Source organism: Malania oleifera, chromosome 12, assembly GCF_029873635.1.
Source record: "Malania oleifera isolate guangnan ecotype guangnan chromosome 12, ASM2987363v1, whole genome shotgun sequence".
Classification (NCBI taxonomy): Eukaryota; Viridiplantae; Streptophyta; class Magnoliopsida; order Santalales; family Ximeniaceae; genus Malania; species Malania oleifera.
Window position 1 is genome coordinate 55899358 of NC_080428.1, and position 72089 is coordinate 55971446.

Genomic DNA, 72089 nt, shown 5'->3' on the forward strand with positions numbered 1-72089 from the left:
ACTCTATACTGTATGTAGCTACGATACCGTGCTCTGTAAACTGTATGGTCCAACAGGGTCTGATACTATATAATACATCTTTATATACAACTATTTGTTTTACCATGATTCTGTAATAACTGTATAAACCATAACGCTGTGATAAATTGTATCTGTATCAACTGTATTTTCTAAAATAAACTGTAAAACTGTATGTCATGGTATTGTAAACTGTATCTGTATCAACTGTATAATCATGGTATTCTGTAATTACTATAAAATATATTCACTGTCTATATAATCTGTAAAACATAGCTCTAAAAAAAATACTATAAAACATGTCTTCGTACTATATCTATATTCTCAAGCCACACAGTAATTTAAAACATATTATATACAATGGATAAATTGTATTAATCCCTACTGTGAATAGTAATCTGGTATAAACAAATATATATACTATACTGAAAATCATACTAAATTTGCCTAGCATAACATATTTCCCTTACCTGACTATTAAAAAGCCCTTATCGTATATCGGTCCTACCCCCGCAGGGTTTCCTACACGACATCCTGAAAACAACATTCACCAGAACAGAATATCAATATTTCTTTACCTACATCATTTTCTACAACTGCCAGAAAGCCAAAAATTGGCTAAAAGGTCTTACCCTGATTTTGGGAGAAATTCGACTTGATCCCACCGATGATCCGCCCTAAAAGACTTGAAGGGAACTCTTCCAGGAGCGTCGTGGTGGCCTCATATCGTCGATCCGGTAACTAACGGGGCCGAAATCGAAGAGAGAAGGGAGAAGGGCCGTAGGAGAGAGGGAGGGGAATATTTTCGTTGATTTTTCTACGATTAAGCGAAGTTTAAGTTTATTTATATTGTGGCCTTCGTCGACGAGTCACGTCATCTCGTCGATGAGCCACGTCATCTCGTTGACGAGTCTAATAGGAAATTCGTTGACAAGCTTTCCCTTTCATCAACGAAATTCAGAATCACCCAAAACATTCTCTCAGTATCTTCTTGTCGACGAAACATGCCATAGTCAACAAGACCCTCTTGTACCCTCGTCGATGAATCTCCTGTGTTCGTTGGCGAGGCCATTAGAAAATTCCTTGGGTTATTATATCCAAAATACAATGTCGTCGATGAAGTCTGCTGCCTCCTTATGTTTCTGTTTCCATTTCCCTCCATTTTTATTATTTAAATATCATTATTCTTCGAGTCGTTACACATATCTTGGTATGATCAAGCAAATACATCAATATACTCTCGCAAAAGGCTAACCATCTTTCCCTTTTCGCCTTTAGACAATAACACTCCAATTCATATTTGCTTTGGATCTTCCACAATTCCCAAGTTAGCTGTTGAAATGGGATCTTCATTAGAAACTGCATGTTTTCCTTCAGATTCCATCATTCTTAGTATTTCAGGAGGTAAATCTACTTCCTCTTCATCCACTTCTACCTCACTGACTGGATTCCCAAACAAAATTTCTACCTTAGGATATTCTGCACTAGTAAAGCCATTTCTTGTATTCCTTACACACAACACAAGTAGAACAAGACAAGATTTGGCAAAGATAACAGGAAAAAAAATAATGTAATGAGATGAAACTGAAATGCACTTTTATTTCATTAAAATTCAAGATGATTTAAACAAAAATAATTAATGAGGCATTGTCCTTTTATTGAAAAACAAAGAAAAACATAATCATTCCCAAAATTACATTAATTCAACCACCATCGGGTATTCAAACACATGCCAATTGTCTAGTTCTATATCTGTTGAAACGAGATAAATTCAATTTTCCATTGTCTCTTTTATGCCCGACTGATCCACTATGAAAATTATTAATTGTTCAATTCTTTGACTTAGCTGCTTTTCTAAAGGCTCTGTTTCTGCCTTGAAATTTGAATTCATTACCTCACCACTATGAAATGTTTTGAACAACACGTGAAAATTCATTCCTGCCAAGTAAGTCTCCTGTTTGGAAGGACATGCCAATCTTCTTATCCTTCTTTCCTCTATTATTTTCTTGCGCTCTACATGCGTAGGAATACACCCAAACCTGAAAATTTCTTTTGCCCTTGGCATTTGTATGGGAATTGGAATCCCTTGTAACTTTTTGCCCAAATCGTTCCTTTGACTGTATTTTCCTCAAATCATTTCTTTTGCCACCATTTTAGATGCAGTTGAAATATGAGGTTGCTACATATGTCGTATTTACCACTTCAAAATATCAGAAGGAATCCTTTAGCGCCTCTTCAACAATCTCTACATAAGGATTCAAAGATGGTTTTGTCACTATTAAATCCACCTCCTTACATACACATATCAGATTCTCTTCTACCACAAACTTCACTTTTTGATGTAATGAAGACGGTACTGCCCCTGCCATGTGTATCCAAGGCCTACCCAGCAAGAAATTATATGAGAGAGATATTTCTATAACTTGGAATGCAATTTTAAAAACTATAAGATCAATTTGAATCGGTACTTCAATAACCCCAATTGACTCCCTGCGAGTTCCATAAAAGTCTCTAACTACTAAATTACTCTATTTCATATATGAAATTTCCACTAGCAATTTCTATAGAGTAGTCATACGCATCACATTTAGGGATGAGTCATTATCAATCAGCACTCTAGCCATTATATAATCTTTGCACTTAGTAGAGATATGGAGTGCCTTAATATGACCTCGACCCTTTGATGGAATTTCCTCATCATTTAAAGTCAGATAATTAGTAGCTGTGAGACTTCCAATAATATTGTAACGACCTGCTATTTAACTTAGATTATTTTTTTTACTGCAAAATTTATAATGCTCCGATACCTACTAGATCAAACCAATCCATCAACCTAAGCAGCAAGAAGCGGAATTCATATAAACACAACTAAGAAAATATACAATACTAGAGTGCTAAAAGGTTTCTCAAAATATACATATAAGACTGTTACCCAAAATACCCTCAACTACGCTAGGGCTATACATAATTACTCTAAAAAATACTCACTCTACTGATAGGGCAGTACTGAAGCCCCTCTATCTACGAGCCTGATCTGCTCGCCTACCTAGATCACCTGAAAAATGTTAAAGTAATGGGATGATTCAATGCTCAGTAAGATGAAATATGCTATTGCTAGTATGTGGCAAATGAGTTACAATACTGAGAAAATCTATTTCTATATAAACACATATAACTGAATCTGAAAATATTGTACAAATAATATAATAACCATCATCCTATGTTACTTAACATAACTGTATTTTTAGGTTTCTATACATAATACTTCTACTATACATAAGTACGCCCTCTATTATTGTAAAACTGTATATACATATAATAGCTGAAAACTTCCTTGGATGGCTATATGTCATGATTTAACCCCTTATTACAAGGTTGTGCGGCCCGAAGGCGGGATCTACCCTGGCTAGCCAACCAGGAATAAACCACTATACTCTATTAGTGTGATAAGCCCTCCTCAACCCATATATGATAGAAAGCCTCCTGGGCATTTGATCGACCTACATACCACGTATTATCTGAATACGTGGTTGCACTCTATACTGAATATCTGTATATAGTAATGGTAGTGTGCTCTGCTATCTGATCCATTAGGGTCTGATACTAAATAATACATTACTATATACAACCTATCTGTTTTACCATGATTCTGTAGTATCTGTATTAACCATGACCTGTGATAAATTGTATCTATATCAACTGTATTTCTGTAATAAACTGTAAAATTGTATATCATGGTACTGAAAACTGTATAATCATGGTATTCTGAAAATACTATAAAACATATTTCCTATCAGTATAATTTGTAAAACATAATCCTGAAAATACTGTAAAAACATGATTCTGTACTATATCCATATTCTCATACCATACAGTAATTTAAAACATTTTAAACATATTAGATAAACTATATAAATTCCTGCTGTGAAATAATAATCTGATAAAAACATATATTTCATACTGAAATCATACTAGTATTACCTAGCATAGCATATTTCCCTTACTTGATTTCTGCTAAAATCTCCCTGCTATGAAGGGTCCTACACCCGTAGGGTTCTCCACTCAATACCCTGAAAACCATAAATCTCATAACAAAACATCATTGTTTCTACGTCAATTACATTCCTACAACTGCTACTAAACCAACTTTTGCTTAAAAGACCTTACCTTGAATTTGGGATGAAATCCAATTTCGTCCCACCGACGATTCGCTCCAGCAGATTTGGAGAGAACTTCCCTAGAATCGTCGTGGTGGCCTCAGATCGTCAATTTGGCAAATGAAGGGGCCGAAATTGAAGAGAGATGGATGTGGAGCCGTAGGAGAGAGAGAGAGAGTGAATTTCTGTAAATTTTCTACGTAAAAATCCAACTTTCAGCTATTTATGGAGCCGAATTCATTGACAAGACACGTCACCTTGTCGAAGAGTCCTATAGAAAGTTCATCAACGAACCTGCACCCTTGTTGATGAATTTTGGACTTCCAAAAAATCCTCTCTCAGTATCTTCTTGTCGACGAGACGGAACTTCGTCGATGAGATCCTGAAGAACCCTCGTCAACGAAACCCCTATGTTCGTTGATGAGGCCTGGGAAATTTCTTGGAATTATCACCTCCAAAATGCAATGTCGTTGAAGAACACGAAGCGTTCGTCGACGAAGTCGGCTGCCTCCTTCTATTATTGTTTCCATTTTCCTCCCTCTTTATTATTTAAATATCATTATTCTTCGAGTCGTTACAAATATGATCAAAATTTTCTACACTAATTGTTGATTAAGGTGTAATCCCAAGAGGGGGGGGGGTGAATTGGATATTAAAAAAATAATTCACTTAATTTTCTTTTACACACTTCTTATAAGTTTACCAACTATTTCTAGTTGCTCAATTATGTGTGAGTATGGCAATCCTATCTATGCATGTAATATACTCAATTTAAATATAATGTGAAAAATAAAGAGTAAAAGGAAGAGAGAAGACAAACGCGATTTTACGAGGTTCAGCCGACTTGGCCTACGTCCTCGCCTTGAGCAACCACTCAAAGATTCACTAAAAACCCTGCTCCTTAAAGTGGGACGAAGCTTCCCTTACAAACCGCTGCTTACAAGAGGTACAACTCCCTCCTTATCCACTGCTCACAAGAGGTACAACTTCCTCCTCACACCTGGTTCATAACCCGAACCGTGTTTACAATGAAATCTGAAAACTAACACTCAAAACAATGCTTCTAAAAAAATCTTGTGAGTACAATTCAATCTCCTAGTACATTAACATATGATATAACTTGAAGCTCAAGAATGTATGAAAAACGATACAATCGTTTGATGTATGATATGTGTCAACACACAAATTCGTATGTAATCAAAACTCCCAAGTGAAAATATTTGTGGAATGCTTTGGAGTCTACTAGGGTTTTTGATTCACTTTGTAAAGATGCTCAAGTATATTTGAAGTGAGCTATTTAACAAAAATTTGACTTGAATACAACTCAATCAAAAATCACAAAGTTTTCCTTCAAGTTCCAATATTTTAATCAAAGTAGGTTTTTCAATAAGAAACCCAATGAATAATATATATGAATATGTGTTTATGTACTTCTTGAATTTCAAATCAATCAACCAAGCTAACAAGTTTTTCTCAAAACATGATCTTCCCGAAAATCAGTTTTTATATATGAATACACACTCAAGATCAAAACCTCTTTCTAATGATAAACACGTAAAGAGATGAGAGGTTCTTGAAAAGTAATAACTTGACAGATCAAACCTTAATACTGGATCAAAGTTTAGTTGGATGAATGAATGCCCTTTTGATTTAAGTAGAGATTTTCCCAAACAAAGATGGAAGAAGATTGAAGTGCAGAAAACCGGCTCTAGGGTTCAAATCTTGCAATGAGAAGTATATATTTCTTGTTGTGTCGCTTAGCTTATGTTCTAGGGTTTAGATATTCATAATATATATTATATTACCCTTAGAATTAATCTCAGCCATTGGATCAATAAGATACTTCGCGTGTCTTTTTAATAAAGAATTGATTTTTAGGCTTTCCCGCGAGTTCAGGCAACCGAACTCGACTTCAAGCTCCTGAAGTATCAACTTGAGGCGCCTGAGGTTCCAAGGTCAGGCGACCAAAGAGCCTCGGCCAGGTTCTATCTTCTCCATTTAATTCTTTAGGTGACTGAACTTAATCTTCAGGCAACCAAAGAAATTCTTCAGGTTACTGAGATTTGAGTTCAGGCGACCGAACTCCTCATTCTCTCAAATTTTCATTTCTAACTAAAAGATCTGCTTGGCTTCTTTTCTTGGGTCTTTCATAAAATATATTTTTCATGATTTTGAAAACATTACAAGATCCATGAGAGTTTCCTAATGATGTACATGAAATGCATGAATCCTAAAACCATTCTAAGTTATAATGAGCGTCAAATTAAATCATATGAAAATGTTAATACATGAGTTATAAATACCCTTTCCCAAGATATTCTTGAACTTTGCCGCTTGCATCTTGATTCCCGTACACTTTGAGTTCCATGGATCTTGCCGAGATGTGTCAGCTTTACTTTATGGCTTCCATGACTCATTATATTTCCGTGCATGCTTGGTTTCTATTCACAAACTCAATGCACAGATCAAATACCAAGTGATTTGTCATTATCAAAACAAGATTGGACTCGTAGAGTCAACACTAATGTTGTGTAGGACATATTCCCGATTGATAACTCACATAAGAGCTTCCCTGTGTGGATCTAAATTGAGAAAAAAAAAAAAAGCACAAAAATCCATAATGGGAGTTTGTTAAGGTGCTCTACAACATTATACTCACTTTGCTTAATGATCTTCGAAAATTCACAGGCATCCTTGTGAGAGACTGGTTCTTTGATCATTCGGTATGACTCCTTATTCGTTGTCACTGCTGGATTTGCTTCTTTGTGAACCTCTTTTCCTTCCTTATCCTTTCCTTTGCAGAACCTCTATAAAACTACAAGTTATCCCACTGACACCAATGATATTATTTGTGTTCTCATTTTCCACTATCTTCCCATTACCATCTTTAACTTGAAACCCATTCTTCCAGGGCACCACTTTATCATTTGGATACAAGAAAGGACTAGGGATTGATATTCAGATCTTTGAGGGCACTTTGCTTACATCTTCCATAATCGGGGTTTTCTTTTGAATACTTATTGGAGCAAAAGATTTATTGGTGTATTGAGGATGAGTAGCCCTGTAGTTATCCTTCCCTATAGTATTGACCGTAAAATCTTATACTTCTACATATAATTCTTCCAAATGGAAATCCATTAAATTCTAAAGAAATTCTCAAAATGCATTGCATTCTTGCATTGAGAAATCTGGTCCTTCTTGAGAATCATAAGCAACTCCTGCACTACATAGTGCTTCTTCCCTAAACATTTATGTCTGATATAATTCCATAAAAAAATTCATCTAACAGGGTTTGAACTTGCTCCACTTTTTCTCACCAAATTTCATTGTTTCCTCTCCAATGGCATTTGTCGCAGCCCCTCCATGATTGGGCAATGGATTGCTATGCACATTAGGTTTTTTTTTTTCATCATCAAAGGCTAACCACCCTACATCCCTCAAGGTTTGTACTTTGTATTTGAATGACCACCATCTATTAATTGGATGACCTAGTGCTTCAGCATGGTACTCACATTGAGAATTTAGGTAATACCATTTTGGAAAAGGAGGGTGTACTGATACTTTTGGTGTTAGAGTAACTAGCTATCTTTCCACAAGCTGCAGAAACAATTCCGAATAGGTCATCGGAATAGGCTGAATTTCCCTGTTCTTTGTATCCTTTTGAAATCTTCTATCCGAAGTCTAAACATTATGTTGCCTATGAACTGACAATGGACCCAAAGAAATCATATGCAATCGGGCATTTAGTTGTACTACATTATTGACTACAGGATCGATTACTGCACTTTTATTTGTCTATTTGACATTACCTTCTCTGTACGGGTGACCTTGTATCATTTGTGCTTCTCCCTCCTTATTTTTGCCAACCCATTTCTTTGTAGCACCTTACTTAGTACTAGTGCTTCCCTTTTTTCCCATCTTAAATGCCCCTTCAATCCTTTATCCAGTGGTCACTAAATATGCAAATTTTTGGGGAGTGCGTCCAATAAGCTAGCCAAAATATGGGTGTTTAAGGTTGTTCGTAAATAAAGAAATTGATACCTTATCCTCAATTAAAGGATGTACCTATCCTGCCATTTCTCTTCATTGGTAAGCATATTCTTTCAATGATTCACTCGTCTTCTTCTCCATATTCTGAAAACTCAACCTGTTGGGAGTCATCTCAATTACATGTCTATACTAAATAATAAAAACATAAGCTAGATCATTCCAGGTGCGAATATTTCTACAGTCTTGTTGGATATACCATCTCATAGTCGCTTTGGTTAAGCTATCTTGAAAACAATGGATTAACAGTTTATCATTATCAGAATACACAACCATTTTTTGACAATACATCTTCAAATGGGTTATTGGACACTTGGACCCACTATACTTCTCGAAATCTAGAACTTTTAACTTCGGGGTTAAAACAACATTAGGGACTAAACACAAGTAAAACACAAATACCTATATAAACACATTCGTACCCTCCACAGCTCGTAAGGACTCCCCTAATAGTTTATCCCTATGGTTCACCTCCAAGCTATGGGTCTGTTCTTTAATTGTTTCTTTGGCCATTCCCCTTTCTTGGGTATTAGGAATTATGGTTGGTAGGGCTTGAGTATTTCTAGTTGGTTGGAACCCCAAGACTGGTGCTGTTAGAACGAATGGGTGCGAGCTTGGTTCGGAGCTTGTTGTCACATTCATCGGTTGTGAGGAAGGATGTCCACTGACTGGTGTGAATGCTGGTGGAAATAAAGGATCCTCTTCAATTGCAGGTTCTAGAGATTGCACATCTTCCCCTTGCTAATATTAGTAAGCATCTCCATCAACTTATTCATTTGATCTTTAATCTCACAAACATCTTGACTACCCTCCTCGTGGCTTTGCTTAAGTCCCAATATGCACTTTTCCAAATACTCTCCCATGATTCTAACATTTCATCTGGTGGTATAAGGATATAGGGATATTGACTTGTTTTGCTCAATGTCGAATCCCAAAATGTCTAAGCTATATCAATGATCCTCCTGTCACTATAACTTTGATCTATTGACTCTTTCTACAAGCAATTATATATTATGAGCAAGCTCCCACTAGCAATGCTTATGCAATGTAACCTACATAGCCACTTTACCAAAATTCTTATAAAAGCTCCTGTCACTCCACTTTTTTTTTTTTTTTTTTTTTTTTAAATTTAAAAAAAGGTAAAAATATTATACAAAGAAAATTTAAAAAAGAAAACTTATTTTTTTAAAAAAATTTTTCTTCTTTCCTTTTTTTTTTTTCAACCCATTTTTTACAACAAACACATATCCCTAATGAAAATGCCCAAACTAACCCAACTTTTGATGTACATCTTGTATAATCTTTGCAGTTTCAAAATCAAAATGTTTGGGATACACCATAGGATCCACTTGCTTCATTTTTTTTAGCCATAACTCCTGCCCTGTTTGTAGCTCCTTGTGTAAAGACCTGAAAATTTAAAAGGATTAATTTATTTGGAAAAAAATAATAATAAATAAAATAACAGATAAATAAATAAAAGGAATGGCGTGGGAAAAAGAAAAAAAAATTAAAATTAAAGAAATTAAATTAAATTAAGATAAATTAAATAATTAAATAATTAGTTATTAAATTAAACATTTTTGCATTGGATTCAAAAAAAAAACTAATTAAAATAAGATATATATATATATATATATATATATATATATATAAAGTTTTTACTTGAAGAAGAAGAAGAAGAAGAAGTTAACTTTTTTGAACAGAAGCCCCTAAAACTTTCCTGCGTGCAGCGCGCTCCACCTCCGTCTCCGTCTCTCTCCTTCTCTCAATTTCTTGACAAGTTTGCGTCAGATCGAGAAACGGAAGGTGCCATTGGATTCTTAATTTCGCCGCCGACATTTCTACTGGAGCAGATTTGTCGTGGGAACGACTTAGGCACTGCTCTTGGGGAAAGGTAATTTTTTCCTATATTCCTAATTTCTTTGTAAATATGCGGTTAAATCGACGATCAGACACCACTATGAGGTCCTAGTCGTCGTCATTTTGGCGTAGGTAATTTTTCAATTGGGGTTTTCTAGGCCCCACTCCAAAGCGAGAGTGAGATTTGGGAAATTTGGCAAATTAGTTAAATTTGCGGGTATAACTGTTAATTTGAAAATTATAACCCTAGAAAATATTTAAATAGTATTTTATTTAGGGTTAATTTAATGGAACTAGGAATTTAATTTCAGGGTCTGGGTGAGCGCTGCAGGCATCTTTTTGGGGTCCCTGTTGGCGTAGTGCAAGAAATCAGGTAAGGGGGAAATTTATATATTAAATCAGGTTTTTCATGAATTAAAAAAATCATGTGTTATTTATGTATATATGTTTTTATGTGGGTTTAAAATGCCAACCATGAAATTCATGTTTTTTGAGCCTAGGGTTGTTTATATAGTTATGTATGTGTGAAAGTAAACGAATGAAAGTGAAAGGAATTTTCTAAGGAATTATGTAAGAAATGAAGTGTATTTTGAGTATATAAATGTTAAATGTGGGTTGACTTATTTTATGAGAAATATGTATGAATTTTACTGTTAGATTGTGTGGCAGGAGAATCTGTGCAAATTATATGTTAAATGTATAAGATGCAGGCTAAGTAAGTAAAACAATGAGAATAAAATATGATATGGACAATGTTGCCTATGTATGTTAAATGCAACCATGTAAAGGTACGACAGCTGAAAGCCGGGTTAGCAGATTCTAGCGCATTTCTATGTGGACTAACTGTAGCAGATTCTAGCGCATTTCTATGTGGACTAACTAATGACAGTAAAGAGCGACTGTAGTACAAAAAAGAATGAAATGAAAATGTTATGAAATGAAATGACAAGGAATGACAATGCAATGAAATGAAATATGAAATGTGAATAATACAAATGGGAAAGAGTCACTTAAAGTGAAACACAAAGAAATGTTAAATTATGAACATGAAAGAATGTGAATGATTGAATAATGATGGAAAGAATGATGTATTATGATATTAGAATTATTTATGTATGTAGAACATGTTACGTTTGGGCGGGGTGCACTCTTCGCCTGAGGGCTTACTGAGTAAGGTGAGTGCATTAGTAGCTTCAGATGTGGTAGTAGCTGCATAACATACTAGGGCAGAGGGAACCTACTTGTATAGGCGGGTAGAATTCCCTATCCTTAGGGTCTTTGTTGGTAAACTGTTGTTGAATGCGTGAGTACGAGATCAAGTAACACTTGAGGGCTTATTGAGTAAGATGAGTGCTCTGGTATGCTTCAGTAGTGACCTTCGGGTTACCTAAGTATCAGAGCAAAGGGGTGCTACTTGTATGGGAAGGTAATCACCCCTATCATTGGGTAATCTCGTGGGTAAACCTTTGCATGTGATTGTTAGGTTTAGAAAATGACTTTCAGTATTATGTTAATGATTTGCAAATATTATAAAATGATATGTACAATCTCATGATGGCCACACGCTGAGTTTAATATATTGTTTTAGCCCTTACTGAGATGTGTCTCACCCGAATATAAATGTATTTCTTTTTCAGGACATCCTCGAGGTCGAGCTTTGAGAGCTCGAGGTTTTTATAGCATTATTGGGAAATAGAAAAAGAAAAGGGTATATTTCTATATTAATTTTGGGGAATGTAAATATTTATGTTTTATGTCTTTATGTTTTAAGGCTATTGAGTAAGGAATGATTGTGAAAATACTGAATTGTTTTGGGAGTTATGTAGATTTATGGAAATGTAGGTGATGGATAATTTATTATGGATTATAGATAGATTTTAGAAAACTCTGGTATTATAATTGGGAGGTTATATTTATGTTTTCTGTTGCGTATATGTTAATTATGGATTATCAGGGATTTTATCAAGTATAACGCGCCGGACATGGGTTTAAGGGTTTGGGGCGTTACAACTTGTACTTGATGAGTTATCTCAAATGCTTGATGATCAGTGATCAAAACTCAACTCCCCAATATCGTACCTTTGTACATAAGGCACGACCTTCTGATATTTGGCTTGTAACTGTTTATATTCAATGTCTTATCTCTACAACTGGGCTTAAAGCTCTTGCAGGATTTGGGACTTTCCCTTGTTCTTGGATTCAATGACTCTTAATAGTTCTTTGTTCAACTTGGCTTTTGCTTGGAGTACTTTTCCCTTTTTTTTTCTTAAGACTATCGTTTCCTCCTCGGCTTGCAAGCATGTGTCCTTATTCTATTTAACATTCTACTGGCACTTAAAAATTATTCCATGTTCCTTTTCATTTCATTTTTTCGAGCACTCAATTTAGCTCCTATAGCTTTTTTCCTTGACTGAACGAAGTTTCTCTTGTAGTTTTGTCTTCTCTTGCAACCATTCTATTTCCCAAGCTTCCTCTTTCATTCGGGACTAAGCAGTGATTGAAGATTCTATTTGAAAAGTAGGAATCCCCTGAGTCCTTGGTAGTTGGAAACCTATAACCCAGGGATTAACCCTTTTAGTGCACCAACCATTATAATTTCCACAGACCTTGGTGATATGACTTCCTGAATCTATCAGATGAATGACCTTACAAGTTGCCACGCTCCTTCCTAATCATAAGAAAATTCTAAATCTGCTAAAACATGCATCATTGGTATGAACTGAATAGACCCTAGTTATCTTATGAACATAAAGGGCTATTCCTCTTCATAGGCATAGTAATAGGACCCACAAAAATTCTCCACACTTGTATAGTAGATATGTAACGACCCAGAAAATACTGATATTTAAATATTAAAGAGAGAGGAAAATGGAAACAGGAACAAAAGGAGGCAGTTCCGCGTTCGTCGACGACATCGCATTTTGGAGATATTAATAATAATAATAATAATTTCAAGGAATTTCCAAGACTCGTCGATGAATACAGGGGTTCATTGATGAGTGCATAAGGAAATTCGTCGACGAAAATCTTCAGGATCTCGTCGATGAGGTCCCATCTCATCGATGAGAAAATACCGAGCGATGGATATGGGCTACTCTGAATTTCGTCGACGAAGGGTAAGATTCATCGATGAATTTATTGAAGGACTCGTCGATGAGGTGACGGGTTTCGTTGACGAATCTGGCCCTATAAGTAGTGAAAACTCAGATTTTTATGTCATTTCTAGATTCCCCTCTCTCTCTCTCTCTCTCTCTCTCTCTCTCTCTCTCTCTCTCTCTCTCTCTCTCTACGTCCCTCTCTCACTTCTCTCTTCATTTCTGGGCCTGTTTCTCGCCAGATCGAAAATCTGAGGCTACCACGATGCTCTTGGCGAACTTCTTTGCAAGTTTGCTGGAGCTGATCGTTGGAAAAGTTGGGTTGGATTTCGTCCCAATCTCAAGGTAAGGCGTTTTAATCAGTTATTACCCTTCCCTCAGTTATAAGAAATGTTGTAGGTAAGAAAATACTGATATTCTGTTCTGGGGGATTTTATTTTCAGGATGTTGAGCTAGGAACCCTGCGGGTATAGAGTTAGAATTTTATAGGGGCTTTTCAAAGTTAAGGTAAGAGAAATATGCTATGCTAGGATTTTAAGAATATTAACAGAGTTTCCATAGATACATATATATATATATATATATATATATATATATATATATATATATCAGTTATCATGTAGTTTTTACAGAACAAATGTTTTAATGTTGTGTGGCTTGAGTAAATATTTACCTGATGTAAAATTTATACAGTACTTCAGCATGATATATTATATAACATGTATGTATATAGTTATTCACAGATGATTAACATAAAGATTTATATAGGTTTTATTTAGTTCATTATATCATATTTTATACAGAATGCTATGTTTTCCTAAATACCATAACACACAGTTTATAACGACAGATTATACAGTTATGGCATCGAGATGCTACAGTTATTCAGATTTTTCAATATTCACAATAAAGACTTATAGCGTTATGGTTATTTTGGAAACATAATGAAAACAGCAGAGGTATATATATATATATATAGATGTACTTATATAGTATCAGATCCCTATGGAAATATTATAGACAAATACAGTTTATAGGGCACAATACCATTGCTATATACAGATAAAGTGCAACCACATATCTCAGATAGTGTGTGGATACTGTCTAACCGTGCTCGGAGAGGATGCAGCTCCCCAGTACACTGGGTAGAGGGGGCCGGTTAGAGGAGGTAGCAGCTAGTCCCATGCTTAGAAGTTGATGCAGTTTGGCCGGACTGAGGTAGTGTAGAGTATGATGACTTACCTGGAGGGCCGACCAGGATAAGTCCCGCCTACGGGCTGCACAACCCGGTCATGAGGGGTCAAATCATGACATACATAGTCCCCAGGAAAGAACACAGTTGTATATATACGTATACAGATTTATAGTTTTCATTGTATATAGTATGTTATAGCAGTATGAAGGATAGAAAGCTCATATGATACAAACGTTTTAAGCTTTTATACATGTGTTTTATATATTTTCCAAATCATGCAGTTTTAAATATTATTATTATAATTTTATGACTCGATCGCCACACACTAGTAATAGCATATTTCCACTTACTGAGCGTTGACTCATCCCATTACATTACCATTTTTCAGGTGAGACAGCTGGATGAGCAGATCAGGCTCGCAGATAGAGAGTATATCGATTACCTTGGTTTAGAGGGTAAGTTTTGCGTAGGGTTCGTATTTTTGTGTAGTGGGCACTAGGAAGAGAGATGTATTATAAAGCTATGGTAAACTAAATTCTAGTATTGTATATATATGTATGTGTGGTTATGAAATTTATGTTTTTTCGCTGCATAGGGATGCCCATTACATGCAGGTGTTGGAGTAATTTATTAAAATAAAAAAAAATGGTGAAAATTTTGAGGATGTTAGATTTTTGGTATTAGAGCCTAGGTTGCTAGGTTCTGTAGACTCTAGAGTGTAGCAGAAAGCAATACTAGAATGTAGGAAAAAGATTTGAGGTTTTGTTCTGTGGTCCAGATACGAGATTTCGTGATTGTTTCTACATTTTTCCTGGAGTGACGATTCCAAGAAAACCATAGTAAATTGTCAACGAGTCATGTGTTCTGGATACAGGAGTGGATTTTGGGCTTAGAAGCAGGAGGGATTGTTCATAAAGGATTTGGAGTTTTAGTTGAATAAGTTGGGCTTGTAAGAAAATAGAATTTTGAGATGGTGTTCTATGTGTTTGCAAGATGGACCCAGGAGGCAATAGCGCTCACGCCATTGGGGATGATGGAGCTGGTCCTTCTGGCGAAGCAGGCGAGGATTCAGATGCTGTGCTACATAATGTGGCTCAGCAAGTTATGGTTGAGATAGCGCGGAGCTCTAGAGAGCAGGGATGTACCATAGAGAAATTTATGAAGATGAATCCGCTAGCTTTTTCTGGAGCGACCGATCCTGCAATTGCGGAGAAATGGGTGCAGGAGTTAGGGAAGATTCTGATAGTACTTCACTGCACCGACGAGCAGAGAGTTATGTACGCTACGTATAGACTGGCATGGGAGGCTGAGAGATGGTGGACGACCACTAGACTATTGGAGGAGCAGAGAATGACTCCAGTGTCGATGACCTGGGCTCGTTTCAGGGATATATTCTTTGATAGGTATTATCCTGCTTCAGTCAGAGAGGCCTGAATTCAGGAGTTCCTGAGCCTGTCCCAGGGGTCGATGACAATTTAGTAATACGCGGCAAGATTTATCGAGCTCTCTCGTTTCTGCCCATATATCGTCCCCGATGAAGTAAAGAAGGCTAGAATGTTTGAGAGGAATCTGAGGGGAGATATCTACAGGCAGCTGGCGGTACTGAGGATCCAAGATTTTACAGAGTTGGTTGACAAGAACATTATAGCAGAGGAAAGTTTGCTGAAAGAGATTGAGACACAGAGTCAGAAGAAGAGGACCGCACCCTCGAGCTTTCAGGCGGGTCCCAGTCGAGGCCCTTGGAGGGGAGATAGATCTAGTGGAGGTCAGAGACAGATGATAGAGCAGGGTGGATCTCAGGGCAGTCAGCCTCCCGCCATTTGTCTAAGATGTGGACGGAGACACCTAGGTGAATGTTGATTTGGGAGAATGTTTGCTACCGCTGCGGGAGACCCGGTCATATAGCTCGATCCTGTTATATGAGACCATGTTATGTACCGGTTCCTATGCCATTTCAGGGAGGATACCAGGCACCCCGTGGAGGTTAGTAGAGAAACACTGCGCCAACAATGGTCTATGCGTTGACACCGGGACACGCTGAAACTGCTGGAGACGTGGTCACAGGTACCCTTACTGCTTTACCATATACAATTGTTGTTTTATTTGATATAGGTGCCACCCATTCCTTTATATTAGCGGGGTATGTCAGAATAATTGGGGTAGAGACTCAGCTACTAGATGTAGAACTATCTATGGGTACGCCGATGGGATCTGTGGTTAGATGCAGGAGGCTACTTCGGAATTTTCCAGTAAGTATTCAGGAGAGAGTGCTGTTAGCCGATCTTGTGGTCCTAGAAATGTAGAGGTTTGATGTGATACTGGGCATGGATTGGTTAGCAACTTATCACGTAAATATTGATTGTCATATGAAAGAAGTAATTTTTAGACCCCCGGGCGAGTCAGAGTTTTGATTTGCGGCTTCACATGTCCGTGCCTCACCACAGCTAGTGTCTGCTATTCAGGTGAGGAGATTGTTATAGGGTGGTTGCCAGGGACATGTCGTATACATAAAAGAATTGCCAAAAGAAGAATTGAGACAAGCTGACATACCAGTAGTGAGGGAATTCCCAGATGTATTTCCAAAAGAATTGTCTAGTTTGCCACTAGATCATGAGATTGAGTTCACTATAGATTTGTTGCCGGGATCTGCACCAATATCGAAAGCACCATACCGTATGGCCCCGGTAGAGTTAAAAGAATTGAAAGAACAGTTATAGGAATTGTTGGATAAAGGGTTTATCAGGCCCAGTGTGTCGCCTTGGGGTGCGCCAGTTCTATTCGGGCAAAATAAAGATGGAACCATGAGATTGTGCATCGATTATAAGGAGATAAATAAATTGACAGTCAAGAATAAATATCCTCTTCCTAGGATTGATGATTTATTTGATCAGCTCTAGGGGACCCAGGTTTACTCTAAGATCGATCTGCGGTCAGGTTACCACCAGGTGAAAGTTAAAGCAGAGGATATTTCGAAGACTGCATTTCATACCAGGTATGGGCATTACGAGTTTTTAGTGATGCCATTTGGGTTGACTAATGCACCAGCGGTTTTCATGGATTTGATGAATCGGGTGTTCCACTAGTATTTGGACCAGTTCGTGGTTGTGTTTATTGATGATATACTGGTCTACTCGAGGAGTTTTGAGGACCACGAGCATCATTTGAGACTGGTGTTACAGGTATTAAGGGAAAGGAAATTATATGCAAAGTTCAAGAAATGTGAGTTCTGGTTAAGGCAGATACTTTTCTTGGCCACGTGATCTCAGAAGCAGGTATATCAGTCGATCCAAGCAAAATAGAGGCAGTGGTGAGTTGGGGGAGGTTGGGAAATGTTCAGGAAGTCAGGAGTTTTCTGGGGTTAGTAGGTTATTACCAACACTTTATGGATGGTTGCTCCAGGCTATCAGGTCCATTAACATGACTTACAAGGAAAAATGTAAAATTTGAATGGACTGATGACTGTGAGAAGAGTTTTCAAGAGTTAAAGTAACGGTTAGTCTTAGCTCCAGTATTGGCTATACCATCAGGGGAGGACAGTTTTGTAATATACAGTGATGCCTCTTTGAAGGGTATTGGATGCGTGTTGATGCAGCACGGTAGGGTTATTGCATATGCGTATAGGCAGCTTAAAGAATATGAGAAGAATTATCATGTCCATGATTTATAGCTTGCCGCAGTGGTGTATGCTCTCAAAATTTGGAGGCATTATTTATATGGTGGGAAGTGCGAGATTTTCACGGATCATAAGAGTTTGAAATATTTCTTTACTCATAAAGAGTTGAATATAAGGTAAAGAAGGTGGCTAGAACTTATTAAAGATTATGATTGCACGATTAGTTACCACCTAGGAAAAGCAAATGTAGTGGCAAATGCTCTGAGCAGGAAATCAGGAGGATCCATACTAGTAGCTATGGAGATTCAACACTCAATTCTGGTGGATTTGGAGAGGCTCAGTATAGAATTGGTGGAGGAGAGTCCTCAGGCAGTTATTGCCAGTCTAGTGGTTCAGCCTACACTATACGAGAGAATTAAAGCAGCTCAGGGTGATGACTAGAGTACGTGATGGTCAGGGTGAGGAGTTTAGCATATTAGATGACAGAACTCTGCGTTTCTGTGCTAGGTTATGTGTTCCTGCAGATACTGAGATTAGGAGAACTATACTGGAGGAGGCTCACAAATCCCTATACACGGTCCATCCCGGTAGTACTAAAATGTACAGGGACCTGTGAGAGTATTTATGTTGGAGTGGAATGAAGAAAGAGATAGTCGAATTTATTCAACAATGCTTGAGGTGTCAGTAGGTTAAAGCTGAGCACCAGAGATCGGCATGACAGTTGCAGCCATTGTTCATTCCAGAGTGGAAATGGGACCACGTTTCGATGGACTTCGTTACGGGGTTACCACCTGTACGACAGGGATTGAATACGATTTGGGTGGTTGTAGATTGTCTAACGAAGACCGCTCATTTCATCCCTATTAAAATTGGTTATTACATGGACAGATTAGTAGAGATATATGTTCGGGAGATAGTTCGTGTTCATGGAGTACAAGTATACATAGTCTCGGACCGAGATCCTCGGTTTACTTCATGATTCTGGAAAAGTTTTCAGGAGGCCATGGGTACGCAATTAGCTTTTAGCATTTCTTTTCATCCCCAGAGAGACGGTCAGACTGAGAGGATGATTCAGACACTAGAGGATATGCTTTGTGTTTGTGTTCTTGATTTTGGAGGCAGTTGGATTCAGTTTATGCCATTAGTTGAATTTGCTTATAATAATAGCTATCAAGCTAGTATCAGCATGGCTTCATATGAGGCATTACATGGCAGGAGATGTCGTTCTCCTCTTTTCTAGGATGAAGTAGGTGAAAGGCGAGTTTTGGGTCCCGAGATAATACAACAGGCGTCCGACAAAGTCCGATTAATTAGAGAAAGAGATCGAATATTTTTGAAGATAACTCCTCTGAAAGGAGTTATGAGGTTTGGAAAGAAGGGCAAGTCGAGCCCTAGGTTTATTGGCCCTTTTGAGATACTTGAGAGAATAGGGTCAGTTGCCTATAGGCTAGCTTTGCCGCCAGCTTTGGCTCGTATTCATGACGTGTTTCATGTTGCCATGTTATGGAAATACGTCCCAGACCCATTCCACATCATTAGCTATGCAGAGATAGAGCTTAAGGATTCATTGGCATATGAAGAAATATCAGTACAGATTTTGGATAGAAAGATACAGACTTTACATATTAAAGAAATACAGTCAGTTAAAGTTTTGTGGAAGAATCATGCTATGGAGGAAGCTTCTTGGGAGCTTGAGGAGTAGATTAGACAGAGATACCCGAAATTGTTCCAAGAGATATAGAGGTACTCAGGTAAAGTATAATAGTTAGATAAGTTTTCTTGCAGGTACATGTACTGATTTTAGTTAGTAGATAGTTTTTAGTTTTATATGTGTAATCTTCCAGAACATCAATGTAACCACGATATTCCTCCGCCACAGGTGAGGGTAGGTAATAAAATAAGTAGACCATTTTTCTTCTATTGAATGATGGAGTGTATAGATGGGGATACAGATAATAAATTTCGAGGACGAAATTTTATAAGGAGGGGAGAATGTAATGACTCGAAAAATACTGATATTTAAATATTAAAGAGAGAAGAAAATGGAAACAGGAACAGAAGGATGCAGTAGACTTTGTCGATGAATGCGGAGCGTTTGTCGACGACATCGCATTTTGGAGATAATAATAATAATAATAATAATAATAATTTCAAGGAATTGCTAGGACTCGTCAACGAATACAGGGATTCGCCAACGAGTGCATAAGGAAATTCATTGACGAATACAGGGTTTCATTGACGAAGATCTTCAGGATCTCGTCGACGAGAAAATACCGAGTGATGGATATGGGCTACTCTAAATTTTGTCAACGAAGGGTAAGATTCGTCGACAAATTTACTGAAGGACTCATCGACGAGGTGACGTGTCTCGTCGATGAATCTTGCCCTATAAGTAGTGAAAACTCGGATTTTTATGTCATTTTCGAATTCCTCTCTCTCTCTCTCTCTCTCTCTCTCTCTCTCTCTATGTCCCTCTCTCACGTCTCTCTTCATTTTCGGGCCTGTTTCTTGCCAGATCGAAGATCTAAGGCTATCACGACGCTCCTGGCAAAGTTCTTTACAAGTCTACTGAATCTGTTCATTGGAAAAGTAAGGTTGGATTTCGTCCAAATCTCAGGGTAAGACATTTTAATCAGTATTGTCCTTCCCTCAGTTATAAGAAATGTTATAGATAAGAAAATACTGATATTTTGTTCTGGGGGATTTTATTTTCAAAATGTTGAGTTAGGAACCCCGCGGGTATAGAGTCAGAATTTTATAGGGGCTTTTCAGAGTTAAGGTAAGAGAAATATGCTATGCTAGTATTTTAAGAATATTAATAGAGTTTCCATAGATACATATATATATATATATATATATATATATATATATCAGTTATCATGCAGTTTTTACAGAACGAATGTTTTAATGTTGTGTGGCCTGAGTAGATATTTACCTGATGTAAAATTTATACAGTACTTCAGCATGATCGAGATGCTACAATTATTCAGATTTTCAGTTTTCACAGTAAAGACTTATAGCGTTATGGTTATTTTGGAAACATAATGAAAACAACAGAGGTATATGTATATAGATGTACTTATATAGTATCAGATCCCTGTGGAAATATTACAGACAGATACAGTTTACAGGGCACGGTACCATTGCTATATACAGATAGATTGTAACCACATATCTTAGATAGTGTGTGGGTACCGTCTAACCGTGCTCGGAGAGGATGCAGCTCCCCAGTACACTGGGTAGAGGGGGCTGGTTAGACGAGGTAGCAGCCAATCCCACGCTTAGGAGTAGATGCAGTTTGGCCTTGCTGAGGTAGTGTAGAGTATGATGACTTACCTGGAGGGCTGACCAGGTTAAGTCCCGCCTATGGGCCGCACAATCCGGTCATGAGGGGTCAAATCATGACATACAAAGTCCCAGGGAAAGAACACAGTTATATATATACGTATATAGATTTATAGTTTTCATTGTATATAGTATGTTATAGTAGTATGAATGATAGAAAGCTCAAATGATACAAACGTTTTAAGTTTTTATACATGTGTTTTATATATTTGCCAAATCATTCAGTTTTAAATATTATTATTATAATTTTATGACTCGATCGCCACACACTAGTAATAGCATATTTCCACTTATTGAGCGTTGACTCATCCCATTATATTACCATTTTTCAGGTGAGACAGTTGGGCGAGCAGATCAGGCTCGCAGATAGAGAGTATATCGATTACCCTGGTTTAGAGGATAAGTTTTGCGTAGGGTTCGTATTTTTGTGTAGTGGGCACTGGGAAGAGAGATGTATTATAAAGCTATGGTTGAAAAAACTAAATTCTGGTATTGTATATATATATGTATGTGTGGTTATGAAATTTATGTTTTTTTGTTGCACAGGGATGCCCATTACATGCAGGTGTTGGAGTAATTTATTAAAATAAAAAAAAAATGGTGAAAATTTTGAGGATGTTACAAGATAAGCGTATCCCATCCATGGTGCGTGTCATACGAATCCCCTTGTTACCCAATTTTGCATCCTTTCAATCCATTCAAACTTGTTTGGTTGCTCCACTCACTTAGCCCCTCAAAATCAGTTAAAGAAATTCGGAGCCCAGAGAACATGGGATAAAAGTAACCTTCTTTGCACGGTAAGCGGCTTATGAACCAGACATATTGTAGTGGAACACAACATCTCAATCTATCATTCCCTTTTATTTTACGATAATTAAGAGATCAGAATGTTTCTACTAGAATATCGAGTATTGGGTTAGTCCTGTCCTGAACTTGGGCGGCCACAAAAGGGATTGCTTCGTGATAAATATACCCCAATTCTTTAGGAAAAACAACTAGTCCATAAATATCAAGTTCCATAATACCCATGTGATCTTCTTCTTTATCCTCTCATTCCATTAGGGTCTTTAGACTTTCCTAACTAATACTTCTTTCGCCTTTTTTAATCTGCCAATCCACTTGTTGAGTTTGATCCCTATCACCCTACATATCTCTTTTCTAAATGATAGTTTAGGATTGTACCTGTACATCCTATAGGGTGTATAAAGCTTCATTAAATGCAACAACAATGTGTATTCTATTAGCCTTGATGGCTACACCATCATGGTTTGTTGTGTTTTGATGATATTAACCTACTCGTTGTTCCTAGTGTTTCCCTATCTTTGCATATTATATTTATTACAAGTTCAAGGGAGGAATACTTGAAGTATTGGTCAAAAGGCAAAGATCGGACCGAGTGGACGTCAAGAAGGAAAGATCAAATGGACACGTACTCGGAAGGACCCAAGCATAACCAAAGGAAGCTTAGTGTAGTCTTATATGTATTTGGGGAGTGTTTGTGGTAGTGTTTTGTAACTCTTACTGGTTTTGTTTCATTCATGATTTCTAAGCAAGAGTTGAGCAAAATGCATGCATACTAGGACACATGAGTTTATAGGATTGCACTAAAGTCACAAACTCAATATTCGTAATTTTCTGAGTCAAAACAAGAGTTTGTCAAATGAAACCTAAAACTCAAACATGTTTTTCAAAGGGACAAGTTTTCAACATATTGTTTTATAAACCTTTTCATAATTTATCCCAATTGTGTCAAAACATTGCTAATGTCCTAAAGCCGTAAGAAAGTGAAGCATATTTTACAAAGGACATACTTAGCATATAAAATATCGAATCAAACTACAAAAATGTTTTCATAATCAAGATATCTTATATTTATGGGAAAAATCACTTGGACAAGTTATAATCTTAATTGAACTTAATTTATTTCAAGCACTTTTGTCCAAGAATGTTCTAAGTCATAAAAAAGGCTTTTTGACAAGGAAAAACAAAGCAATCGTCAACTAGCGTAATGTACCCTTGAGTCCTGAACACCTTTCTATATTTGGGGTATAACTATTGTAATAAAACTCAAAAAAGGGCGATCTTGGTGTCTATGAATAGTTAAGAAAAAATTCCACAACTTTTATGTTGGTGACTTTCTCTGATTTAGGGCATTGTTTGACCATATCAGGGGAATGGTCGACCAGTAATTCTAGTAGCTAATTTTTCCTCACAGAACAGGTGAATGTCAACCATTGGGTGAATGGTGGACCAATGGCTTCGTACCCAGTGCTATAATTGTTAGAAAACGGCTAGTTTTGCTTAGGAGTTGCTCCCAACGACTAGTTAACGGTTATAAGGGATTTTTGGCTATATATACAAGTCCATAGACTTGTTTAGCATGGTTTTTGATTATTTTTAATCATATTTGTGAAAAATATCTTTGAATCCAAAACCTAGTACTTTGCACTTGCATTTTAGTTATTCATTCACAAAGTGCTCAATCCTCTCTTGCTCATTGATCTTGTGTGAATCATTCCTTGAGAGATAAGAGTGAGGATTTGATTGTATCTCATATAAGCTCATTTGAGGAGCGTTTCTTTGTATATCATCTTCATTGTAATAGGTTCTTTGTGACCCTCTTGGTGAAGGTTCTGTGTGAACCGAAGTGAAGGCTCTTTGTGAGCGTGTAGGGATTTTTTCCTGAGTGTAGGGTTGTGTACTCGAGTTGTAAGGTTTGCTCTACTGGAGAAGGAGTGTTTATAGTGGATTGTGGAATTCTTGGCTTGGTGCTAAGGTGTGGACGTATGCTAGGTGCCAAACCACGTTAAAACCTGGTGTTAATCTTTTCTCTCCCTACTCTTTATTTACTTGTCTTGTGCGCGTTTTATATTTTATCTATTGTGATTTAATTTCTTGTTTCTTCCCAAGACATTTATTTTGTAGAGAAATTTTAAATACGTGAAAAGAGCCATTCACCCCCCTCTGACTCTATATTGTATATTGCTACAGGGCTCACGTATATACTCCATGGGATACGACGTCTAACATATTATTCAATAGTTGGAGCCATATCTATCGCCTTAAAAATGAAGCAATAATAAGAAGGATTTCGAAAATCCACTAGGACACCCATCACGTCTTGGTTCACTGTTATATACAACAAGAATCAAATGTGGCTATTGAGAGAACTTCAATTGTCTTTCAGCTATCCAACCTGCCTAAATTTTCTTCAACTCCTTTAGAGAGTTTGATCGAGAGCCAACCCTAACTTGATCTGATAACATCATATTAGTTCGTTTAATCAAACTATCATTTTGATATCTTTGTAGGTATTCAGAAAAAAAACTATACTTCTATTTCTTCCTCTTTGTAGACCACTACTGAGCTACCCATAGAATAATGTGGGACTAATATGAAATTTTGGCAAAGTAGTGTGTATGCCTAAAATGAATGCAGAATGTGGGAAACAATATAAAGGAACTCAAACAAATACAAAAAAAAAAAAAAAAAAAAAGGACTAAGTCATGTGAAGAAGAATGAAACTCCTGTCCCAATCCAAGGTGGATTTATTGCTTACAGGTTTTCCCCAAGGCTCTATCCTAAGGGAGGAAACTAGAGTTAGATATATGTTTTTCAAGCTATATTTCCTATCAACAATAGATTCCCAGAATGTCCCTTGTCCTTACCCAATGGGCTTGGACAAAGTACAAACCAAGCGGAGTGATTTGCATGCTCCTGAAGACCTTGTCACTACAAAAAAACTGGCTTTTAGTGACGAAAATATTAGTGACAGTTTCAATTTCATCACTAAAAATGGGTATTAGTGATGGTTTTAAAACCTTCACTAATACTTTCATCACTAAAAACCGGTTTTCCTGCTCAAACCATCACGAGAAACCATTTTTCGTGTAGAATCTATCTTGGGAAAATATTAGCGACGTTTCTTGGAGTATTAGTGCAAATTGAATGCGTCACTAAAATTGGCTTATTAGTGACGATTAAGTAACCGTAACTACTAGTATTGTATTAATAAATAAAAATAATTTATTTAACACTATTAGTGACGAATTTTCTAAACCATCACTAATAGTCAGTTATTAGTAACGGTTTAGAAAATTCGTCACTAATAATCAGTTATTAGTGATGGTTCTTTAAACAATCCTTAATAGTTTTTTAATTTAAAAAATATGAAAATAATTTATTTAACACTATTAGTGACAATTCGAGGATTCGTCACTAATAGTCAGTTATTAGTGACAGTTTCCTAAACCGTCATAGTTTTTTATTTAAAAAATATAAAAATAATTTATTTAACACTATTAGTGATGGTTTAGAATATTCGTCACTAATAATCAATTATTAGTGACGGTTTTTTAAATCATCACTAATAGTTTTTTTTATTTAAAAAATATGAAAATAATTTATTTAATACTATTAGTGATGGTTTAGAATATTCGTCACTAATAGTCAGTTATTAGTGACGGTTTTTTAAACAGTCACTAATGGTTTTTTTTTTATTTAAAAAATATAAAAATAATTTATTTAACACTATTAGTAACGGTTCGGAGGATTCATCACTAATAGCAGTTATTAGTGACGGTTTTCTAAACCGTCACTAATAGTTTTTTATTTAAAAAATATGAAAATAATTTATTTAAAGCTATTATTGAAGATTTAGAATATTTGTCACTAATAGTCAGTTATTAGTAATGGTTTTTTAAACCATCACTAATAGTTTTTTTATTTTAAAAATATAAAAATAATTTATTTAACACTATTAGTGACAGTTCGAAGGATTTGTCATTAATAGCTAGTTATTAGTGACGGTTTTCTAAACCATCACTAATAGTTTTTTTATTTAAAAAACCTTTAAATAATTTATTTAACACTATTAATGATGGTTTATAAGATTTGTCACTAATAGTTTTTTTATTTAAAAAATAGAAAAATAATTTATTTAACACTATTAGTGACGGTTTAGAAAATTCGTCACTAATAGTCTTTTATTAGTGACGTTTTTTTAAACCGTTACTAATAGTTTAAAATATACAAATAATTTATTTAACACTATTAGTAACGGTTTGGAGTATTACTATTAGTAACGGTTTGGAGTATTCGTCACTAATAGTCTCACATTGGAAAACGCGCGTGGGTTCCCCCAATCTCCCTCCTTTCCCTCCTTCACTCCTCACGACACCCGATCCTTTCCCCAATCTCCCTCCTTTCCCTCCATTCCTCCTCCTTTCCCTCCTTCACTCCCCAGCCACACCCTCTCACCGACTCGCAACCCCCCGCCGGATTCGGTTGCGACTCACATTTTAGTTTTATGCTCTCCTTCTTGCCCTATGCAGGAAGAAATCCAAAATTTATCAAGTACTAGTGAAAAGGGAGATGATCTGATAAGGGTTTTAAGAGAACTTACCACTGTGCAAAGAAAGATAGCAGATTTACTAGCTGAACGTCAAGGTCGAAAGGTGAGGTACCGCCATTCATTTCTAATATATTTTCATCTTGTATTCTATTTCATGTTTGATTTTTTTTTTGTATGGGGCATGCCTTTTGCTCTGCTTTGATGATGTTCTAATCTACCAACTATCATATGGATTAGCTCCAAGGGTGTACGTATACCACTCAGTGGAGACGTCTACTAAATTACTTGATTATGTTTGTTTGCAATCATAACTTTAATTTACACACTGTATAAGAAAGAAAATAGCGTTGTGGATGGTAAGGTGTTGACCAAAGGTGCTCTTTGGGAGACTGAAAGTTGGTATAATACTTATTCTATTCAAGTTTTGTGTTCTACATTCAAAACCAATTATTGGTAGGGTTTATAACTTCTAATCTGGAAAATTTTCCACATGTTTCTAGCCAATCCCGGCCGTGAAACACAGACATTTGTAAACATTTATCATATGCATGTCATACATGTATTGGATATGTTGAGCATGGCATATTGTCACGGTCCGACTATTTTCACACCCTTGTGAAGGGTCATGCGGCGCTAGCTAAAACACTCTTGTTTAACTAGCCAGCCTATCGTTTACCAACATTCATTCACGAAGCACTTTTATTAACATTCATTTAGATAGCAGCGGAAACAGTAATCAATTCATGAAAGCCGTGGTAAGCAAGCAATAAACATTGAAGCAAACGTAATTCATTTACAAATCCTCCGTTGACATGGTGTACTTAGCGAGGGAGGCAAGTAGGCTAAGCACATTTACAATTGCTAGTGAGTTTTACAATGACTGATGAACACTCACCCTCCCCTAAAGAGCTTTTTGGGCTATTCTCACTTTGGCACTAGGAAACATCAAAGTGACCGAGGAGTCATACTGCCTTATTTGGCTTACAATGAAATAAATACTAGAAAATAACCCTACACTAGTATTTACATAATGGAAACCCATCCCAAACACACGAGGCAAGCGGTCACAGGCAAGCATAATGCCCTGAACAAGCTTAGCTCATGACATTCTCCCCCACTTATGCGGTCGATGTCCTCGTAGACTTTGACGCTAGGTACACTTCGACTTTGTCTACGAATGGTTGCATATCTTCCGCAGAAACCCAGCTAATTTCTTCGTCACCAAGGCCTTTCCACTTCACTAAGAATTCCTGTAGCTTCTTCCTTGAGGATGTGAACTCTCTGTCTGCAAGGATATCTTCAACTTCATGTCTGTCAGGTTGCACTATACTCACTTCTGCTCTGGCTGACTGATTTCTGCTCAGATCATCGGTATCGGCATTGTACGGCTTGAGGCAGCTGATGTGAAATACAGGATGCACTTTTATCCAAGCCGGAGGGTTGATTTTGTAGGAGACCTTCCCAACTTTGGCCAAGATGGGGACTGGTCCTTCATATTTGCGAAGTAGTTTGTTATCTCGTCCTCATAGTGACCTGACCTGTTTAGGATTGAGCTTAACAAGCACCAAGTCACCTACGTTGAAGTGCTGCGGTCTTCTCCCCTGATCTGCCCACTTCTTTATGAGCTTAGTAGCTTTCTCTAGGTAGGCTCAGGCAATCTCAGCATTTTGTCTCCATTCTTTGGTAAAGATGTATGCCCTGAGACTCTTTCCTATGTACGGCTCATTCACTGTGTAAGGTAACAACGACTGCTGGCCTGTAACAAGCTCAAAAGGACTCTTGTTGGTTGTGGAGCACTTTTGGGCATTGAAACAGAACTGAGCCACAACAAGTAGTTGCACCCAATTCTTCTGGTTGACGTTAACAAAATGGCGCAAGTACTCTTCAAGTAGCCCATTGAATCTCTCTGTCTGTCCATCTGTCTGCGGGTGACAACTCGAAGAGATTTCTAGTTGTGAACCGAAGATTCTGAAAAGTTCTATCCAGAAGTTGCCGATGAATCTTGAGTCTCGGTCACTAACAATGTCATGGGGAACACCCCAATATTTCACAATGTTCTTAAAAAACAACTGTGTTGTCTCCTCTGCCGAACAGTACTTCGGTGCGGCTATGAATGTAACGACCTGCTTAATTAAATGGTTTTTTTTTTCATACTATAATATTTTACATGCTCTAATACCATACTGGGGAAAAACCCAATCATAAACCTAAGCAGGGAAAAGCATAAACTGAATAAACATGTCCATATCATACAATATCAATACCAGAGTGCTACCATGTTTTTCCCAAAATATACACATATATCTATTTTCCCAAAAATTCCCTTAACTATACTGGGATGTACAAAAACACTCCCAAAAACATACTTACTCTCTGGCAGGGCACTACTGAAGCCCTTCTATTTGCGAGCCTGGTCTGCTCGCCTACCTGGATCACTTGAAAAATATATCAACACTGGGATGAGCTAAAGCTCAGTAAGGAGAAATATGCTATTGCTAGTGTGTGGAAAATGAGCTACTATATATCATGAAATATGTTTTCATATACACATGAATAACTGAGTACAAAAGTACAATACAAATAATAGAATACACCACCCTTTTTCCCTATTGCTTAACATGACAGTATATGGTTATAATTCAAATACTTCTAGTGTACATAAGCATAGTCCATGTTACTGTAAATCCGTACGTATGTAATAGTAACTAAAACTGTTCCTTGTGGCTATCTGTGTGTCATGACTTGCCCCTCCCATGACAGGGTTGTGCGGCCTATAGGCTGGATTTACCCTGGCTGGCTAACCAGGAATAAATCACTGAACTCCGTCAGTCGACCTGCCCACCTCAACCCATATCTGGATGGGGAGCCTAACCTCTTCAAGGGCCTTGGTGGTCGACCTTTCCACGTATTATTTGAATAGGTGGTTGCACTAAATAAGTAACATAGTATCTGTAGTAACGGTACCGTGCTCTGTAACTGCAAGTCCAACAAGGTCTGATATTATATAATATATTTCTATATATATATATATATATATATCTATATATATCTATCTGATTTGTCATGATTTTGAAGTACTAAAATAATCATGATGCTGTATAAACTGTAACTGTAATTCATACGTAATACTGAGAACTGAGTAATCTATAATACTGAAGCTGCATGATCATAATACTGAAATTCGTGTAATCATGGTACTGAGATGCGTATAATCATGATACTAAAATTCATAAAATCGTGGTACTGAAATTCGCATAATCATAATACTGAAATTCATAAAATCATGAAACTAAATTCGTAAAACATATCCCCGTACCATATACATATTCACAAGCTATACCATACTAAATACATAATTTTCGTAATTAAATAAATTGTATCATATTTTAAGAAATTCCTAGCATAGCATATTTCCTTTACATGACTACTGGAAAGCCTCTAGGGAATACAAGCCTAACACCCGTAGGACCTCCTACAAAATACCCTGAAACCAACATCTACCAGAACAAAATATCAATATTTTTCCATCTATATCATTTCCTATAACTTCCAGAAAGCCAAAAACTAGCTAAAAGGCCTTACCTTGAATTTGTGATGAAATCCAACTCTGTTTTCCCCATGATCCGCTCCGGAAGATGTGCAGAGAACTCCGCTAGGAGTGTTGTGGTAGCTTCGGATCATCGATCTGGCGACTGGTGGGGCCGGAATTGAAGAGAGAAGGGAGAGGGAGACGTAGAGAGAGAGAGAGAGAGAGAGAGAGAGAGAGAGGAGAGAGAGACACATGGTGAAAATGACAAAATATCCCGATTTCCCTCCTTTTATACTTCCAGATTCGTCGATGAGACACGTCACCTCGTCGACGAGTCTTTCATAAAATTCGTCGACGAAGCCCTGTGTTCGTCAACGAAATTCAGAGCAGCCAGAAACCTTTCTCGGTATTTTCTCATAGACGAAGCCTTATGTTCGTCGATGAAATTCTGAAGACCTTCGTCGACGAGACCCTATGTTCATCGACGAAGTTGGGCAATTTCCTGAAATTATTTTTATTCTCCAAAATGCAATGTCGTCGACAAAGTCTACGACCTCCTTCTGTTTCTGTATCTATTTTCTCTCTCTCCTATTATTATTAAAATGCTATTATTCTTCGGGTCACTATAATGAATGTACCATACTTTGAAAACCTGTCTATAATAACAAGTATAGATCCTGCGTCTCCCACTTTGGGTAGGTTGGTAATGAAGTCCAATGAGACACTTTCCCATGGTTTGGACGATACTTGTAGGGGCTCCAACAGCCCAACAATTTTCGCCCGCTCCTCCTTGTCTTGTTGGCAAGTGAGACAAGTTCGGGTATAATCAACCACATCATCATGAATGTGTGGCCAATAGTACCGCCACTTCAGTAAGGCCAAAGTGCGCTGCCATCCTGGATGTCTGACCCACATGGTATCATGACATTCCTTCAGCAATGTCTTCCTCAGATCACCGGTTACCATGGGTCATCAGTAATCCATCTTCCATCCAGAACTATCGTGCCTTCCCTTCTTCCGTAAGTTTCATTAAGTTCTGCGCAACTAGATCTTTGGCTAAGTTCTCCCTGATGCGCTCCTGCATCGTTGTGGTAACAGTACTTGAAGTCAGATGTGTTACCATTTGTAAGGCCTCCAGTTCGACCTTTCTACTCAGTGCATCCGTAACTTGGTTCAATCGCCCCGCCTTGTGCTCAAATGAGAAATCAAATTCTGCCAAGAATTCTTGCCATTGGCCCTACTTGGGTGTCAGCTTTGGCTGTGTGAAGAAATGGCTAACACCCGAATTATCTGTTTTCACCACAAACCTTGACCCAAGTAAGTAATGCCTCCACACACAGAGACAATGTATCACTGCTAGCATCCCCTTCTCTTGAGCTATGTACTTCCACTCTGCTTCACTAAGCTTACGGCTTTCATACGCAACAGGGTGCCCTTTCTATACCAAGACTCCTCCAAGGGCGAAGTCTGATGCATCTGTCTGTACCTCGAAGGGTTTCATGACATCCGGAAGAGCTAGTACCAGATCTCTCATCATGGCATCCTTCAAGTTATCAAAGGCTCCCTGGCACTCCTTTTTCCAGTTCCACCCATGACCCTTCTTTAGTAGTTTTGTCATAGGGGCCGTTCTCCGTGAATACCCCTCTATGAACTTACTGTAGTAGTTGGCAAGGCCAAGAAAGGAACGCAACTCTTTCACTGTCGTTGGGATCTTCCATTCTTGGATTGCCTTTACCTTCTCCATATCCATTCTGATATGACCTTGTTCAATCACATAACCAAGGGATTTGATGCTCTGCTGAGCGAAAGAGCACTTCTCTTTCTTCACATATAGACTGTTCCCCTTCAGCCTATCGAACACCTTCCGCAAATGCTCTCTATGTTCCTTCAGAGTGGAATTGTAGACAACAATATCATCTAGGTACACCACGACAAACTTGTCAAGGTACTCACGAAAAACCTGGTTCATTAAGGTACAGAATGCTGTAGGCGCATTCGTCAACCCAAATGGCATCACCAAGAATTCATATGCCCCATACTATGTCACACAAGTAGTCTTCGGCTCATCCCCATTAGCAATTCTCACCTGATAGTAGCCTGAACTCAAATCAAGTTTAGTGAAGCACTTGGTGTGACTCAACTGATCTAATAAATCAGCAATCAACGGAATAGGATACTTGTTGCGCACTGTCACCTTGTTGAGCACGCGGTAGTCTACACACATCCGCAGGCTCCCATCATGTTTCTTTTGAAATAGCACCGGTGCTCCAAATGGTGCTTTGGAAGGGCGAACATATCGTGCTTCCAATAATTCATCAAGTTGCTTCCTCAATTCTACTAACTCTGGAGGCGCCATCTGATATGGCCCTTTTGCAGGTGGTTTCACTCCTGGAAACAACTCGATCTCATGCTCCACACCCCATAGTGGAGGTAATTCGTGAGGCAACTTATCCTGCATCACCTCCTTGTACTTATCCAACATCGCTTGGATGATTGTAGGCACCAGCTCTTTGCCTACTTCTTTATCTACCACCACCGTTTCTAGATATGTCTGCTCTCCCTTCCTCAAACCTTTCTTGAGTTGCATGGCTGAAAGGAACTTCCCATCGTCTCCTTTCGTTGCAACAACTTGCATCATGCACGGGTGATCTCCCATCAGACATAGGGAACCAGCTGAAGGCATCAGCACTGCCTTTGTTCCCCTTAGGAACTCCATTCCCAAAATAACTGGAAAGTCATCCAATGGAACTACTGTGAAATTCACATGACCTTCCCACTGCCCAAGCTTCAAAGTAACTTGCTTGGCTACCCCCAGAGTTGGTTGGGCTACAGAATTAATTGCTTTCATGCGTCCCGTATCATTTTCTAAAGATAAGTTGAGTCTCCAAGCTTCTGGTTGTGAAACAAAGTTATGGGTAGCCTCTGTATCTACCATAGCGTGGGTGCTCTTCCCATTGATTCTCAAGTCCACAAAAATTAGCCCTCTGGCTTGTGTAACATTTGGGGCTTTCACTTTCTTTTCCAATGCACTCACCTACCGCATTGCACCCATCCTCGGGGTCTCATCTTCTTCCCCATCGTCTTCCAGTGCCTGTTCGGCAATGGAAGCCTGTAAAGCATTAAGTGATGCCTTGTGAGGGCACTCAAAAACTCTATGAGGATCTCGACACAAGAAACACTCAAGTTTACCCTTTCCCTTCGGTGTGTTGAACCCTCGAGATGACGAAGATTCCTTTGAGGTTGATGCTTTATAGTCGGCTCCCCCACTTTTGGGTTTGCCTTTCTTGAAAGACTTTCCATTGTTTTCCTCTCCGCCAGATCCTTTGGACAAAGTGGTATTCTCCCCAGCGTAGTCAGTCAAGTATTCTGCAGTAGCTTGTGCGGTAGACAAGTCTTGAACTCTTTGTCTATGAAGTTCAGTCCTTGCCCATGGTTTCATCCCCTCTAGAAAATATAACAACTTGTCCTTCTCCAACATATCCCGGATATCCAACATTAAAGTAGAAAATTGTTTCACATATTCCCTGATCGACCCAGTATGCTTAAGGTCTCTCAGTTTTTTCCTTGCATTGTACTCAACATTTTCAGGAAAGAATTGGGCCTTAAACTCTCTCTTCAAGTTTGCCCAACTATCAATTACACAGTTTCCATTTTCAATGTCATTGTACTTTTCCATTTTCAATGTCATTGTACTTAGCACGCCATCATAGTTTGGCGTCACCCACCAAGTACATGGTTGCAGTATCCACTTTCACCTGTTTTGAGGCCATCCTTATAGCGCGAAAATATTGTTCCATATCAAACAAGAAGTTCTCTAACTCCTTAGCATCACGGGCACCCTCATACGTCCTGGGTTTAGGTACCTTAGTCTTACTAACTCCTCGAGTGTTGGAGTTCCCCATAGCAAGAACCATCAGATTCACCTTTGCATCCAGATCAGCCATTAGGGCCTGCAAAGTTTCCACAGTGTGGTGAAAGTCCTCTGACATTTCACTTGTCAAACTTGCTTGATGCTGCTGTGATCCCATCACTTCATCAACAAGTCCCCTCAATTGGGCCATCTCGTTGGCCATATTGTTGGTTGTTTCTTCAACCTATGCTTCCAGTGCACTAAGTCTTTCAGCATTGTTTGGTGCCATGGTCAATTACCAAAGCTTCCAAAATACCACAATGAAGGTAACTGAATTCTCGTAGCAACTGAGCCTTGACTCTAATACCAAATGTCACGGTTTGACTATTTTCACACCCTTGTGAAGGGCCGTGCGGCGCTAGCTAAAGCACTCTTATTTAACTAGCTAGCCTATCATTTACCAACATTCATCCACGAAGCACTTTCATTAACATTCATTCAGATAGCAGCGGAAACAGTAATTAATTCATGAAAGCCGTGGTAAGCAAGCAGTAAACATTGAAGCAAACGTAATTCATTAAAAAATCCTCCGTTGACATGGTGTACTTAGCGAGGGAGGCAAGTAGTCTAAGCACGTTGACAATTGCTAGTGAGTTTTACAATGACTAATGAACACTCACCCTCCCTTAAAGAGCTTTCTGGGCTATTCTCACTCTGGCACTAGGAAACATCAAAGTGACCAAGGAGTCATACTGCCTTATTTGACTTACATTGAAATAAATACTGGAAAATAACCCTACACTAGTATGTACATGATGGAAACCCATCCCAAACACATGAGACAAGCGGTCACAGGCAAGCATAATGCCCTGAAGAAGCTTAGCTCGTGACACATATGCAGGGATACATATTGCATACAGATCCCTTACTATTAACATATTTTTAAATTTTGGATAGAACATGGGGATATGCGAGGATATGTATGGAATGCTTCTGGTCGAATGTGCTATTTATTGAAGTTGGTGGGCATCTTCATAGAATAGAATATAAGAACCCCTAACCTTATTTCATCTGCACTTTACATGATGATGAAAGAAAAATCTATTTACTTTCTCAGCTCTCTCATCCTCCTTTCTACATTTCTCTGTGTCTCTCTCTTGATTCTATGCCGTTTTTCCTCTAGACAAGATTCAAGGCTAAAGCTTAGTCATATTTTCGGAAGTTTACTATGTGTGTGAACTAGTTCTAAGCAAATCTAGTTTTCTTTCCCTTGCGAGTTTCGGGATTCTGAGTGATTGTGGTCGAGCTTTAGGGTTCTTCAAACCCTAGCTACACTATTCTTCGATTGGGTGTACATCATATTTATATTCACTTCGGTTGTCTCATGTTTGGCAATTTTTCATTTTTTGACAGTTTGATGTTTTGTTGTTTTTCCATATTTTGGATTTATTATGCTATGAAGGAAAAACTATATTTTTTATTCTTAATTCCTGTGAGGACTGCATTTTACTCTTTCTAGGGGACGAGGTTTGATTTCCAAAAAGTCTCCCCAAACCCTCCCTAAAATATGCCCACTCCAGCCCAGTTTTGGTTTATGACATGTTTCACATCTGTTTTCTTTTTGTGATGGTTAGTGTAAAAATAATTGCACACTGTCACGACCTTTTTCACTTCTTAATCTGAATGTCTGAACAAATTTTATTACATTAGATTTTCTTTCTTAACTCTTTTAAGATTTTATTTGTATCTTCTTCTCCTTTTTTTTTTTTTTTATGCTTTTAGTTTTCTAGTACTCAGGTTTTGTATCAAGTTTTTCATTGATTCTAGTATATTTTAATTTATTAACATATTGTTAACCTTACTTCATCAAATTTGAGTTTTCATTTGTTATTGCAAAAAATCATTTTAAATTAAGTACTACATATTCTTTCTTGGTTTTAAGATCGAGAAAAGTGTTATTGTGCAATCAAAAATTTGATTTCAATAAATAGTAATTAAAAATTACACTTTGAATGAAGGCGTCTTCGCATTTGACATGACTTGTAATATAGTTAAAATATCATCAAAATTATCAAAGCATTGTTTGACACTAAATTATCAAAGCATTGTTTGAACACTAATTTATTTACTAACATTTTTAATCATTTATAACATTTTCTTATTTAATTTTATATAAAATTAAATTTTCCTGTTTGCCTGGATGTTGCTATCTTAGCTTTATGGATAGCAATCTGAACATGGAACATAGATAACTACAATAGCCATTCCATTGAGTCCAGTTGAGCCCTGTAAATTTAGCCACCGAAACAAATGCTCCCTTAAGTTGAAGTGATGGGATATAAGAAATGTAACCTCGTTTAGGGTTATTTTGAGAAACAGTCATTGTAAAATTTAAATGGTAAAGATGTATCAGAGCAGATGTTTGTGTATGAGACGAGCTAAACAAGTTTTAGTTTTGTTCTTTTGTTGTAGGTTGTTATATTTAATGACAATAATTTATTTTAAAATTGATTGCAATAAAAGCTAGGAGAAGATAAAATAAGCTGTCAAAAGAATTTCTTACAGGCTAATATGGGGTGATACTTACCAGTGGCTCAAGAATACAGTGCGCACCTCTTAAGACATTTTGCACTCAATCTTGTAATATATTCATTATATGATTATTTTAAGCTATATGCTTTACTGTGTACTGTTTATTGTGCATTCATTTGAGTTAGTGACATAACTGTCTTTTATGACTTTATGGTTTATATGTTGCATTAATATGTGATCAAGTTACTAATTATTGTGCAGGGGGTTGTTGGGCTTGTTTTTGGAAGTGAAAACTCTACTTTAGGCGAAGATAGGTAAGCTGCTCTTCTATTGTCATGATTATTTCTAAGGTTCATTTTTTTTTTTTTTTTTTTCCATTTTCTATTATCAATATGATTATGCATGGTGCTTGGCTAAGGACTGGTTAAAGTTTCTATATATTTTGATGTACAAGTTGTGCTGGCTATGATTTTGGGCACTTTGCTTAATCTGTATAAATATAAATATCTACACTACATATGTAAACATGATAACTAGTGTGTGTTGCCATTTTCCCTTCAAAAACTCTTATTTTCTCATTTATTTATTTTTATAATAATAACATTAGTTGGTTCCTAGGCTGGCGTGCTCTTTGAGACTAACAGTTACCGAATTCAACGACTTTGAAATAATAAATTTGAACAGAATGGTCCTTGCTAACAAGATGATGAAGTTTGAAAAGATATCCGAAAAAAAGAAAAAGATGAAAAGGGCATATAATGAGTGATAGCGCATAACTGAGGGGGAGCATGTGTCCTTCATAGTTATATTAATTAAATGCTCTTATGATCATTCTCTTTATGTCCATATGCCTTTATGTGAACAACATTGCAGATTATTATCCATAATGTACCGAATGACTAAATCTTTTTGATTAATGGTATTATGTTAGATGAATTGTGGATTGAACTATTAGAATACATGCTTGTGTTGAACGAAAACTGCATGACTGATGCAGTATATTGTGAATTGCATGCTGGTAGTGGATTTAGGTTGTTGCATGCTTGAAATGATTTATTTGTTGAAAACAATCAGGTTTCAGCTCCAAATTTTATGGGAAAATGTCCAATTTACAGACGGCATGTTGCCGAAATTTTGTTAAAATTTTCCCAAAATAAAACCATGTACAAAGATAATTATAATAAAATGAATGTTAAAATATTTTTGAAATGATGAGCAAAAGTTAAACAAATATTAAACTTCATCCTTACATAATAAGTACTATGTAATAATGCATAGTTTAATTATAAATTCTTAAAATTTAAAGTGATATTTTATAATATTAGAAAAGATGAATTGATTGTGTCTACAAGGACATCTCACTATTCTCATATCTTATTGTATTTGAGATGAAGAGGTTTTCGTGGAGAATAGTAAATAATACATGCACACCCTTCTTTGATGTGCCAATGAATAATACAACTCCTTTTATATTCCTACAAATGCATACCAATTAAAATAGAATTATTTAGAAGAACTTCCATGACCAAGTGCAACTCATGGATCATATTTTTTTTTATATCCATGCGATCCTGCGATGACTCCATTGAACAACCCAGTCCCAAAACTGTACACATCCCATTTTGGTGAGAGCTCACTTCCCAAACCATATTCTGCACTCACAAAGGTTAACCTTACAAGTAAATCATGTTGAATTTTTCAATTAAAACCATACACAATATAAGGAAATCCTACTTATCATGGGCTCCTTATGCAAACAAAACCCACACATACTAAATTATTAAATTTTATACATGTCTATAGTGTGTTTTCTTGGTTTGGTGGGAAACACAAACATTTGAGATTGTGCACGATTATAAAGTATTTAGAGCAGCAATATATAAAAGACCAGTGAAAGGCCAAGAACTAAATGCCACATGAAGTAAAATTCCAAATTAATTATTGTCATTTCATGTGTTCATTGAAGCTTAGACCTGTTCAAGAATGGTTACTATACATTCATGCCTCATCGTACAAGTGAGACAAATCAATTATTAAAATTCAATTGATTATTAGTCATACTATGCAGACTAATAATCAATTAAACATGTTGATTATTTGTTTCATTTACGATTAGTGATGTTTGTATTTCAACCATTATTGAATTGTCCAATGTGGACAGTTTAAGAAGTTGTATTTACATTATTATCATCATTCACGCTTTGTTCATTGTCATTATATATTTCGAGCGCATTTCTACTGTTCTTTGGGTGCATAGTAGGGTGTCATGACAATTTGTTAGTGATGGAAAACTAGCAACATGTTCACTTCCCCCATCTTATGTACTTGGAAAGCCATGGGGAGATGCTTCCGAAATTTAGAATGACTACAACGAAGGAATTTGAGCGATTGATGGCAATGTAAATGCAACATTCCTGAATGGGATAGGATTTGTACCCTTTAAACGGAAGGTGGTTGATTTTAGGATTCACGATGCATGCATCATAAACATTCTGACAGTGTAATCAACACAATTTACTTGAACATGTTATAGGGTAATTAATGAACATGGATAAGAGTTGAATGAAGGCTCCGGGTAGGTTTTTGCTAGAATACATGAAAGGGGTACATGATTTCATAGAGTTCGCACGTCCTTGTGCAAATTGTGCCAGTAGAATAAGGTGTCCTTGCAAGAAATGCAAAAACATAACATTCAAATACATTGATTTGGTTTATACACATTTATTAGACTTTGGAATGTTGAAAATTTACACAACATGGGTGTTCCACAGTGAAGATTACGCAGTTCAGAGTGATGATGATGACGATGCAGATGAGGGGGAAAATAAAGTAGGTGGTGATACACGTTCGGAAGGGTTAATCGAAATATTAGGAGACTTGTAAAAGGGGATTGCAGTGGACACAGACGATGTCAGTGTGTCACGTACTGGTGATAAATCTACTTCAGTGGGTACCATACCTTGCGATCCTAGTACGTTAAATCGACTTGGTAAACCATTTGCTAGTCTCATGAGGGATGCACGTGTGCCCCTATATCCAAACTATACAAAGTTCTCAAAATTAGAGTTCCTGATAAAGTTGCTTCATACAAGGACAATGTATGGGTTATCTCAGAGAGCATTCAACATGCATTTAAGTCTCATTAAGGTGGCATTGCCTGATGGTGAAACATTTTCAAAGTCCTTTTACGAGGCGAAGACATACATGCATGTATTAGGTCTCGGTTACACTCCAATACATGCGTGTAAGTATGATTGTGCACTCTTTTATGGTGAACATGAAAATGCGAACAAGTATCTAGAATGTGGTGAACCGAGGTATAAAACTAATCAGAAGAAGGGTAAAAGGATCCCAGAAAAAGTTTTGCTATATTGTCCATTAATACCGCAACTACAACGATTGTACATGTGCAGAAAGACTGCTGCAGATATGAGATGGCATAAAGAGAAACGTCTTCAAGAGGAAAACACCCTTAGCCATCCAGCAGACTCGGAAGCTTGGGGAAAGTTTGACAAAATGCATCCGTGGTTTTTCAGTGATCCTTGCAACATCACACTTGACCTTGCTTCAGATGGGTTCAATCCTTTCAATAACATGAACAATCCATATAGCATGTGACCAGTTATGATGATGTCATACAATATGCCGCCATGACGATGTATGAAAGAGCCCTTCATTTATATGTCTCTGCTTATTCCTAGACCGAGGGCACCTGGTAATGATATTAATGTTTACTTGAGGCTGTTAATTGATGAGTTGAAAGAACTATGAGAAAAAGGAGTGGAGACATTCGATGTGGAAACAAAGACAACATTTCGAATGCATGCTTACTATTGTGGAAAATTAATGATTTCATTGCCTACGACAATCTATCGGGCTGGAGCACAAAAGGTTATTTAGCATGCCTAGTGTGTAATAAGGATATTGGGCCCTTATCCTTGAAGCATGGATGCAAGTTATGTTTTATGTGTCATCATCGTTTTCTATGACTTGGACATCCTTGGAGGACTCGTGGTGTCAGAAGCTTTAATGGAAAACCTGAACGAAGGTTGCAACCAAACTGACTAAGTGGGGAAAAGATATTAAACCAACTCAGGTTGATCAGAGATATGAAATTTGGGAAATCACCCAGCAGTAGAAAAAGGAAACGTGCTAAGTGGGAGTTAAATTGGACAAAGAGAAGCATCTTCTTCGAGTTGTCATACTGGAAATATCTTCCACTATGTCACAAGTTAGATGTCATGCACATAGAGAAGAATATTTGTGAGAATGTCATTTGTACATTGTCGGATATAAATGGGAAGACAAAGGACAACGCAAGTGCTCGCTGGGATATGGAAGATATGGGAATACGGCCCGAGTTGCATCTAATTCGTGATGGGGACAAACTTCTCATGCCATTAGCCTGTTACACATTTTCGAAGGATGATAAGAATAATTTCTTTGAATGGTTGAAATCAAAGAAGTTCCCTAATGGATATGCATCGAACATAGCTTGATGCATAAACATGAAGGAAGGGAAGATGCTAGGAATGAAAAATCATGACTGTCACGTCCTTCTGCAATGGGTTCTACCCGTTTTCCTTCGTGGACACTTGACCAAAGATGTTCTTTTGGTGATGATTGAGCTGAGGATCTTCTTTAGACAGTTGTGCTCCAAGAAATTGAGCGTAAATGTGCTTGAACGGTTAGCGGAGGACATCATGATCATACTATGCAAGCTGGAGAAAATATTTTTGCCAGTATTCTTTGATGTGATGATCTACCTAGCCGTCTATTTACCAAGGGAGACCATAATTGGAGGACTGGTGCAATATTGTCGGATTTATCCCATTGAGAGATAAATTATAAAGTCATTCTACAATGTTCACACGATTTCCTCACTTTTTTTTTTTTTTTTTTGTGTACAAGTCACTAATGCTATGTAAAATGCACAGATTCTTATCCACTTTGAAAGGGTATGCGCGCAATAAGGCACGACCAGAAGGTTCAATCATTGAGGCATACATTGACAACGAATGTATTATATTTTTCTCAATGTATCTACATGATAGTGACACAAGGTTCACTCGTGAGGAGTGAAATGCAGACGTTCATGCTATTAATGCCAAAGATGAAGAACTGAGGAGCTCTATATTTTGAGGAAATGTTTGGTCATTCGATGCATGAATTTACGATTTTATTGATATGGACAACCTACGAAAGGCCCATTTTTACGTCCTCAATAACTGTGATGAAAATGTTCCATATATCGAGTACGTGGTTGCAAACTCCTTACTTTGCATTGTATTTACATATGCACATATATACTTAGTTGACATTAACATGTACTATTGTTACACATAGTGAACATAAAGATGGACTTCTAGCTCAAAATGAAAGGAATGTTAATGAAAGACATAAGAAGGAATTTGTCAATTGGTTTGGGAGCCGTGTAAGTAACAAATACTGCTTGAGTTCGAAGTAATGCAAATTTTCAATATTGGCAGTTTACTCATCTAAAGTCCTTTTTAATTAATAGATGAAAGTCATGCATTATAATAAAGAACCAACAACAAGTAAAGATTTGTATGCATTTGCATGTGGCCTCGATCAACTAGTTAACCGCTACAACGGTTGCATTGTCAACGGCTTACGATTTCATATGTAAGCCGTTAACAATGTGGCCCCGATCAACCAGTAAAGATTTGTATGCATTTGCATGTGGCCCCAATCAACCAATTAATCGCTACAGTGGTTGCATTGCCAACGACTTAAGATTTCATACAAAATCCCTTGACCTGCATAGAAGAACCCAAAATTGTGGGGTTGCGGTGCTAGGTAGAGAAGGAGATGAACAAATTGGCTACTTTGGTGTCTTAGATGACATTCTAGAGTTTCACTATCGAGCTAACAGCTTCGTCCACATGTTCAAGTGTACCTGGTAGGACATTAGCAATAAAAAGAGTGGGATAAATACGGATGCCTACTTTACTAGTGTCAATTTTAGTAAAATATGGTATTAAAGTGACCCTTTTATGCTAGTGACGCAGGTAGAACAAGTGTTATACCTTAAGGACACAAAATTGAAGGGTGAATGGCATGTGGCCCAAAAAATTCCTCCTTGAAGTTTGTATGATATTACAGAAGTAGCATATGGGGAGAAAAGTGTTAGCGATGATGCTTTCCAAGAAGATCAGTCATCTGTTAGTGTAGCAACTCAGTTCTCTTTCAATGTTGCCGAGGAAGGAGTCGATCTTATACCAATAGGGCTAGTGCCATGACAGAACATGGAGGGACTGCTGACATTAGTGTCAATTCAGGTGTAATCCCAAGAGGGGCGTGAATTGGGTATTTTAAAAATCTTTAAGATTATTTACCACTTAATCCCTATTTTTATATTTAAAAAATTAATTACAGGGGTTTGAAATTGATTCAAATTATTATCTCAATAAATTCTATTTTACCCAATTAATTATCAAGTGTGTGTGGGGCTATTCAACATACATATATGCAAGATAGGTAATGAAATGCGTTGCAAAAATTAAAAGGAATAAAGGGTGAGAGAAGGAAAACACAATTTTTACGATGTTCAGCCAACTTGTCCTATGTCCTCGCCTTGAGCAACCCACTCAAGGGTTCCATTAAATTCATGCTCCTTTAACAGAGACAGAGTGTACTGACTCGAAGAATAATGCTATTTAAATAATAAAGAGGGAGGGAAATGGAAACAGAAATAGATGGAGGCAGCAGGCTGCGTTTGTCGATGATTTTGTACTTTGGATGTAATAACCTAGAAGATTTACACAGGGCCTCGTCGACGAACATAGGGAGTTTGTCGATGAGCTCATAAGGAGGCCTTGTTGACGAAGCCACGCCTTATCGACGAGAATATACAGAGAGGGGTTTTTAGGCAGTCTGAAATTCATCGATGAGGAAGGAGGGTTCATTGACGAAATTCCTTAAGGACTCGTCGACGAGATGACGTGTCTCATTGATGAATCTGACTCTATAAATTGCTAAAACTCAGATTTTTCACAGAATTTCAGTGCAAATCACCTCTCTCTCTCTCTCTCTCTCTCTCTCTTCTTCTCTCTTCGATCCCATCCCTGTCTCTCGCCGGATCAACGATCTGAAGCCCCCATGACACTCCAAGCGAAGTTCTCTGCAAGTCTGCCTAAAATGCACCCCTCTCCTTCTCTCTTCGATCCCAGCCTCGTCTCTTGCCGGATCAATGATCTGAAGCCACCACGACACTCCTGGAGAAGTTCTCTACAAGTCTGCCTAAGCGGATCATCGGTAAAAGTGGTTTGAAATTCATACCAAATTCAGGGTAAAGTGTTTTATTCAGAATATGCTTTCCCTACAGTTATAAGAAATGTTGTATGCAAGAAAATACTGATATTTTGTTCTGAGAGATGTCGTTTTCAGGGTGTTGAGTGGAAAACCCTGCGGGTGTAGGGCTAGAGTTCAGTGAGGGTTTTTCAGGAACTAAGTAAGGGAAATATTCTATGCTAGGAGATTTGATTATATTAACAAAAATTTTATAGTTGCATGTATACCAATTATTATATAGTTTTTATAGAATATGAGATTATAAAGCATGTATGGTCTGAGTAAATATTATTTGATGTAGAATTTTATATAGATTTCCCAGTATATGATGTTATACAGAACATATAAATATAGCTAGATATTCACAGATATTATATAGACAGATGCATGTACATATACACTTTTATTCAAATAGTTTCACACATGGATATATATATACACACACACACACACACACAGATATTTATTCAGATTAGTATATATAGTATTTATAGAATGTTATGTTTTCCTAAATGCCATAACACTCAAAGTATACAGACAGATTATATGGATAGAAAATACAGATAGATTATACAATTATAGTATCAAGATGTTACAGATATTACAGTGTTTACAATACAGATTATTAGTGTTATGGTTATTTTGGAAACATAATGAAAACAGTAAAAGAAGTATATATATATATATATATATAGTATCATATCCCTGTGGAAAGATTATAGACAGATACAGTTTATAGAGCACGGTACCGTTGCTAATTCAAATAGAGTGCAACCACATATCTCAAATAGTATGTGTGTACCGTCAAACTGTGGTCGGAGAGGATGCAGCTCCCCAGTTCACTGGGTTGAGGGGGCCAGTTTGACGAGGTAGCAGCCAGTACCGAGCTTAAGAGTGGATGTAGTTTGGCCGGGCTGAGGTAGTGTAGAGTATGATGACTTACCTGGAGGGCCGACCAGAGTTAAGTCCCGCCTATAGGCCGAACAACCCTATCATGAGGGGTTAAATCATGACATACAAAGTCCCAGGGAAAAAGCACAGTTATGTATATGTATATGTATACAATTTTACAACTTTTGTCATGTATAGTATGATATTAGCAGTATAAATGATAGAAAGTTCATATGATACAAATATTTTAAGCTACTATATATAGGTTATATGTGTTTTACAGATTTTCTAGATCATGCAATTTAAAATATTATTATTATAAGTATACGACTTGGTTGCCACACACTAGTAATAGCATATTTCCACTTACTGAGCGTTGTCTCACCCCGTTACTTTACCATTTTTTAGGTGAGCCAGCTAGGCGAGCAGATTAGGCTCGCTCGCGGATAGAGAGTTGACTTGGTTACCTTGGTTGTAGGGTAAGTTTGTGACAGAATTTTGTATTTTTGGGGTAGATGATACTAGAGGGAGTTATTGTATATGGCTATGGTCTGAATGTATTGAATTCTGATATTGTTTAGTATATATGGTTTTATGACTTGTATATCCGCTGCGTAGATATGAAAAAAAAAATAATATAAATTTTGAGGTCGTTACATGGAGCTTCCCTTACATCCACTGCTTACAAGAGGCCCAACTTCCACCTCACCCGGTTCACAACCTGAACCGTGATTACAATATAGAATTTCGAATCTGTAAAAAAACTCAATATTGCTTCTAACAAAGCTAGTGAGTAAAATGGAAAACCTAACACATATCCATATGATAAAACTTGAAACTTAGTATGTTTGTAACGATATAATCGTTATATGAATGATATGCTTCACAAAATTTCCCTTTGATCAAATCTCCTAAAATAATTATATAAGTAAATGCTTTGGAGAACTTAGGGTTTTAGTTCAACTTACTAGATGCAAGAATATCGAATGTGATCTTATTAAAAAACTGGTCTTAAATATTATGAAGAACTAAGTCCTTGCTATCAAATAATTTGTGAAGTTGAATCTTTGAATAAATAAAAGACTTTGAGTAATGCAAAGATTTAAACACTACTTGTCACAACAATATTTCTTACACACATATATATATTGAGAACCTTTAGACTTTTCTATCAAGTAGATTTTGCAATAGCAAAAATATTGAGTCTTTGAATGAAAATAAGAACTTGACAATCACCAAATATTCAATATTTAGAAAATCCTTTCACAAATAAATTTATATGTAACAAACACAAGGATTTTTCTTTTTCAATAAGAGTAATAGATGTATGAGTATGAGATATGAAAAATCTTCAAGAAATCTATATATTCAAAATGCAAACCAATCCCTTGTTTACCAAACCTCAATCACCAAAGCTTGCTATCAAGATGTGTAAATGAAATCCCTTCGTTTTGCTGAGATGATTTGCCCAAACTTGATGAGTATAAGTTGGAGTGCAGGAAATCGTATTGCAATATGTTCAAGTTTCTCAATTCTATTCCAAAAGTTGGGGCACTAGGGTTTAGAGGTTGATTATAAATGGCAAACTTGGCCTTAGGATAAGTCCTAACCGTTGGATCAAATTGATCAAGTGTATAACCCGCGTGTTCTCTCGCTAAAGATTAAATTTTTAAACTTCCCGTAGGTTCAGACAATTGAGGTCTAAGGTTCAGACGTTTGAAGTTCCTTAAAGCTTTGAAAAATTGAACTGGACACAAGGTTAGACGTCTAAGTTGGGGTTTAGACTTCTGAAGTTGCGGGTTCAGACAACTGAAGTCAAGGTTCAGTCTTCTGATGTGCTCTGCCTGTTTCTATGTTTCTTTAATAAATTTTTAGATGACTGAACTTAATCTTCGGTCTTCTGAAGAAATGCTTCAGACGACTGAGCTTAAATTTCAGTCTTCTGAAGCTGAATCTTCATATGACTGAGCATAGATTTCAGTCTTCTGAAGTTGAAACTTCAGACTTCTGGGCAGTGACTTCGGTATTCTGAGCAGTAGACTTTCTGGTTTTTTCATTTTAGTTTCAAAAATCTGTTTTGCTCTCTTTCTTTGCTCTTTTATAAAATATTTTTCGAGGTTTTAAAAATGTCTCTTAGTCCATAAATATCCCTTAAAGATTTTCATGAGATGCATGAGTCCTAAGGTCAGTCTAAGGTATATTTTGAGTTTCAAATTAAATCATATGAAATATGTAAATACATTGAGTTCTAAATACCCATTCCCATGACGATCTTGAACTTGCCGCTTGCATCTTCATTCTTCTACTCTTTTAGTTCCATGGATTGTGCCAAGATGTATATACTTTAATCTTCATGGCTTCCATGACTTTCTAGCCTTCCGTGCATGCTAAATATTGCTCCTATTCATAATCTCAATGCACAGATCAAATACAAGTGATTTGTCACCATCAAAACAGGATTGGACTCATAGAGTCAACAATCTCCCACTTTTTGATAATGACAAATACACGAATAAAAAAATATAAAATTTGTTACACCTAACAAGGCTCCCCCTCGAATAATGCACAATCATATATGCAGCATCAAATATTCAGCAAATGAAATATGCTCATACACAATTAGTTTTTCCAACTATTTTTGCTATAACCTAATATTCTTCTCCCCCTTTTAACATCAACAAAAAGGTGTATAACAAAACATGAGCGGACATAACCTTATATTCTGCTCTCCCTTTAAATCTTAAATTTTTTAAAATTATTCAATCGTTAGATTTTAAAAATTGTACTGTGAAACATGTCTCCCTATGTTAATTCAATTTACTTCTCCCCCTTGCTGATGCAGAAAGCTGTATTGTTGAATTAAATTGCAATGTGAACATACACAATATGCCAAATTTCATAGACATGGATAAGCAAAAACAGTCACTAAAGTTCAAAGACTATGTGAGGATTAACATGTATAAGTTAATATGCTCTCATCATGATATGAGTTTAATACCAAATGTGAACAAATGTGATACCAAATGGGAACAAATGAGCTGAATTTGAAATTTTTAACCAATTATGAATATTAAGTGACGTTGCTCCCCCTAAATTATGTCATCTAATATAATTTTAGGCAACTTCTCAACTATGCATCAGGCTTAATTAACACCTAATTTGGATAAACCTATCCTCCGCAAGTGGTTTTGTGAATATGTCTGCCTATTGTTCATCTGTGCATACAAACTCAAGTGTTACATCTCCTTTTTGCACATGATCATGAAAAAAATGATGTCTTATTTCTATATGTTTAGTTCCTGAATGTAATATAGGATTCTTTGATATGTTTATTGCACTCGTATTGTCGCATCTTATCAGAATTGTGTCATAGTTTAATCCAAAATCCGTCAGTTATTGCTTCATGTATAGTGTTTGAGCACAACAACTTCCTGTTGCTATGTATTCTGCCTCTGCTATGGAAAGAACAATTGAATTATGCTTCTTAGAAAACCAAGAGACTAGCGAATGTCCTAAGAAATGACATGTACCACTCGTGCTCTTCCTATCCACTTTGCTACCAGCAAAATCAGCATCTGAATAACTGATAATCTCAAAAGATGTATACTTAAAATACCATAGCCCAAGTTCTATGGTTCCTATTAGGTATCTAAGTGTTCGTTTGACAGCTAACAAATGTGACTCTTTTGGTGCAGCCTGAAATCTTGCGTACAAACATACGTTGAACATTATGTCAAGTCTGCTGGCAGTCAGATATAGTAAGCTACCAATCATTCCATGATAGAGCTTGACATCAACTGGTATACCTTATTTATCTTTGTCTAATTTCAAAGAGGAGCTCATAGGTGTCGCTAATATTTTTCCATCTTCCATATTAAACTTTTTGAGCAGATTTCTAATGTACTTCGATTGATTTATAAAAATTCCATGTTTCTCTTATTTGATCTGAAGTCCTAGGAAGAAAATAGTTCACCCATCATGCTCATCTCAAATTCATTTTGCATAGTGTTTGCAAACTTATTGCACAAGTCTTTATTTGTAGCTCCAAATATGACATCATCTACGTATACTTAAACTAGGAGCATGTCATCTTTCTTAGACTTTATGAAAAGTGTTGTGTCTATCCTCCCTCTGATAAATCCAATGTCTAGTAGAAAGCCGCTTAGTCTCTCATACCAAGCTCTAGGAGCTTGCTTTAAACCATACAAGGCTTTAGTTAGTCTATAAACATGTTTTGGACACTTATGGTTTTCAAAGCCTGGGGGTTGTTCTACATATACCTCTTCACTTATGTAGCCATTTAAAAATGTGTTTTTGACATCCATTTGATACAACTTGAAATTCTTAAAAGTAGCATATGTTAAAAGCATTCGAATGGCTTCCATTCTAGCTGCAGGTGCAAAGGTTTCTTCAAAATATATTCCTTGTTCCTGGTTGTATCCCTGAGCTACTAGTTTTGCCTTATTTCTAACAACTATCGCATGTTCGTCTTTCTTGTTCTTATATTTCCATTTTGTTCCAATAATTGTCTTATCCTCAGGTAGAGGAACTAATGTCCATATTTTGTTTCTCTCAAACTGGTTTAACACTTCTAGCATGGACATCACCCACGATTCATCCTTAACTGCTTCACTCACATTCCTAAGTTCTTCTTGAGATAGAAAGACGAAATGAATAATTATATTCCTAGTGAGGATCGTGTGGCTACTCCACGTAATGGTTCACCTATTATTTGATTAATGGCATGACTCTTTATGTACTTCCATTCTCTAGGTAGTTCATTAACCTCATTTTCAATTTGGTCAGCTTCAGCAGATGGTTCCTTAATTTCATTTCTCTTTTCTGAATCAGTTTTAATGGACAGTTTTTCAAATTCCTTATTTATCTCAATTTCATCTTCATCGATCCTTTTATAGAAGGGATTTGACTCATTGAATACTACATGAATGGATTCTATAACGGTTAATATTCATTTATTATATACTTTGTAGGCTTTACTATCTAGGGCATGCACTAGGAAGATACCTTCATCTAGTTTCACATCAAACTTTCCTAAATGTTCATTGTTTCTAAGCACCAAACATTTACAGCCAAAGACATGAAAATATGATATGTTTGGTCATGGCCATTCCATAATTCGTAAAGAGTTTTATTTAGAGATGGTCTAATCAAAACTCTATTTAGAACATAGAAGGCGGTATTTACTGCCTCAACCTAGAAGTTCTTAGGTAGTTTATACTCGTTAAGCATAGTTCTGGCCATTTCTTGTATAGACCTATTCTTTCTTTCAACTACACCATTCTACTGTGGTGTTCTAGGAGCCAAAAAATTATGAGCTATTCCTAATGAATTGCAGTAGTCTTCCATGCTTTGATTTTTAAATTCTCTACCCCTATCACTTTGGATTTTAGTGACAGTATAACCCTTTTCATTTTGAATTTTCTTACACAAATTTATTAATTATTCACACGATTCATCTTTGTGACCTAAAAATAGTACCCATGTATATCTTGAATAATCATCAACTATGACGAATGCGTATGATTTTCCTCCTAATCTCTGAGTTGGGTTTGGACCAAATAAATCTAAGTGTAGCACTTGAAGTGACCTAGTAGTAGAGATTGCTTTAGTCTTAGGCAATCCCTTAACTAATTCTTCCTTTACAAGTTCAGATATTAAGTCCATGTTTGTGTGTCCTAGTCTCCTATGCCAAATCCAACTAGTCTCATTTATAGCAGAAAAACAAGTAACATGTTGAGAAGCAAGGTTGTCATGGCTAGTGGTGTAGACATTTTCATGACGATCAGTAGTAAACAATATTTTATTTTTAGATTTGTTCTCTACAGTGCATTTTTTATGTTCAAATGAGACTTTATAACCTTTATCACATAGTTGACTTATACTCAATAAGTTATGCACCCATCAACTAATAACACATTATCAATGACAAGTGAAGGTTTCTTACCAAACCTACCAACTCCAACGATTTTACCTTTAGAGTTATCCCCAAATGTAACGAATCCTTTATCTTTGGATATGATAGATGCGAATTTAGCTTTATCTCCTGTCATATGTCGCGAGCATCCAATATCCATATACCACTTGTCCTTCGAGGAGGACAATCTAAGGCACATCTGCAGGACATAATCAGATAACTATTTTTGGTACCTAGATTTTTTTGGGTCCATAAGGGTTAGTACTAGATTCTTCTTTGACTTTCCAAACTTTCTTAACTTTGACATCTTTATTTTTGAAAGGACAGTCAAATTTTATGTGACCCAACTTCTTACAAAATATCCTATGTAAAAATGTCTCTGTTTTGGATTCTCATTCTCATTAAAACAAAGACCTTCCTTCTCTAGGGAATTTCTTTGAGCTCCTAGGAGTTTTTCAAAATTATTTTGACCTTCTGTAAATTTACAAATAATCTTAAATTTATTTTTCAAATTCTTTTCTAACTCCTCAATTTTCAAATCCTTATCTTTCATGAGAGATGCATGAGATTCATTTTGACTTTCAACTAACTTTGAAAATTCTTCCAATTTTAATTTCAAACCAGAAAATTTCTTATTCATTTTTTCAAGCATTTTAAGGGTATATAGATATTCCTAATGCAATTCATCATAAGAAAGTATGTTATTTTCATTTTCTGAATCACTTGAATAGTAAGATGAAGTCTACAAAAAGATTGTACCTCGTGGTCATCGTGAGCCATCAGATATAGATTCGCAATCTCGTCATCACTGGATTCAGATTCTGAACTACTGGTACTGTGATTGTCCCAGCCCACCTTTAGAGCATTCTTCTTCTTCTTTTTAGACACTTTCTTTAGCTGGGGACAATCTGACTTGATATGTCCAAATTCTCTACAGTTATAACACATGGGAGGATCATCTTTTTGCTTCCTTCTACTTAACTCTCTCTTTTCTGTTTTTGAGCCCTTGAATTTTCTGGTGTATTTCTTGTTCTTTCTCATGAACTCTCCAAATTTCTTAGTGATGAGTGCCATGTTTTCATTCAATTCTGAATCACTTCCCTCACTGGAGCAGTGAGATAATGCCTTAAGTGCTGTTGCTTTTTTTGCTTTAATTTGCTCATTCTTCCTCTCATTTATTTCAAGCTCATAGGTGATAAGCGATCCAATTAGTTCATCAATAGACATCTCCTTGATATTTCTCCCTTCTGCTATTGCAGTAGCTTTAGCTTCCCAAACTGGTGGTAGTCCCTTGAGTATTTTCTTGATCAACTCATAAGTAGGGTAAGATATACCAAGAGCATTTAAAGAATTCATGATGTGTGTGAATCTAGTGTACATGGATTGAATAGATTCATCAGCAGTCATTTTAAATGCTTCACACTCACTAGTAAGCATGTCTATCCAACTATCTTTTACTTCCTTGGTACCTTCATATGTAACTTCTAATTTTTCCCAAATCTCTTTAGCAGTGTTACAGGCCATCATCCTATTAAACTCATTTACATCTAGTGCATAGAATAACAGATTCATTGCAATAGCATTTATTTGCACAGATTTCCAGTCCTCTTCAGTATACTCATCTTCAGTTTTGGGTACATTAACCTTATCAAATACTTTCATAAGGACATGGTTTCCCTTGGAAACAATTTTCCACATTTTTCAATCCACATTTAAAAGATATATACTCATCCTTCTTTTCTAGTAGGTGTAATTTATACCACAGAAAATAGGTGGTCTAGTGGACAAGCGTCCCTCATCGAATGGAGTTACACCGATGTGTGCCATGTGATCTTTTTACAAAATGAACAGTTTAGTCTATGTAAACTTGGCTCTAATACCAAATGTTAATTCAAGTGTAATCCTAAGAAGGGGGGTGAATTAGGTATTTTAAAAATCTTTAAGATTATTTACCACTTAATTCCCATTTTTATATTTAACAAATTAATTACAGGGGTTTGAAATTGATTCAAATTATTATCTCAATAAATTCTATTTTATCTAATTAATTATCAAGTGCGTGTAGGGTTATTCAACATACACACATGCAAGATATGTAATGAAATGTGTTGCAAAAATTAAAAGGAGTAAAGGGAGAGAGAGAAGACAAACACAATTTTTACAAGGTTCAGCCAATCCGGCCTACGTCCTCGCCTTGAGCAACCCACTTATGGATTCCACTAAATCCCTACTCCTTTAACCGGGATGGAGCTTTCCTTACATCTGTTGCTTACAAAAGGCACAACTTCCTCCTCACCTGATTCACAACCGAACCGTGATTATAATATAGAATTTCAAATCTGTAAAACAACTCAATATTACTTCTAACAAAGCTAGTGAGTATAATGGAAAACCTAACACATATCCATATGATAAAACTTGAAGCTCAGTATGTTTGTAATGATGTAATCGTTATATGAATGATATGCTTCACAAAATTTCCCTTTGATTAGATCTCCCACAATAATTATATAAGTAAATGTTTTGGAGAACTTAGGGTTTTAGTTCAACTTACAAGATGCAAGAATACCGAATGTGATCTTATTACAAAATTGGTCTTGAATATTATGAAGATCTAAGTCCTGCTATCAAACAATTTGTGAAGTTGAATCTTTGAATAAATAAAAGACTTTGAGTATTGCAAAGATTTAAACACTACTTGTCACAACAATATTTCTCACACACATATATATATTGAGAACCTTTAGACTTTTCAATCAAGTAGATTTTGCAATAACAAAAATATTGAGTTTTTGAATTAAAATAAAAACTTGAAGATCACCAAATATTCAATGCTTAGAAAATCCTTTCACAAATAAATTTATATGTAACAACACAAGGATTTTTTTTTCTCAATAAGAGTAATAGATGTATGAGTATGAGATATGAAAAATCTTCAAGAATTCTATATATTCAAAATGCAAACCAATCCCTTGTTTACCAAACCTCAATCACCAAAGCTTGCTATCAAGATGTGTAAATGAAATCCCTTCGTTTTGCTGAGATGATTTGCCCAAACTTGATGAGTATAAGTTGGAGTGCAAGCAATCGTATTGCAATATGTTCAAGTATCTCAATTCTATTCCAAAATTTAAGGCACTAGGGTTTAGAGGTTGATTATATAGGTAAAATTGGCCTTAGGATAACTACTAACTGTTGGATCAAATTGATCAAGTGCATCTGTAATAACCTAAGAAATTCTTACAGGACTCGTCGACGAACACAAGGGTTTTGTCGACAAGGGCTCTTTAGGATCTCGTCGACGAGGTCTCGTCTCATCGATGAAAAGATACTGAGAGAGGATTTAAGGCAGATTGAAACTCATCGACGAGGGTGCAGGTTCATCGATGAACATTGTACAGGACTCGTCGACGAGGTGATGTGTCTCGTCGACAAATTTGGCTCTATAAATAGCTGAAACTCAGATTTTTATCAAAATTTTCAGCTTAGAAACCTCTCCTCTCTCTGTCTCTACATTTCCCTCCCTTTCTCTCTTTGATCCTGGCCCCATTTCTTGCCGGAATGAAGGTTTGAGGCCACCACGACACTCCTAGCAAAATTCTCTACAAGTCTGCCGGAGCTGATCGTGGGGAAAGTTGGTTTGAAATTCATCCCAAATCCAAGATAAGGTGTTTTATTTTGAACCTGCTTTCCCTACAGTTATAAGAAGTGTTGTATACAGAAAAATACTTATATTTTTTTCTGGAGGATATTGTTTTCAGGATGTTGAGTTAGGAATCTTGCGGGTATAAGGCCAGAATTTAGTAGGGGATTTTCATATTTAAGATAAGGGAAATATGCTATGCTAGAAATTTTAATATGTATACAAAAGATTATGAATGTGTATTTACAAGCATGCAGATCAGATTATTTTTCCAGAGAATTATGAATATTATCTTTATAGCAGAATTATAGAAATTGAGCATGAGATTGTGTTTACTCAAATGTGTGGCATGAGTTTATTACAGTACAATATGTAGATTTTACAGTATTACAGATATTCAGATATTTCAGATTAATAGCAATGAATGAGACTTACAGTATTTGTCAGAAAAACATGATTTCTAAACCATAACACTCAGATAGTTTATTCAGACAGATTATGCAGTTATAGCATCAAGATGCTATAGTAGATTATTCAAAGATTACAGATATTATATACAGAGTACATAGACATTATATATAGATATTTTATATAGATATTACAGATAGTACAGATAGAAATCATAGATGATACAAACAGATAATATTATTATATTTCAGTCAAATATCTCAAATATTACAACTCAGATTAATAGTGTTATGGTTGTTTTTAAAATCATGTTAAAAGCAGCAAGATGATTAAATATTTATATATGTATACAGTATTACACAATTTTAGACCCCTGTGGAAATTATAGACAGATATATATACAGCAGAGCACGGTACCGTTGCTAGTTCAGACACGAGCAACCACATGACTTAGATAGTATGTGGATTCCGTCTAACCATACGAGGAGAGATTGTGGTCTCCCCAGCATGCTGGTTTGAGGTAGCCGGTTAGATGATAAAAGAGGTTTGAGATGATCTGGAGTGATTGTAGTGGGCTAGATCTACATAGATTGATACAAATTAGAGGATGTACAGATATAGATTGACTTACCTGGTAGGCCAACCAGAGTAAGTCCAGTCTACGGGCCGTACAACCCTATCATGAGGGGATATATCATGATATACAGATCCCAGGGTATAGCAAAAGTTCCTATGTACAAATATATCACACAGTAGCATTTTATATTATTATATTAGCAGTACCTTCAGATAGCAAACTCAGATACACAATTATATTTTAAAAATTACATGATAGATATATATTCTGTATAGTTTATCAATTTTCTCAGATTACAGTATCAGTATTATTTTAGTATTTTAAATGATTAACTCAGCTGCCACACACTAGTGCTAGCATATTTCCACTTACTAAGCGTTGTCTCATCCTAGTGACTTATTATTTTTCAAGGGATCCTGCTAGGCGAGCATATCAGGCTCACGGTTAGAGATTGTCTTGAGTTGCCTTAGTTGGAAGGGTAGGTGTATTTTTTGATGCCAGTGATTTGGGGTAGACTGTTTTGGATGTTGTCATTGGGTATTTTGTGTTGTAATTATATTTTAGAGCTTTATAGTTTTCTGGTATTGTATATAGCAGTCCCCAACTTTGTACACTGTTACTTAGTTATGTATGGCAGACAGAGTTTCTTCAGTGCTCTTTCGAGTCTGAGTTATTTCAGTACTATTTCAGACAGCTGATATTTATGGGGAAAAAAAAATTTATAAACAGCAGGTCGTTATAGTATAACCCGTGTGTTCTCTTGCTAAAAATTAAATTTTTAAACTTCTCACAGGTTCAGACAACTGAGGTCTAAGGTTCAGACATCTGATGTTCCTTAAAGCTTTGAAAAATTGAACTAGACCCAGGGTCAGACGTCTGAAGTTGGGGTTCAGACTTCTGAAGTTGCGGGTTCAAACAACTGAAGTCAAGGTTTAGTCTTCTTATGCGCTTCTGCCTGTTTCTATGTTTCTTTAATAAATTTTTAGACGGCTGAACTTAATCTTCGGTCTTCTAAAGAAATTCTTCAGATGACTAAGCTTAAACTTCAGTCTTCTGAAGTTGAATCTTTATACGACTGAGCGTAGACTTTAGTCTTCTGAAGTTGAAACTTCAGAATTATGGGTAGTGACTTCGTCTTCTGAACAATACACTTTCTGGCTTTTTCATTTTAGTTTCAAAAATCTGTTTTGCTCTCTTTCTTTGCTCTTTTATAAAATATTTTTCGAGGTTTTAAAAATGTCTCTAAGTCCATAAATATCCCTTAAAGATTTTCATGAGATGCATGAGTCCTAAGGTCAGTCTAAGGTATATTTTGAGTTTCAAATTAAATCATATGAAATATGTAAATACATTGAGTTCTAAATACCCATTCCCATGACGATCTTGAACTTGCCGCTTGCATCTTCATTCTTCTACTCTTTTAGTTCCATGGACTGTGCCAAGATGTATATACTTTAATCTTCATGGCTTCCATGACTTTCTAGCCTTCTGTGCATGCTAAATATTGTTTATGTTCACAATCTCAATGCACAGATCAAATACCAAGTGATTTGTATTTATCAAAACAGGATTTGACTCACAGAGTCAACAATTAGAATTGAACCTTCTGTACAGGTTGACTTCATCGACAATGATGAAACTGATGGGGAAGATGAAACTATGGTCGAGTACTATAGTGAAGAGGAGGACACTCGAGAAAGTGAGGATGATTCCGCTATTGAGGATGTATAAGGGGGTAAGCATGTTATTTTGTCACCATGTATTTGACAAGTGTAAATAACTAAAAATATATTTACTATGCATCCATCTAATATCCAATTTTCTTATATTTACTTATGAATTATTTTGCATCCATTTGTAAAATTAGCAGAAGATTAGCAAAGTGATTAGCCAAAATATCCTCTCTTTTGAAAATACATCTTTTGGCCAAATACTCTCAAACTTTCATTTATTTGATAAATTCTGAGATTGTGAGAGTTCTTCTTGTGTGATTGTGATTGTTATACTTTGCTCAAAACTCCCACTTGTTTGTGTGATTGAGATAATTTTTCTGGGGAGTTTAGCTTAGGTTTATCCCACAGATTTGCATATTATAAATCTTATGTGGGGATAAACCAAGTAAGCTTAGGATATTTGCATCTTTGTTGCAAGTGTCTAGTAGCTTAATTTTTGTTGTGCAAAGATTTTTCAAACAAGCAAGTACTTTTCAAACTAGTGTTGTGCATCTTTCATTGAGGAAAACTCTTTTTAACTAGTTTGATTATCTGATTAGTATACTTGAAATATTGATGTGTTATTGAAATACCTTATTTAGATTCCAAGATATTGCTTGTGTTGAACACTCTTAAGCATCCATGTTATTGATGTGTATGTGAACGTGTGTAATTGGGTACATATATGCTTTACGTGAAAGCACTATTTCTGTATCATCTATTTGAGAGAATATTGTTGTATTTCTAGGCGTGGCCTGAGGGGGAGGTAATCCAGCCTGGTAAGGATTGTGTAGGTTGAGGTCAACCCTATGTTAATTGACCTGGTTGTAAAAGTTGAGGTCAGCCCTGTGCTAATTGACCTGGTTGTTTAGGTGCTGCTCCACCTGTTTAAGTGAGCAATTATAGTGGTAATGTAACGACCTCAAAATTTACAGCATTTTATATATATATGAACTACTCTGATACCCCTGCTATGAAACTCGAGCCTCGAAAGGTACCGGGGTAAATCTGAATATAAAATCATACCTATGCAGCAGAAACGTAATCCATAAACATAATACAATACCAGGAATCTGTATTTCTAAACCATACTATATAATACATCTCTCTCCAAAATATCTGTCCCAAAATACAAAACCCTGCACAAACTTACCCTCTAATCCAGGGTAATCAAATAAACTCTCTATCCGCGAGTCTAGTCAGCTCGCCCAGCTGGCTTAGCTGAAAAATGTTAAAGTCATGGGGTGTGGAAATATGTTATTACTAGTGTGTGGGGACTAAGTTGCATACTGTTAAAATAACAACTGAACTGTAATGAAATAGTAATTCTGTAAAGCATGTCCATCATTTTCACAATTTAAAATATAACTGTATCATCTGTATTTTCTACTTTTCATACTGTTAATATCATACTATACTCATCGGATACTGTAAAACTGTATACATATATATAACTGTGCTTTATTCGTGGAACTCTGTATGTCATGATTTGACCCCTCATGACAGGATTGTGCGGCCCGTAGGCGGGACTTAATCTGGTCGGCCCTCTAGATAAGTCAATATACTCTACACTACCTCAGCCCAACCAAACTGTATAGTCTCCTAGGCGCGGAACTGGCTGCTACCTTATCAAACTGTGCTCAGAGAGGATGCAACTCCCCAGTTCAATGGGTTAAGGGTGCCAGCATAATCTTTAATGAGTTCTAGCCACCTTCTTTGTCTGATGTTTAGCTCTTTCTAGGTGAAGAATTATTCTGTCCATGATTTAGAGCTTGTTGCAGTGGTGTATGCTCTTAAAATTTGGACGCATTATCTGTATGGTGGAAAATGTGAGATTTTCACGGATCACAAGAGTTTGAAATATTTCTTCACCCAGAAAGAGCTAAATATGAGACAAAAAAAGTGGCTAGAACTCATTAAAGATTATGATTGCACCATTAGTTACCACCTAGGGAAAAGCGAATGTAGTGACTGATGCTCTGAGTAGGAAATCAGGTGGACCCGTACTGGCAGCTATGGAGATTCAGCACTCAATTCTAATGGATTCAGAGAGACTTAGTATAGAATTGGTAGAAGATAGTCCTCAGGCATTTGTTTCCAGTCTAGTGGTTCAACCTACGCTATACGAGAGGATTAAAACAGCTCAGGGCGATGATGCAGAGTTAGCAAAGGTGATGGCTAGAGTGCGGGATGGTCAGGGAGAGGAGTTCAGTATATCAGATGACGGAGCCCTGCGATTCCACACTAGACTTTGTGTTCCTGTAGATACCGAGATCAGGAGGACTATATTAGAGAAGGCTCATTGATCCCTATACACCGTACATCTAGGTAGTACTCAAATATACTGAGATCTATAGAAATACTTCTGGTGGAGTGGGATGAAGAGGAAGATAGACGAGTTTGTTCAGAAGTGCTTGACGTGCCAGCAGGTTAAGGCTGAGCACCAGAGACCAGCAGGACAGTTGCAGCCATTGTTTATTCCAGAATGGAAGTGGGACCACGTGTCTATGGATTTTGTTACAGGATTACCACCAGTGCGGCAGGGGTTGAATGCAATTTGGGTGGTTGTTGATCGATTGACGAAGACTGCCCATTTCATCCCTATTAAAGTTGGTTATTCCATGGACAGGTTGGCAGATATTTATGATCAAGAGATAGTTCGCGACCATGGTGTGCCGATATCCATAGTCTTAGACTGAGATCCTCAGTTTACTTCACGATTCTGGAAAAGTTTTCAGGAGGCTATAGGTACTCAGTTAGCTTTTAGCACTGCTTTCCATCCCCAAATAGATGGTCAAACTGAGAGGACGATTCAGACACTAGAGGATATGCTTTGCACTTGTGTGCTTGATTTTGGAGGCAATTGGATTCAGTTTATGCCGTTAGTTGAGTTTGCTTACAATAACAGCTACCAGACTAGCATCAACATTGCACCTTACGAGGCATTATATGGTAGTAGATGTCATTCTCCTCTCTTCTGGGAAGAGGTAGGCGAAAGGCGAGTGTTGGGTCCAGAGATTATACAATAGGCATGTGATAAGGTCCAACTAATTAGAGTAAGAATCAGCACCGTGCAGAGTCGGCAGAAGAGCTACGCAGACATTCGCCGCCGAGAGTTAGAGTTTGATGTGGGAGGTCGAGTATTTTTTAAGATAACTCCTCTGAAAGGAGTTATGAGGTTTGGAAAGAAGGGCAAGTTGAGCTCTAGGTATATTGGCCGTTTTGAGATACAAGAAAGAATAAGGTCAGTTGCCTATAGGCTAGCTTTGCCGCAAGCATTGGTTCGAATTCATGACATGTTTCATGTTGTTATGTTAAGGAAATACGTCCCAGACGCATCCTACATCATTAGCTATGCAGAGATAGAGCTTAAGGATTCATTGGCATATGAAGAAGTACCAATACATATTTTAAATAGAAAGATTCAGACTCTACGCACTAAAGAAATACAGTTAGTTAAAGTTTTGTGGAGGAATCACGCCATAGAGGAAGCTTCTTGGGAGCTTGAGGAGCAGATCAGACAGAAATACTTGCAGTTGTTCCAGGAGGTATAGAGGTAATCAGGTAAAGTATAATAGTTAGATAAGTTTCTTTTGCAGGTACATGTATTGATTTTAGTTAGAAGATAGTTTTTAGTTTTTATATGTGTAATCTCCCAGAACATAAAATGTAACCACGATATTCCTCTGCCATAAGTGAAAGCAAGTAATAAAATAAGTAAACCATTTGCCTTTATGAGATGATAGATGGAGATACAGATAGTAAATTTCGAGGAAAAAATTTTATAAGGAGGGGAGAATGTAACGACCCAAAAAATAATGGTTTTTAAATAATAATGAGGAAGGGAAATGGAAACAGAAACAACAGAAGCTAGTAGGTTTCGTCGACAAAAGCTTAGCTTTCGTTGACGACATTGTACTTTTGATATAATAACCTAGGATTCTTACACAGGGCCTCGTTGACGAAGCCACGTCTCGTCGACGAGAAGATACCAAGAGAGGTTTTTGGGCGGTCTGAAATTCGTCGATGAGGGAGGAAGTTCGTCAACGAAATTTTGTAAGGACTCGTCGACGAGGTGACGTGTCTCGTCGATGAATCCGGCCCAATAAATAATGAAAACCTGGATTTTTCAGCATTATTTGGGGCAAATCGTTTCTTCTTTCTCTCTCTACGCCCCTTCCTCCTTCTCTCTTCTATCCCAGCCCCGTTTTATGCCAGATCGACGATCTGAAGCCACCATGACCCTCCTGGCGAAGTTCTCTGCAAGTTTGCTAGAGCTGACCGTTGGTGGAGTCAGTTTGGATTTCATCCCAATCTCAAGGTAAGACATTTTATTCGGTATATGTCTTTCCCTCAGTTATAAGAAATACAATACACGAAGAAATATTGATGTTTTGTTCTGGGGGATGTGGTTTTCAGGGTGTTGAGTGGAGAACCTTATGGGTATAGGTGGCTAAAGTACAGTAGGGACTTTTCAAAGATAAGGTAAGGGAAATATGCTATGCTAGGAAATTTACTTACGTTATCATAAATTTTATATATATATATATATATATATATATATATATATGCATGTATACCAGATATTATACATAATATGAATTTTTAAAGTATGTGTGGCCCGAGTACATGATATTGATATGGAGTTTTACGCAGTTTTTTGGTATTTCAAGTTATACAGATATAGTTAGATATTTGAAGATTTTATACAAACAGAATATGTATACATGCACAGTTTTATTCATATGATTACATAGACTGATATATATATATATATATATATATATATATATGTAACAGTATACAGATATTTATTCAGAATAGTATTTACAGTGTATATAGAAAGTTATGTTTTCCTAAATGCCATAGCACTTATATTATACAGAAAGAAAGTATAGATAGATTATACAGTTATAGCATCAAGATCCTACAAATATTATAGTATTTACAGTACAACAATATAATGTTATGGTTATTTTGGAAATATGATGAAAACTGTATAAAGAGTATAGTATGTATATATATAGTATCAGATCCCTGTGGAAAGATTATATACAGATACAGTACAGATATAGAATACAGAACACGATACCGTTGCTAATACGGATAGAGTGCAACCACATATCTCAGATAGTGTCTAGGTACTGTCAACCGTGCTCGGAGAGTATGCAGCTCCCCGGTTCGCTGGGTTGAGGGGGTTGGTTTCACAAAGTAGCAGCCAATCCCGTGCCTAGGAGAGTATGCAGTTTGGCTGGGCTGAGGTAGTGTAGAGTATAGTGACTTACCTAGAGGGCCGACCAGGTTAATTCCCGCCTACGAGCCGCACAACCCTGTCATGAGGGGTCAAATCATGATATACAGAGTTCCAGGGAAAGAACACAGTTATGTATATGTATACAATGTTACAGTTTTTGTCGTATGTAGTATATTATAGCAGTATGAATGATAGAAAACTCAGATGATACAAATGTTTTAAGCTATTATACATATGTTTTATAGATTTTCCAGATCATGTAGTTTTTAAATACTATTATTATAAATTTTTGACTCGGTCGCCACACACTAGTAATAGCATATTTCCACTTACTGAGCATCGTCTCACCCCATTACTTTATCATTTTTCAGGTGAGCCAGTCAAGCGAGTAGATCAGGCTCACGGATAGGAAGTTTACTTGATTACCCTAGTTGTAGGGTGAGTTTTTGACAGAGTTTTGTATTTTTGGGATAGATGATGTTGGAGGGATTCATTTTGTATGGCTATGGTTTGTATGTACTGGTATTGTATAGTATATATATATATATGGTTATATGATTTGTGTTTCGCTGCTTAGGTATGGATATATATATATATATATATATATAAAATTTTGAAGATGCTACATTTTGGTATCTGAGCCTGGGTTATTAGGTTTTGTAGACTCTATAGTGCAGCGAAAAATAATACCAGAATATATGAAAAGATTTGAGGTTTTGTTTTGTGATCTGGATACATGATTTCGTGGTAGTTTCCGTGTTTTTCCTAGGGTGACGATTTCAGGAAAACCATAGTAAACTATCAACGAGTCATGTGTTTGGGTTGCAGGATTAGATTTTGGGGTTAGGATCAGAAGGGATAGTTAATAGAGAATTTGCAGTTTTAGTTAAATGGAATAAGTTAGGTCTGTATGAGAAATAGGATTCTGAAATGGTTTTCTCTATAATTGTAGGATGGACCTAGGAGGCAGTAGCGCTCAAGCTAGTGGGGATGATGGTGCTGGTTCTTCTAGCGAAGCAGGTGGGGATTCAGATGCTGTGCTACGCAGTGTGGCTCAGCAAGCTATGGCTGAGATTGCACAGACCTCTAGAGAGCAGGAAGGTCCATCTTCAGCTCAAGGATGTACCATAGAGAAAATTATGAAAATGAATCCGCCAGCATTTTCTGGAGCGACTAACCCTGCAGTTGTAAAGAACTAGGTGCAAGAGGTAGAGAAGATTCTGATAGTACTTCATTGCACCGATTAGTAGAGAATTTTATATGCTACGTATAGGCTGGCAGGGGAGGCCGAGACATAGTGGGCAGCCACTAGATTGTTGGAGGAGTAGAGGGCTATACCAGTGTCGATGACTTGGGCTCGATTCAGGGACTTGTTCTTCGATAGATATTACCCTGCCTCAGTCAGAGAGGATCAAGTACAGTAGTTTCTAAGCCTGTCTTGGGGATCATTAACTATCTAGCAGTATGCGGCGAGATTTATCGAGCTCTCACGTTTCTGCCCACATATTGTCCCCGATGAAGTGAAGAAGGCCATAATGTTCGAGAGGAACCTGAGGCTAGATATTTACAGGTAGGTGGCGGTACTAAGGATTCAGGATTTTGCAGAGTTGGTTGATAGGGCCACTATAGCGGAGGAGAGTCTATCTAGAGAGACGGAGACATAGACTCAGAGGAAGAGGACTGCACCCTCAAGTTTTTAGGCGAGTCCTAGCCGAGGCCCTTGGAGAGGAGGTAGATCTGGCCAAGGCCAGAGATAGATAGTAGAGCATGGGGGATTTAAGGGCGGACAGCTTCCTACTATTTGTCCTAGATGCGGACGAAGACATCCTGGTGAGTGCTGACTAGGGGAGAATGTCTGTTATCATTACAAAAGGCCCAACCGTATGGCTCGATCGTGTTGGATGTCGTCGAATTATGCACCGGCTCCCAGACCGTTTCGAGGTGGATATCAGGCACCTTGTGGAGGTCAGCATAGGAATGTCGCGCTGGCGAAGGTTTATGCATTGACACCGGGAGATGCTGAGACAGCTGGAGACGTGGTTACAGGTATCCTTTCTGTTTTACCATATACAATTATTGTTTTGTTTGATACAGGTGCCACCCATTCCTTTATATCAGTGGGATATGTGAAAATAGATGGAATAGAGACACAACCATTAGATATAGGACTGTCTGTGGGTACGCCGATGGGGTCTGTGGTGAAATGCATGAGGATACTTCAGAATTTTCCAGTGAGTATTCAAGAGAGGGTATTATCAGTTGATCTAGTGGTTCTAGATATACAGGGGTTTGATATAATATTGAGCATGGACTGGCTAGCTACTCATCATGCCAGTATAAATTTCCATCATAAATAAGTTATTTTCAGACCCCCAGGCGAGCAGGAATACAAATTCGTGGGTTCACGTGTACATGCCTCACCACAGCTAGTGTCGGATATTCAAGTGAGAAGGCTGCTACAGGGTGGTTGCCAGGAGTATGTCGCATACATAAAAGATTTTCCAAACTAAGAATTGAAACAAGCTGACATACCAGTAGTGAGAGAGTTTCCAGATGTATTTCCAGAAGAATTACCTGGTTTGCCACTTGATCATGAGATTGAGTTCACTATAGACCTGTTGCTGGGATCTGCGCCAGTATCTAAAGCACCGTACCGTATGACTCCAGTCGAGTTGAAAGAACTGAAAGATTAGCTACAAGAATTACTGGATAAGGGTTTTATCAGGCCCAGTGTGTCGCCCTGGGGAGCGCCAGTTTTATTTGTGAACAAGAAAGATGGAACCATGAGGTTGTGCATCGACTAAAGGGAGATGAAATTTGGAATAACTTCCCAAGAGGGGGGGGGTGAATTGGATTATTTTCATTTTTAATATTTTTAATTCTTATGACACCACAATAATAAAGTAATTAACTAACAATCACACTTCAAGATACTGAAATTTAAATTCACAAGCCAATCGACCAAATTAAACAATTCAACCAATCAAGCAAGAATTTTAGAATCTTTATCAGCTACCCTGTAGATGTTCTTAACCTTCTTTGAACAAAACCTTTGTATGCACTTCTCTTGATTAAGATTTCTGCAGATTAACCAACGTACTCCCTTTTGGGTTTCCGCAAATGGTCAATCGAAATGTACTTTCTAAATATCAAGAGTCTTCCTTTGATTCTAACTTTAGATCCCGCAATCTGCACTTTAAAACACACAACAACAGATTGCACAAAAAAAAAAAAAAAATAATAAGTAAAGAAGAAAGAAAGACACAAGGTTTTTTACGAGGTTCGGCTTCAACACAACCTACGTCCTTGCCCATGGCAAAACACTGAAGGGTTCCACTATAGCAGTTCCGTTACCGGGTGGAACAACACCTGTTTACAGTCACTCCTTGGCTAAGGCTAGAGCTCGCCTTCACCAAACAATATACCCTTATTTGGTCACAATTTAACAACCTGGAATTGTTCAAAATCTACGAGAGAAATAATCAGAAGATTGTGTACAAGAAACGCTCACACAAAGAGCAGGTTAGTACAATTTAAAACTATGTACTTCAAAAGATAGATATCAAGAATTAAATACACTTTTGAAGCTTTAACAAGAATTTTACCAAATTCCCTTTCTCCAGATGAGAAATCGACAATCTAACTTCAGGAATTGATGAACAAGAATATCAGAATCACAGCACTTTCAGTTTGCAAGAGATGATCAAGATGAGGCTTTGAGAGCAAGAGAGCTTATGAGAGATTTTCAATGCTTGGTATATTTTGATTTAAAAAACCATGTATTTATAGGCTTTCAAACAAATTTCCTTAGAGAATTTCCCAAGTTGTTAGAAAATTTGGAGCCCAAGCAACTATTATTTAACATATTAAATTTTAAAAAATTTTCCCGTTGAACAGTGTTTAGATGACTAAAGAGTCGAGTTTAGTCATCTGAAGTTCCTAAGATCCTTTAAAAAATGAACTGGACACAGGGTCAGATGACCGAAGATAGGGTTCTGACGACCGAAGAGTCAAGTTTAGTCATCTGAACAGCTACTGCCTATTTCTGTTTCTTCCCAGAAAATCTTCAGACGTCTGAGCTTATTCTTCAGACATCTGAACATGAAGTTCAGCCATCTGAAGTTACAGCTTCAGTCATCTGAACAGACAAAAAGGCTGCTGAAAAATTTTTTCCGTAAAAATTTTTTTGCTTTCTTAATCAAAACTTGTTTTAATAATCCTAAATAGGTTTTTAAGTCCTCATAATCTCTTGGAAAAGCTTCAAAACATATTTCAATCGATATTTAACTTTGAAATACTTACAATGGATTTCCTAATAACTTTATATGCCATGCTTGAGATCATTCTCATGCTTTTTGCTTTTGAAGTTCTTTGAATATGTGCTTGAACTTGTTTTATCTGCCAATGCTTTAGTTTTTCTTTGGATCACTTGTTAGTTTACTTTCTTGATGTCCCACCCTTGATCCATACTTGATCTACACTTGATCAATACTTGATCTACACTTGATCCATACTTGATCTTTGATTTCCTGAAACAAAAGCTCAACCTTTCCACATTAAAATATCATTTGCTTGTTATCACCAAAACTGATTGAAAGACCTTATTAGGCCAACAGGAGATAAATAAACTGACAGTCAAAAATAAATACTCTCTCCTTAGGATCGATGATTTATTTGATCAGTTTCAAAGGATCTAGGTATACTCTAAAATTGATCTGCGGTCAGGCTACCATCAGGTGAAAGTTAGAGCAGAAGATATTTTAAAGACTACATTTCATACTAGGTATGGGCATTACAAGTTCTTAGTGATGCCATTCAGGTTGACTAATGCACCAGTAGTATTTATGGATTTGATGAATCAGGTGTTCCATCAGTATTTGGACTAGTTTGTGGTTGTATTTATTGATGATATACTGGTCTATTCGAGGAGTTTTGTGGAGCACGAGCATCATTTGAGGCTGGTGTTGCAGATATTAAGAGAAAGGAAATTGTATGTAAAATTAAAGAAATGTGAGTTCTCGTTAAGGCAAGTTACTTTTCTCAGCCATGTGATCTTTGAAGCAGGTGTATCAGTTGATCCAAGTAAAATAGAGGCAGTGGTGAGTGGGGAAAGGTCGGGAAGTAGTCAAGAAGTCGAGAGTTTTTTTAGATTAGCAGGCTACTACCAGTGCTTCGTAGATGGATTCTCCAGTTTATCGGGTCCGTTAACGCGACTCACGAGGAAAAATGATAAAGTAATGGGGTGAGATGACGCTCAATAAGTGGAAATATGCTATTACTAGTGTGTGGCGACCGAGTTATAAAATTATAATAATAGTATTTAAAAACTGCATGATCTGGAAAATCTATAAAACATATAAACATTTGTATCATCTGAGCTTTCTATCATTCATACTTCTATAATATACTACATACGACAAAAACTGTAACACTGTATACATATACATAAATGTGTTCTTTCCCTAGGACTCTATATGTCATGATTTGACCCCTCATGACAGGGTTATGCGGCTCGTAGGCGGGACTTAACCTGGTCGGCCCTTTAGGTAAGTCATTATACTCTACACTATCTCAGCCCGACAAAACTGCATACTCTCCTAGGCGCGGGATTGGCTACTACCTCGTCAAACCGGCCCCCTCAACCCAACAAACCGTGGAGTTGCATACTCTCCGAGCACGGTTGATGGTACCAACACACTATCTGAGATATGTGGTTGCACTCTATCTGTATTAGCAATGGTACCGTGCTCTGTATTCTATATCTGTACTGTATTTGTCTATAATCTTTCCACAAGGATCTAATACTCTATATATACATAATATACTCTTTATATTGTTTTCATCGTATTTCTAAAATAACCATAACACTATATTGTTGTACTGTAAATACTGTAATATATGTAGCATCTTGATGCTATAACTGTATAATCAGTCTGTACTTTATTTCGGTATAATATGAGTGTTATGGCATTTAGGAAAACATAGCTTTCTATATACACTATATATACTATTCTGAATAAATATCTGTATACTGTTATATATATATATATATATATATATATATATATATAGATACAGATAGAATATGTATACATGCACGGTTTTATTCAGATGATTACATAGACAGATATATATATATATATATATATATATATGTATACATATTCTATTTGTATCTAAATCTTCAAATATCTAACTATATCTGTATAACTTGAAATATCGAAAAACTGCATAAAACTCCATGTCAATATCATGTACTCAGGCCACACATACTTTAAAAATTCATATTATGTATAATATATGGTATACATGCATATATATATATATATATATATATATATAAAATTTCTGATAATGTAAGTAAACTTCATAGCATAGCATATTTCCCTTATCTTATCTTTGAAAAGTCCCTACTATACTTTAGCCCTATACCTGCAGCGTTCTCCACTCAACACCTTGAAAACCACATCCCCACGAACAAAACATCAATATTTCTTCGTGTATTGTATTTCTTATAATTGAGGGAAAGACAAATACCTAATAAAATGCCTTACTCAAATTGGGACGAAATCCAAACTGACTCCACCAACGGTTAGCTCCAGCAAACTTATAGAGAACTTCGCCGGGAGCGTCGTGGTGGCTTCAGATCGTCAATCCATCGTAAAATAGGATCAAGATCGAAGAGAGAAGGAGGAAGGGGCTTGGAGAGAGAAATAAGAAAGGATTTGGGCCAAATAATGCTGAAAAAAATGGGTTTTCACTATTTATAAGGCCAGATTTATCGACGAGACATGTCACCTCATTGACGAGTCCTTAAGGAATTTTGTCGACAAACTTTCTCCCTCGTCGATGAATTTCAGACCGCCCAAAAACCTCTCTCGGTATCTTCTCGTCGACGAGGCATGGCTTCGTCGACGAGGTCCCCTTATGTGCTCGTCGACGAATTCCCTGTTTTCGTCGACGAGGCCCTATGTAAGAATCCCGGGTTATTATATCGAAAGTGCAATGTCGTCGATGAAGCCTGCTGCCTCCTTTTGTTTTTGTTTCAATTTCCCTTCCTCTTTATTAATTAAAAACCATTATTTTTTGGGTTGTTATAGGTAATCCTTGTGCATGTTAGCCAAGGCGGGGACGTAGACAGTTGGTCGAACCTCGATAACATTTTTGCGTATCACCTTTATTTTATTGCTTTTTGGTGCATGTGTGTATGATTAAATAGATTTATTTACTTTCCAGTATACAGTTACATTACTTGTACTAGATTGACCATAGGGTTGGGAATATACTGGTGTTAGAATAATTACCTAGGGATTAAATTTTAAAAATACCAATTCACCCTCCTCTTGGGATTGCACCATTTCTATCAATTGGTATCAGAGCCTTGTTACTTAGACTTAGACGTTATTTAGTTAAAAGATCAAAATGGCTCATTTTGGTGTATCCTAATCATATGAGGGTAGGTTCTCTGCAAATCCTCCAATGTTCTCTGGTGAAAATTTTTTTGATTGGAAACTTAGAATGACTATTTTTATAAAATCATTGAATTGGCGGACTTGAAGAGTTATTACTCAAGGGGATATCGTACCTATGAAAAGTGTCAATAATGTTGAAATCCCCAAATCAGAAATTGAGCTGAATGATAATGATATGAGTTTAATTCGAATAAATTTTGATGCCATGAATGTTCCATTTTATGCTTTAGATACTAATATCTTTCGTGAAGTAAGGGCATGTCAAAACGCTAAAGCAATATGGGAGGAACTTGAAAAGAGATATGGAGCATCTAAGCATGAAAAATCTATAGCTCCATGTGACTCCAGCTCAAAAAGCCATGAAGGAGGTAAATCGTGCTTCATAGCTCTAACCGATGATGAGGTAAACTCGTCTCCTTCTATGTTATTAGATAATCCTAGCAATGATTCATGTGATGATTTGAATGATGCATCTGATTCTGAATCATGTGATAGTAGTGATAGTGAGAGCATGCCTACTTATAAAGAACTGCAAATTGAATATGTTAGAATTCATTAGTCACTTGTTAAAGCTAACAAAAGATATACTCCTTTGAAGAACAAGTATGAGGCATGTGAAAAAGAATGTGAATCAAAAGTTCTTGTTGAAAGGGAAAATGTTTTTAAAATCAAAGAGTTAGTAAACAAGAATGAAAAATTGGAAAAAGAATTGAATGCAGTAAGATCCGAACTTACAATTGAAAATGAAAAGGATCTTCATATCCATGATCTTGAAAATAAAGCAAACAATATGACTAAAGAGATTATTAAATTACAAAGTGTTTGCAAAGACTTGAAAGATTCAAAAATGCAAGATCTAGAAAAAAAAGTAGGAGAACAGTCTAAGATCATCCATACATTCACTAGAGGTAAAGAAAATTTGACAAACTCTTAGGCTCACAAAGGATGACCTTAGACAAAGAAGGTATAGGTTTTAATGGAATTGGAAATAAGAGAAGAAAGAACCTATATATGGAGTACTTTGTAAAAGAATTGAAACACTATGCTAGTACCTCCTCCAGTCCATACACTCACACCACATGCATCTTATGTAAAAAGAAGGGGCACACAAAATTTGATTGCCCATTTAAAAGAAAAGGTGTGAACCCAAACAAGTCTGGAGAGTCAAAGTAACACCTAGTCCTAACCCATCGAGAATAAAAGGTAGAAAAATGATGTGGGTTGTTAAGAAAGAAAACCCCTTGAAATTCAAGGAAGAATTTTCTCAAATAGGAATTACATAATCACATAATTCTTCCTTAGCAGTTAGGATCAGCTTTAGGGGGCAGTGTCTTCTAAAGGCTTAGGAAGTGGTTTGGGTTGGAAATGTGAAATCTTAGTATTTGTCCACTATTTAAAATCTTACATACTAAGTATTTTGAAAAATCAAGCTAATTCGGAAATTCAAGCAAAATAACCAATCTGAAATTAATGCATATACACTCATTGGTTGAAATGTGAAATTATTGGCTGTTTTGAATAAAATCCACTTCCAAATGGACATGGCATGTTTGCCTTGTATTTAAATTTCAAATTTCTTAACTCACGCTTACATATGAATATCTTAAGTTAAGCATACATTGTTCATCGCACAAGCTTGTGGTTTAGGGAATTCATATCACACTATATATATCATTTAATCCTAAACCCATCCTTAAACTTAAAAGCCTTGAACAAGTAGCAGTCATTACTCTAGGCTTAAAGCACTATTGATCATAAATTCCAAATATTTCTGGTGCTTATTAAAAGACATTCTTTTTCTTGATCAAAATAAGAGGCATCCACTAGGGGATTCAAGTTTCACTGTTAAATCAAAAATTCCCTTCGAGCTTAAATTATAATTCCTCTAATTTTGGTTTATGTCCTCCATAGGAAATCTTTACCATACCACGATCACATCAGGTAAAGATCCACTCTCTCATTGGTTCGTATCCTTGCTCCAAAATTGTGATCATATCTAAATGATACTTTCCAATCACCAAAGAGCAATGTTAAAAAATTCATATACTTCTAGTTGCTCTTTGTCTAAATGGTTTGGACATATTCATTATCATAAAACTATTTTAATAAATGTCCTGCCTATCCTAAATATTCTTTTGTACCCAGTGGTGATTTAAATTTTTAAAGAATATTTATTTATCTTCCCTTCACAAGCTCTCAAATCATTAATTCATAACCTTTAGAGCTTCATCTTCATGAATTCAGTTAAATGGCTAACATAATTGGGTTGGATTTCAACATATATGAAGA